We start from the raw sequence: 72,089 nt of genomic DNA, 5'->3' as shown, positions 1-72,089 counted from the left end.
CGATGACTAATGATGTGGATAAATAAGTACTTAACTTTCTCATAACCACACGTGTAATTTATTTAATTCTGGGGGTATTATGCAGTTCTGGAAGCCCTTTAAGATGATGGTGATCAGTTGAAAAAGATTTCCCACTATTCAGAAAAGGCCAGAACCTTTTTCTCCCAGATTTTTCCCCCCCTGGTAACTGGGATTAATATATGGAAGGATGGGATTCAGGAGTAGCCACTGGCCTTTCTAGTTTAATTTACAGTTTTTGAAGTTCCAGCAGTACATAATAATCATTCAACTGGGTCTTTCAGAGCCTTTAAAAAAAAAGTAAAACTCATTGAGAAAGAGGTGAGTCTCACCTTAAGATTTATTGGGTCACATTGACAGAGATTCATGGATCTGCTGAGGGAAAGGCCTAAATGCTCGTGAGGTTGAAGGATGATGGCAGGCAGGGGAAGGCTGAGACTTCCCACCCTGCCATTCATTAGCTGTCACTTCACACCTCCAAGACTCAGTTTCCTCATCTCTAGACGGGGCTAATGAGATAGACTCACAAGGTCTTACGAAGATTAAAAGGTAAAGTCACATGGTGATTTCCATACAGGATATGTTTCTTGCAGGTGTCTGAAAGTCAGCTATATTTAGGCTGAACAACCAATATAGATGTATTATAAGCAATAGCTCATCCCAGATAATTAGAAATGACAAAATCCCTAATTGGGCCTGTTTTGGTATAATCTTAAAAGTAATATTTTTAGTATTTTGTTTATATCCTTTGAGATATATATATATATATATATATATATATATATATATATATATTTAGTGTATAACTGAATACAGAAATAATGAGCTTATGCCCAATGAACATATGATTGAGGTTATATGTTGTCTTTCAGCACTCATTTTGCTCTTTACTCAACAAACACCACCAAGAAATGAGTATCCATTACTCGATGATTTAATCTCAAATGTGTTACTATTCTGATTTATGTTGATTTATTTCTTCCCTTTCAAAGACTATTTCAAGCAATTTTTAAATAATATCGATAAAATGCAGTCCATATCCAAGTAAATTCTCAAACTTCTTCCAATACCCAACCTTGTTTCCCACACCTCTTTATATGAAGTAAGCACTCTACAGTAAGCCACTTGCATGTGTATCTCTAGTTCAGAATCTTCTTCCCAGGGAAACTTTCTTGTGATGTATGAAAGACATATAAAATGGTATTTTGGGGTAGTCAGAAATTAAGGAATGTTAACATAGATGGATTATAAATTTTAAAGACAGAGTCTGTAATACCTGTGTTCATTCTATGTATCCTTAAATAAAAATAATCTGAGTTTTAATTTTCAGAATACTATAATTTAGGTTACCCTAGTCAGACTAGTAGATTATCACAGAAAAAATATCAGATTTGTCAGAAGGGCTAATGTGGATCATTATTTATAAACTAGAAATTCTGTTTCAAATATTTACATGTCTGTAGAAGACAAACTCTAAATGAAATATGGTGATCATTAGATATGTCAATTATTTGTATGTTTGGAAACAATTTCTCTTGACCAGGTGAAACACTGCATTGCATGTTCATTTGCTTGATACGCTTCATCCTCAGAGAAAGTGAAAGCAATTCATTTCATCTTCAAACATGCTATTTCCAAAGTTCAATTAATTAAGTCTAAATAATGAGGTTTTATTTCATTTACAATTACTTTAGGAAAAAGATGCATTTCTAGGTTCCAAACATAACTTAGCAATAGTTTTGATAATATTAAAACTATCTTGTAAACCTCTGAAAACTAACCTTAGTTCTAAATTCAATTACTTTCCTTTTTTACTTCTTATTTAAAAAATAATATATATATATACCAAAAAAATCATAGTGCATATGCAAAAAGTTAAAAGTGCCTGTACCCAACCACTCAAGAGATAGATCATTCCCAGCACCCCAGATACCTAGATCACAATTTTCTCCCTCCTTCTTATAATTATTCATTATCCTGCCTTCTGTGATCCTCACTGTCTTAGTTTGCTGTATTGTTTTATCACTTACATATGTGTATTGAAGATCACAGATGATTATCAATGATTTGAAACTCCTCCCACTGAAAGGCAGGATTTAGACTGTTCTCCCCTTGAATCTGATGGGATCTACCATTAGTGTAACTAATAGGATCTGACAAAAAGTAATGCTATGCTATGCTATGCTATGCAGAGTTCCCCACCCAGGCCTTAGGAAACAGCAGCTGCCACTTGAAATCCAGATGCCATGCTATAAGAAGTCCAAAACATCACATGGACAGGTCCACAAGGAGAAGAACCATCCCCCCGCCCACTCCCCAACAGTTCTGCCTGAGCAATCAGCTGACAGCCAGGACCAAGTATCCAGCCATGTGAATGAGTTCTCTTGGAACTGGATCTTCCATTTCAGGCAAGTTGCCCAACTGGGGCTAGCTACATAATTTTCGGGGCCCAGTGCAACTGAAAATTCAGAGACCCGTGTTCTTAAAGTAGGAGAAAAACTTTCTTTTATTTATGACCTCTTGGTTCACCTGTTATAGATTTTTGTTATTGTTGTTTGCTATTTAGTATCATGTACCCTTTGGCGCAGGGATAGATACCAAGTGAGTGCAGACCCCCAAAGGCACCTGGGTACTTTGCAAAGATAAGGATGGTTCAAGTGGGTGCCTGATGGAGGCAGAAGCCAGACAGTTAGGAATCCTCCTTGGGGTGCTGGGATGTGGCTGAGGCTAACCTACATTCAACCCAGGCTCCAGCCCTTTATTGCACGTTTCATTGTCCTATCAGATTTCACTTAAAAACACAAATTCAAAGATAGAAGTTGAAGAAAGAGACTACAGAGTATTAAAACCCAAGCATGGGTCCTCTTATGAGCATGAGGGCCTCTGTACATACATGTACTACACACTCCAAAACCAATGTGTGTTCCAGCTACTGCCAAGAGGAAAAAAAGTGAGCCCCCACCCCATGCAGAGCTCAGTCCCAAATAGCTGACACAAGAGCAAAATGCATGGTTCTATTATTAAGTAACTGAGTTCTAGAGTACTGTGTTTCATAGCAATGGGGAGGCAGAAGAAGTTTTGATATCTGTTAGTGGAATGGCATAAAATTAAATAAAGATAAAGATGCCATGGTTTTGGGACTAGATAGCAGACAGAACATTGGAAGAGTCTCACAGAGATCATTAGTGAAAGTAGGAAAGATCTTAAAGAATATTCTTCCAGTAAGGGCTTTAAGGGCTGTAAGTGACATTTTTATTTGTTTATTTATTTGTGCCTTCTCTACAAAAGATAGGCCAATTTTATAAACATTTTCAAAGAACCAACATTGTTGATTTTCTCTATTACAAATTTATTTTCTATTTCATTAATGTCTGCTCTTTAAGTTTTTTTTCACTTTTCTTGAGCCAATATTTGCTCTACTTTCTTCAACCTCCAGAAATGAATGTATAGCTGATTGATTCCCAATTATTCTCTATTTTTCATATATTCCTCGAGACTATTATTTTATTTTTATTTTTTCAAAAAATTTAAAAATTTCTATGTTGATTTCTCAGTTGACCCATTGATAATTTAAAAGTATATTTCTTAATTTTGAAACATAAAAGAATTTCTTGTTTTTTGCATATGATTATGTACGGGAGTGTCTTTATTCTATGAAATTACTAGTTTGAAATGATTTCAAAATATTTTTAAAAGAGAAAGAAAATGGGCTTAGAGTTGTTACATGATTTCCATGGTCTTATAGGTTTTAATGTCAAAGACTACCCAATATTCTTGCCAAAACAATACAGTCTCTTGAAGTGACTCCCTTTCTTTTTTCTTTTTAAAATTTAATTAGGTTCTTTTTCTTACATTAGATGACTTATTTTATCTCAGTTTATATTTTCACTGAGATTTTCACATGAATCTATATACAAATTGAAGTTTTTCAAGTTGTTAGTTCTCTCTTATACAAGATGGGAATAATAGAAATCTGCTGGCTTCATATATCCTATATGATTTATTCAAGTGAGTGATCTAAGAATTTTTAGTAAATTATTGTATTGATGATCTCCTGGCAAGCTTGTCTGATGCTATAAAATCTGAAAAAAAATGTTTCTGAACTCTGAGTAGAAATCTGGTATTGGTGGCAAGGGACTGTATGACTCCATGACTACACTCTCCTAGAAATATTAACAAATTTTTGTTGAAGTACCCCACCCATCACATGGGGTATGTTAACCTTAAGGCATGTTAGTCTTTCAGTAGATTTAAGGGCAATTAAACTCAAGATGTGGTTTCTTTTTTTTCTTTTAAATATAGATGTAAATTTTACTTTATTTCTGGTTGTTATTTAGTTCCTGTTGTTTATCTTAACTGCGTTGTGATTGGGGAATACATTTTATATGATCTCAAATTTATGAGATATGTTGAAACTTGCTTTATACCCCAATATAAAATCACTTTGAAATTTTTCTGTATCTGCTTGAAAGTTCATGTATTCTTCAGCTATTGAGCGCAGTGTTCTGCAGCTGTCCATTAAATAAACTTTGTTAATCAAATTATTGTTCAAATCGCCTGCAAGTTCATTGACATTTGGTCAGCTTTCTGTATTAGCTACTGAGCAATATATGTTAAAAACAAAACAAACAAATAATCAAAACACGATGACAGTAGATAATGCTTTTCTGCTTTTTGCTTTGTGTATTTTGAGGCTCTATAATTTTAAATTTTTATACAATTAGGTTCATGTAATGTTTGAAAAAAACTGTCATAACCTCCTGGTGAATTAAAACTATTATTTTGAAGTGACCTTCTTTATCTATAATAATGTTTTTTGGCTTACATTTTACTTCATCTTAATAATGTCAATTCTCATCTGGTGACTCTTTTCCTTTGATGCATCTTTTTCCTTTCTTTTGCTCTCAATATCCTCATACTTACATTTAAGATATATCTCTTGAAACAATGCACAATTGCATTTAAAAGAAAACAGTCTAAAAATCTTTGTTACAGGAGTATTTAATCATTTACATTTACTATAACTATACATTTTGGTTTAATTCTACTATATTATTTTGTGTCCTGTATTTGTCTCACATTTTGTACTCTTTCTTTTATTTCTTATCTTCTTTTAAGAAGATTATTTTTTAAAACTTTGTGTTTATTTAGATAATCTTTATCTGCAAAATGGTGCTAAAACTCGGAACCCCGAGATCAAGAGTCTCATGCTCTTCCAACTGAGCCAGCCAGGCACTCCTAGGAAGATGATTTTTATTCTATTGTGCTTTTTTTTTTCTGCTGTATTAGTTTGGAGACTATACCTTTTAAAAATTACTTCAGTAATTACCCTCTAGTACACCATGCATCCAATCTTGACTTTTTAATCCTACTCCTGGATAATGGAAAACCTTTAGAATACTTTAACTCAGCTCAGTGCTTCCCGATTTCTACTTAAATCTTACCAGGTATATTAAGTCTATTCTTTCACATTATTATCTTTATACAATAAATGTTCATAGGATTCTTATTTTCTAATATAATTATCCATTATATACTTCATATTTTCTTTGGTCTTATCTCCTCAGGACTTCCATCTGGAATTACTTTTCTTATGACTGAAGTGAATTGTTTAGAATGTCCTCTGATGGGGTTCAGCTGTGGCCAGTTCTCTCCATTCTGGTATGTTTATGTTCACATTTTTATTTTACACCCATTCTGGATATATACTTTGATTGAGTATGGAATTCTGGGTTGGCAGTTAGTTTCATTCAGTCCATTACTACCTTTCACATGTGTATATATTTCAGATGTGGCCTTTTCAGATTGACTTCTTTCACTTAACAATATGCACTGAAGATCCCTCCGTGTCTTCTCCTGTCTTGAGATCTCATTTATTTTTAGTGCTGAGTAACATTACATTGTTTGGATGTACCACAGTTTACTTAACTAATTACCTACTGAAGTACATTTTGGTTGCTTCAAAGTTTTGGCACTCAGGAGTAAGGCTGCTCTAAATATCTGTGTGCAGTTTGTTGTATAAATGTTACTTTACACTATGTGCCTTTTGTAATACTCCTTTTAGAATTAGGCTTATTGAAGTTGTAGATTATTGTTTTTCATCAGTTCTGGAAAATTCTCTGTCACTATCTCTTCAAATATTGTCTGTATTCCTATTGTCTCTTTGTCTTCTTTCTATAACTCCAATAAAAAATATTTTTTTTTGAGAGCGAGAGAGAGAGAGAGAGAGAGCGAGAGCAAATGAGGGGAGGGGCAGAGACAGAGAGGAGAAAGACTCTCAAGTGGGCTCCACACTCCGCACAGAACCTAATGCAAGATTCTGAGCTGAAACCAAGAGTTGGATGCTTAATTGACTGAGCCACCCAGGCTCCCTTAAAAATATATTACTTTCTATCTACCACATATCTTGATCCTTCCCCTAAAATGTCCATCCTTATGTCTCCTTTTGCAGCATTCCACATTATTTCTCCTGATCCGTCTCTTTAGTTTATTATTTCTCTCTTCCACTGTGTTCAATCAGCAGCCAAATCTACCCTCTGAATTTTGCATCTGTTATAATTTCGTTATAAATTATATTTGTTATGATTTGCTATAAATTATGTAAATAAGCTTATTTCTAGAAGTGTTATATAGTTCTAAAAGTTTTCACTTCTGTAGTTCCTCTCCGATGAAATTTTCAAACTCATTTTTATTTCTCTAAGAATAGTATGTATAATTATTATATCATCTATGTCTGATAATTCCTGTATCTGAAATTCTTGGATCAATGCTGCTGATTCCTACTCATGGTCCTGTGTGTGTACCTTAGCTATTCATTGACTTTGAAAAAATATTTATGGAGGTTGTCCAAGCCCCCTGATGAAGGCCCTTCATCAGAAGAGGATTTGGGTTTCTTTCTGCTGGTCATCTAGGGTACTGACTACCAGTCCTTAAGTGACATTAGACCAAAATGATGGTTTGAGCTTTTTTTGGATTGTTCTGGTGAAATCAACACACATTTCTGCCTGAGGGCCAGGACCTAGCCTTTCTTCCAGAGATGGGTTTTCTCTTCTTTCATATGTTCCCTTTTCTGCTCAAAGTGAAGACAACTTCCCTGTTCCATGGGAAAGTTGGGAGTATAATTCGGCACTAATTTTTGTTCATACTTACCATGAGTGTGGAGTCCTTCAGGATCCCAGGTTGATGCTTATTTGTGTAAGTGTGTACCAGATTCCAGATTTTGTGCAGGATTCCCTTCTACCCTTCTTCAAGTTCTGGACAGTCAAAACAAAACTTCACATTCACCATTGTTTCTGCTAAGAAGACAAACGTCCTCTGGGCAAAAGCAATTTTGCCTGCTCTCTTAACTTCTAGGATTCTTACTTCATATTTGCCTCATTTTGATCTAAAAATCTCTCACCATCTTGTTCACATATTTGTTCTATTTTTATCCAGAATTGTCAGTTGTCCTTGAGCAAGTATTGGTCTAAGGAGGCTTGCCTGTCATTTTCAGAAGCCAAAGTGCCCTCAAGTATTTTTTTATGTTTTGAAAATGAAACAGAATAAGTATTTTCCTTGTCACCTCTTACTTTATTCAGAAAATTTTACATGAACTAATATTGATATGTCAAGTGTGCTATCAATTGCAAAGTGGGAAAACTATTCTAAGTATTTGGACCCTTTAGAGGGTTTTCACTAATAGGATATGTATAATCTCTGAATTTTCAGCAGATGTTGGAGAGTTTAAACTGCTTTATTTCAAAAGAAATAGATGCGTTTATTATAAAGTACAGTAATACAACTCTTTTGATCATTGTATTATGATTTAACTCAGACATTTCATTGTTTGTGCAATTTCTGCAAACCCATGAAAGATGATATATATCCCTTTGGCAGGAATCCAACAGTCTGGATGGGGCACTGGGTTTTTTTAACCACCCTGATAAATAATTTACACTTAGGGATATTATGCAGAAACCTTTTCAATTAACTTGTGTTGACAGAGAAACTAAATATAGTAGTCAATGAAAAAAAATTAACACATTCTTTACCTATCATGCAGAAATAACCTTATTTAAAACATTATCTATTCTAGAAAATGAATATATTAAATGGACAGACTGGGAAAAATAATTATTACAAATATGAAAATGCAGTATATACTATTGTTGTGGTTTGAGAGTAAATTTAAAATTTTCTAGGTCCATTATTTTAGTTCACTAAAAGAAGTGTACACTGGTAGGAAGAAGCCAAAGCCTCTACAATCTGAAAATTTGGTTCAAATGCTAGTTTCATTACTTTCCAGGCAAGCCACTTAGATTTTCTGAAACTCTCTTACCTTACCTGCAAATTAGGACTTAGACTACCTCGCAGGTTGTTACAAGGATTAGAGATAATAAATGTGAAATATTTCACATAATTATTCTAGAAGGAACTTTCTCTAGTGAGTTTAATCACATCTCCTAATTTGTCCTATGAATTGACAATCCATGGGTTCAGGGATTTGCAAGAATGGTGCCGTATTTTAAAGGGAAAATAAACCCTCTCTACTTTTTTTCATGCATACATACTTATTTAAAAATTAAATATTTTTTTTTTATTTATGATAGTCACAGAGAGAGAGAGAGAGAGGCAGAGACACAGGCAGAGGGAGAAGCAGGCTCCATGCACCGGGAGCCTGACGTGGGATTCGATCCTGGGTCTCCAGGATCGCGCCCTGGGCCAAAGGCAGGCGCTAAACCGCTGTGCCACCCAGGGATCCCTAAAAATTAATTATGAGCCACAATAAATACGTACTGGTTGTGGCAGAATTAATTGTGTTGGTTTTGGCGAATCCATTCTCATCACCCAAAGGAAGGCTACCTACTGGAATCCACAGGAATCTGCAGAAAGAACTGAAAGGCACTAGTCAATAATTTGAATGAACTATATAGATGTTTCCAGGGGAATTTGTGGCAAGATTAATTTTTTTTTTGGTCTCTGAGCTTTCTTTTGTTGACATTCTAGTTTCCCTCCTATGAAGTCCCAATTATTATTGACTATAGTTGTCCAAAATGATGATATACTTACTCAAAGCTCTTTCATACATATCATTCCGTTTTAAGTAAGAGTGTACAGAACAATCCAGCGTTACTGTCACAAGCCAAAAGCCCCCTTGATTCCCTGTGAAGGTTGAATTTATTTTCCAGGGTTTAGGAAGAGACTATCTGCCAAGCCAGTTAAATCGGCTCCATCTCCCCTGGCCATCAATAGGGTGATAGACACCTTAGTTTTCTGTCATTAAATAACTAATTAAATAATCAACCTAATATCTTGTGAATAATTAATATATTATAGCCCTGTGCCAGATGTTAGCAGGAAGCAGAAAATGTTCCAACATGTTCCTTGCCTTCAATGCACTATAGTCTCATTCTTAAATACTCACATCTAGCCTTTGAATCCCCTCTTACCTTTACTTCTCTGATTTGATTTGCAGCAGATAAATAGAAATAAATATTCCTAGGGTAGCCAGGGTTTCGGTTATGAATGTCTTTCTAATCCATTCACACTGCTCGAAACACTTATGCAGGATTATCCATCACACGTCATTCTACAATCTTAATCAAATTGCCTGCTGAAGGAAGCCTAGTATTTATTACATTTTTCCTAAATGGAAAACAGCTGTGATAAATTAATCTGTTCACCAGAAATCTCATATTAGGAAAGATTCGCAGATACTCTCTCACATGTCAGCCTTTCCAACTATGAATAATATATTCCTCTACCCCTACCTGTGTCTCTGAGTGTGGCTAATTGACTTGGCTCCTTTTACTTCTCTGTGGGGTATAACAGAGGTGAAATGTTTCCTGAGGCAGACTAGCAATATTTAGGTGATAAACACATATTTAAAAAAAGAGAAAAGAAAATGTCACTCAGAAGGTGGTGTAGTCAGCGACAGAACACATCCTTACAAGGCCCACTTCAAGAGCCATTGCTATCCAGAGCATAAAGCTCCTGTTTATGGATTCACCTAATATGGGTATCACTGCTAATGTCACCAGACATTCAAACTCCAACAGAATTGACTCCTTTCTTCTCTGTCTATAATAACTAATCAAATTTCTGGTTATAATTTGGTTCCACAGATAGATCTCCTCATTGGGATACTATGTGCTACCCAAATTCCTTTGGTAGGTTTCCAGTTCCTTTGGTAATTTCACATTGTCAGCTGACATTTTGGTTAGTACAAATACATAAAGCTACTAAGCTAGGGCACAAGCATTGTACCTTACAATGATTTCACCAAAGAAATTCCGTGATGGCTGTATCTCTTTCATCAGCCCCCTCCCTTTCAATCTGTAACACTCAATTTCTTTGTGTCTTCTGTGTCATTGCTTGCTCATTTGCAAGATGCTTTTTATATTTTTATATTGAAACTTTATGCTTCTTCTCTCTGGTCAGTAATCTTATTAATCTGCTTTTTTGTTTTGTTTTATTGTTGTTGTTTTAAATAGGAAACAGAATCCTCACAGATATTTTAAGGAGAAAGGGATAGAATATAATAAAGTAGGTAAGTTGGTACCTACAAAATAATGAGAAGGGCTGAAAAAGGTTACAGTAATATGAATGAATCCTGAAATACTGTAGAACAGACCTGTAAGAGGAAGCTGCTACTTCTGACATGGTCAGGAAGGTGGGAACCTAGAGGATGCTTATATAAATACTTAGTTATAAGATACCAAACTGACTCTGGGATCAGGAAACCAGAATCAGGATACTGCTACTATTGCAGCCCCCTCTTAACACCCTTTGAAAAGTGAGCGGACACAGAACAAAAGGTCTACCTCAATTGCCTCTTGTTATCAAAAAAGCAAAACAAAAGAGAAAAACAAAACTGAATAAAAAGAAACAACAGTAATAGTATTTTTCTCAAGGTCTTGGAAACAGGACTATGAGAAAATAGCCAAAAAAGGTAGGAAGAAGCCCTCCTTTTTAATCCTCCCTACAAAAATCTCATGCTGGGGGCACCTATTTGTTGGAAACTGGTTTTCACCCAGACTGTGTGCTACGTAGTTCTTTGTTTTCATTTTTAGGAAAGAAAACTGAATGCCAGTCGAACATATGTAAGATATTTCTGGCTCTATTTCTCTTCTTGTGTTCCTATAAACTTAATACAGGGTATATTGAAGTTCCTTGTTTTGCACATGAGCAGTTACTGTTGTTCACATGCAATCACTTAATGCATGTGTATGCATCCGTAGATATGATAAGAATTGTGTACTGGAACTAGTCATAAATTATATTCAGTGTAATGTACTGAGTGAGATCCTACATCTTTCCTTTCCCCAGAGGCTACGATGAAGGATTGAGTACATGATGTATGTATCTTTGAATGTCCCCATATCACACATAATGCAATAAATAAATAAATAAATAAATAAATAAATAAATAAAACAAATCCAGGCTGAAAAGAAGAGTACACTCATTTGACTTCTTACATTTCACGTTTACTCTAATGAGATATAGACCTCTGAATCTGCTGTCCTTTCCATTCTACTCTGCTGCATACTTTTATAATTTAGCTATAGTCATTTCCTTGTAGCTTCAATTATTTCTTTTAAGATATTCCAAAATGGTTATCTTCCTCTTTTCCGGGTCACAAAGAGAGCTATAGATTTTAAAATGTGTGTTCAGAGAAGAATGAAAAGTATACATCCAAGCCTTCTCCACCCTCTTGCAAAAGGCTCCCCAACTTCATTTATCTATAGGATGGGTCTTGATAGCTTTGTGTGAGCTTTTTAAAGTTCAGCCAAGCCAGCTGCATGATCAACACAAAGACAATAGCTCCCACACACGGGGCTACATGGATTAAAGAACCCGATCCATCAGTAAATCTGCCAGATGGCAGTGGAAGAAAGCTTGTAACTCTCTCACTTTCATTTCAACAGCAGCAAACAATGTTCAATGTTTAAAATAAACTCTTCCAGATGAGCTAAAGATAAACTCTGAGGTGGGTGGACTTGAGCTTGCTAGGCTGCAGCTCTGAAGTGTTTGATTACATTAACACAAAACCCCTGGGTAGAACCCGCTTCTGTCAACAGAATGCTCAGACTCCTCAGACTCCGACACCTACTACATGAAGCCATTTCCTGTGCTTTCATGGGTTGGTGGCAGAAACTTGCTTTGCTTTTTTCACAAACTAATAATGATTATGTATTTCTTCATGCTCAGCATTTCCTCAAACCATGTGTACAACTTCAAGATATTCCTGAAATGCCAACACTGTATGTAGGTCTGTACAGATAAAGATCTTTTGACCATATTTACAACTTAAACTTCTATTTACTCATTCATCTTACTGCTCTCATAGTAGCAGAAAATGTGTCTTTAGGATTTAAAAATCATTCTTCTAATAACTGGATAGCTATCTAGACTATGGATATATCCCCTTCAAAAAAAAAAGGTACAAATATTTTTTAAGTCAAATTTATCAAGGAGGTTATTTCTTATGTGCTCTTGTTTTTTATAATAGAGTTGAAAACTTAACAACTTAGGACAGACCAGGCTGTCCTATATTATATGTAACATGGCAACTTCTAAAGATAAAATGACATACTGAAAAAATAACTTAAATATTCGGGAACTTACTATTTAACACAATTAGTAGGAGCTTTTTTTTTTTAGTTTTTATTTATTTATGATAGTCACACACAGAGAGAGAGAGGCAGAGACACAGGCAGAGGGAGAAGCAGGCTCCATGCACCGGGAGCCCGACGTGGGATTCGATCCCAGGTCTCCAGGATCGTGCCCTGGGCCAAAGGCAGGCGCCAAACCGCTGCGCCACCCAGGGATCCCTAGTAGGAGCTTTAAATGAAAAAGAGAAACGGACACAGGGTTGATGATGAAAATAAATCAGGCTGCAAAAACAGGACCAAATAAATCCAATAATCCATTAGGTATATTGGGGCACTAAAAATATGTATATCTCAATTTTAGATTAGACGTCTTAGGGAGAAAAAAGAAAAAAATAGTCTTAGGGAAAATATGACTCACTATGCAGAACACATTTATTGCCAATTCCTTCAAACTGAAACTATTCTGATGTCAGTGATAGCTTTATTTTATACAGTACTAGCCTTCTTATTTGGAATCAGTTGGTTACACAAACAAGTTGATTAAAGAAGGAAATCATAAAGATGAATCATATGCACCCGGAATTTATTATTTGAACTTAAAACAGCACACTCATTCACTTAACTATCTTCTGATACAAGGTTAAGGGCTTTTCTTTGTTGTTTTTCTAAGTATGAGTTCACTTGGAATTTCATCTTTTTGCATTATAGTCATTTAAACAATAGTCTATGATTTCCCGCTTCTGTGTTTTTAAAATGAAGTCAAAGTTTAAAGTCACCTGCAGGGTGCCTGGGTGGCTCAGTTGGTTAAGCTTCTGCCTTCAGCTCAGGTTGTGATCTCAGGGTCCTGGAATCAAGCCTCACATTGGGCTCCCTGCTCAGTAGGGAGTCGACTTCTCCTTTTGCCTCTCCCTGCTGTTCATGCTCTCTTGGTCTTTCTCACACACTTTCTCTTTCAGATAAATAAAATAAAGTTACTTGCAAAGTACTAAATAAAGACACCTTTTAGATTTTTATGATATCTATTTTTAGTATTTGACAGTTGCTTTGAAACTTTATTCAACAGTAAGTTTCTAGTGATTTGCCTTCAGTTCGTTTGTAGAAAGCGCTCAGCTTACTTTTCATAGAAACTCTCTTTGTACTCATATTTCATTGGTTTGTATTATGATGGATAACTTCCATTATGATTAATAGCAAGGACAACTAATACACACACACACACACACACACACACACACAGGTTTGGCTGGGTTTCCTTCTTGCCTCCTGCATCCCCAAAGCCTACAATAATGCCTGGCCCATGATAGGCATTCAATAAATATTTGTTAAATGAACAAGTGAGAGCTACACAACTCTCTACCTATATATATGATCTAACAGGTGGGAACAACAGTGCCAAGGGTGTGCTGGAGGGGAGCCTGCAGCCTAGAGCATTTGCATACAGTGGGCATCAGTCAGTACGTTTTCCAAAAAGAATGGAATTATTACAGTAAGTCTGTTCAACAATGGTTAAAGGTGCTTCTCTGTACTTTGGTTAAACATCTAATTTAGCAAAAACTCTTCCTTACTGTCTGCATAAAAAGGAGCGCTCTACCTAACTTTCCTTTAGGAATAAACAACCTTCTTCCATGTTAACCTGTAACTAATTTAACTCCCTATTGTCCAGTTATGCTTTGTGAAACATCTGAAGCTGTCTGTAGGGGCCAAGCTCCTGAAGGGTGATTAGTAACATGTTCTCTCTTCAGTGTTCCTTAGGACATTTGGAATCAATTAAATATTCAAATAGAGGTTCTCTCAGATCTTAGGCCAGGCTCAGCAGGTTTGTGAGGGGAGAGAGTTGAAGGCGGATAACTATGATTCCTCATACCAGAATCGATAGCTGAAGAGAGATTTAAAAAATACATTCTCTTTACTTTCTGGGTCTGCAAACAAATAGTCAGTCCTATAGGATTAGAAATGATATGGAGAAACAACAGGAGCCATATTAAGAAATCAGAATTATACTACACACAAGAACTGCTGCCATGCAGTGTCTTAAAGACAAAAGTCAGTCAGTCCATTAGGCTATTGGATCAACATAATGATATGGCCTGCATGAGCTAAGAATGGTTTTAACATATTTAAAAGATTCTAAAAGAAAAGAAAAAACATGTAACAGATTGTATATGGCCTAGTAACTTTAAATATTTACACTCTGGCCTTTTATAAAAAAATTGCTGACCCTTGGTTTAGTTTTGTTTCCATCATATGTACTTATGTAAACATTACTAACTACTATTACTACTAATAGTAATGATCAGGTGCATTGGGGAAGGAGAAACAGATGAGTGCCCAATACATGCCAGGCACTTTGCTAAATGCTTTATATACTGTTAATTTATTTACTGAGCAATCCTTTAAAGGATTATCTCAGTGACAAAGCCAAGAAAACAGAAGCTGAGGGGTAGGTGGTGGTGGTGGCGGTAAAGTATCTTGCCAATGTGGCAGGGAGAACTGAGTAGTTGGAGCTGTTTATCAAACCCAAAGTGGTGGTGTGTTTATGTCCTAAGGTCCCTCTCCCAGTTAAATGCTCCTGGGGAACCTCCTATAAAAAAGTTACTCTGAGTAGAGACGGAAGAGTTAGCAAACTCACTTCTTTTCAGAATAAGTTTGTTGAAGTAGAACAAGTTGGTTGAAGTAGAAGTCAACATTTCAGAAGATGAAGCCAGAAACCAACATGAAAATGGATTTCCAACTCCATTAGTCCACTATCTGGCACATTGCATCCTTCTAAGAATATTTTGCTGAGAGTGGGAAAAGTATCAATGTAACAAAATTGCCTTTTACTTCTTTGTCCCAATGAAGTGGTTAGAAGTTAAGTCAGCAGAACAGAAAGGTTTAATAATCTTCAAAATCCAACTAGTCATCCTATAGCTATTAGTCCTCAATTCCATCTAACACAGGGTGGGAAGGACATCTTCCAAATGGCAGCTCATTTTACCTAAATACTTGGTGTTTCCAGATGAGTTTCTAGTTTTCCATCACGATAAATTAATATATGCTATTTTTATTATGGTGCCACAAACAAGAACTCTGAAAGGCTCAACTCTTACAAAAGGCCCAACTCCCCTGAAAAGCATCAGGTATCAAAATGCAGCCAGAAAAGATGGTATTAAGTGAATAAAAAAGAAAAAAAAAGAAAAAAGAAAAAAAGCGGTCTTTTTAATGAAGCCGAGGTGTAGGACAGATTTATTAGCTCCCATTTTTCCAAGTTGCATTCTGGTGTATTTCCTGCCCATATTTCTAAGTTCAGCAAGTCTCTTTGTAGGATTATTTTTAAAAAATACATTTCAAAGACCATGATGCAGATATACTCACTACACCTGCAAAGACACACCTGTGACAGTACAAACACTGTTTCTCATATTCACAACCCAATGCTCTAACAGCAAACAGATCTTCTGTGTGATCGGCCAAGATCCTGCCATTCTCAAAAAGAATTGATAGTTAGTAACCAGATAATATAGTTTCAAAAACAATAATCAATTGTTGGGATTGAAGATTATTCCTGACCAAAATGGCCATTAAATACAGTGTAGTAGGTCTATCCTTTACTGTCCTAATGCCTTTTTCTAATAATAGATGGTTAAGACAAAGAATTACTAATATTTGATGCTTCACAGATACCTAAAATATCCCTACTCAGACTGTTATTTTTAGGTACACCACTGGTTTATTAGTTATTATTCATCCAAACATCATTATTCAGTGTTTACTGTGTGTCAAGTACGATACTTGATACTTGAGGAAGGAAAATTACTAAGAATAGAAGAATAAAATTTTTCCTTGGAGAATTCTTATTTTAATTGTCCAACTGGATTTTTGAACATATAATTAGTAAACTTGCCAAGATCAATTAAAACAAAATAGAAAAAGGACTGGTTCTGCCTACATGATTGAAAGAATAATACAAACAAAGGCCAAGAGACAAGTCACCATGGTCTATACTGGGGAGGGGTTATACAATGGAACAGAGATATGCTAAGACATTAGTCACTAAGCACATGTGCCTATTTAAATTTAAATTAACATTAAATAAGATTAGAAATCCAGTTGTATTTGAAGTACTCAATAACCACAAGTGTACAGAGTGTACCATAGAGGACAGTGTGGACAATTATCATTGCAGAAAGTTCTATTGGACAGCACTGAGGACAAGAGTTTAAACTTTAAATACAAAGTCCTTTCAGGAACTGGCAAAAGGAACATAATTATAGGGAAACTCTACCCCTGCAGTATTGTTATGACCTGTTTCACCCACCCAGATTCTATGTTTGAAACTTCTTTTGAAGAAAGAATTCTGCAGCTTGACTTAAAAAGGCTTAGAAACCCACTTATGGGCAAATGTAAATCACCACATACTGTTAAGGAACAGGACACTGTGACACAAATTTGGGTTTTAGAAATATTATTTCTTAATGCCGCATGCAAGATATGTGGGGAGAACAAACACTGAGCATACGAAGATCAGTGGAGGCTCATAAGATGATTAAGGACTCATTCCAGTGAAACTTGTTAAAAAAAAACCAAAAAGCACAATTAAGAATTTGCATCACTGAATTTATTCCAAGAACTGGGCACACAACAGGCATGTTATTTTCACACAAAAAACGGCACTGCAATAAAAATATTTAACACTTTGGCCATGAAACTCAAAAGATATTTGAAAAACTTCTCGAGGTGTTTAAGTCACTGGATTCCTTAGTATTTGTAATCCATGCTTGCTCAGTTAAATTTCTAAAGTATATTATAATAATATTGCTCATCATCATACTATTCATTATGCTTATTATATATTTAAAACATCTTTTCTTAAATTTTATGTTCTCCAAAAAATAACTTTTTCGTAACTTTGAAATATCCATATGTACCTCTTAGCAGTACTACTGTAAAACCAAAACTGTGTTTTCAAGTAGCAAGTACTCAAGCCACACCATTTCTGATTACAGATATAACTGGCAGCCAGTTTTATAAATAGCTCTTTCACTCCTTGTTCCTATTTTAATATGCCAACCATGACTTCGCTGATATCCCAGAGTTTTCTAGCAACAGACTCATCCATAGCTTTCGGCAATAGCTCTTCCTCTTTACAATCTCCAAAGTACTTTCCTGACACACCCTCTACCTCAGGTGAAGAGGCTAGATAAACTGAAGTCTGGGCGCCTTCTACTGGGGTTTTGAAAAAAGCCCAGGACACCAAATTGAAAAGTGGTCTGACCAACAGTGGAATGTGTATGTGCCTGCCAAGATTCGTCCGCACAATACCAGGATGTAATACGTTGACAGTAACGTTTGTGCCTTCTAAGCGGCGGGCTAGTTCTCTGGTAAAAAGAATGTTAGCCAGTTTGCTCCGACTATAACAAAAGCTTTTATTATAGCTCTGTTCACTGTTCAAGTCTTCAAAGTTGATGTCTCCATATTTATAAAGTTTGGAAGAAACTACCACAATCCTGCTAGGAGCTGAATTTTTGAGGAGTCCAAGGAGAAGATTGGTAAGTAGAAAGTGCCCCAGATGGTTCACTCCAAACTGCATCTCAAACCCATCTTCGGTCTTCATGTAAGGGCACTGGAAGATCCCTGCGTTGTTGATTAAGACGTCCAGTCTAGGTTCTTCCTTTAAATGTCAAAAAAGAGAATAGGACAATTATGAACACAGACCTAAAATGAGATTTTTAAAAATTCTTGCAAACTACTAAAATTCTATGAAGTGCCTCTGTGGATTTTCAAAAACTGAGAGGGAGAGGGAGAGGGAAAGGCTTGCATGTTTAATAGGGTCCAGGCCTTGTGTTCTCTCACCTTCCTCCCCTCAACTCTATGAGCAAACTGAAGCACCCAAGGTAGGTGCTTCGTGCAGTATCACAGGGCTCTTCGTGGCAAACAAAAACTAGAAGATGAAATCTGCTGATACCAATGCCCCTGTTTTTAATTAGTAAGCTAGCTGCTTGTCTAATTGGGAGTTTCACACCATAGCTATAGAGTCTAAGTGAGCTAGAAATTGGAAATCTGGCAGAAGGCAGGTCGGCATTGTTTATTCCCAGAGCTATTATCAACACCAGGGACAAACTAGAATTGCTTTGCTCTGTACTTTTCTAAGGGCAAATGGTATGACAGGGATGGAACAACTTCAAGTGGTTTCCTTAAAACTGGGACAAGCAACAGAAAGGGTCAGGGATGCAAATTAAAACTGGACAGACTGTCATAAGTAGAAATGTTATGAAAGCAAATAGGTAATGTAAAAATATCAGAAACAAAACAATGAATCATAAATACGAAGTCTCACAATAATAGCAAAGGACCTTTAGAAAGGAGTTAGGACCAACAAACACCTTTACCTTTTATTATAAATCTAGAATTCAGTTCTTTTTTTCGCTATATAAAATCTACCTGTTTTTGAACTCTGAGGGGCCCCTGGCTTAGCAAATCTATCTAGTCAGAATTTTGCACTTTGTCCATGTCCAGTACCAAAATTTGTCCAATTTTAGTACTATGCTAAAATCAGACTGTCCTAAAAAGGAAGTCTTTTCATTCCCTAATTCATATAAGTTGGTTTTCCCTAGCCCTTTCCTGGCTCCTCTCTGTCTCTTTTGATGGGCAGAGGAAAAGAAATGTACAACATGTTCCAGGTGTAAAGACACAGTGATGACCTACGATTAAATCAATTTGAGGTCAAATTTCAAATTTCACTGCCCCTTTTGCCAAGTCTAAGTAAAAAGAAAAATGTGTTAAATTTCACAACTGTTATCACAGCCTACCTGTCAGAGGATTAACTATTTATCATTCTGTCTGTCTAAGCACCTTTGGCTTTTCCAACAGTCAACTTCAAAAAGAAGGCAAAAGTTCACCCGTGGGGGAAAGAAAGGAGTGTTCTTTTTTAACTAATCCTTTGGACGAGTTTCCTGTATTAATCATTTCTGAACCATCATTCTTTGCTCGGCTTGTGTTATTTTAAGACTTTATCATTCACTATTTTTTAAATTCTAGGAGATAAATGACATAAATATCCTGAATACCAACCTGTGGGAAATCTATACTTCCACTTAAAAAAAGGAAAAAAAAATTCTGGGTATAGTCACAGGACTTCAGAGACAGAAAGAAACTTAGTAAAGTTTATCTCCTTAACTTTTAATAGGTTCTGTCTCAAGTGGCCAAAGTAATAAAATGCCTTAAGTATCAGAAATGAGAAACATATCCGAACGCATCTACATTTTTAATGGACAATAGGAAGACCCACTTTTAATGCTTCAACATCTTTTATACACTAGTATTATTTATTTCTTAACCTGTTTTACGTGATAATGAAACACTAGCCATTATGACAAAAGAACAAACAACTTCTCCAGATCTACAAGAGTTTGCAAACTGCATCAAGATGCCCCAGAGTCTCACAAGGAACTCCATAGGGTGCTATGGATAATTTTAGATTTTCCAGAGAAAAAAAAAGTGATACTTCATTCAACATCTCAAGAACTAATAGCTGCAGGTGGGTCATACCTTCAACATCAAATTGTGCTAAATTCCTTTCAAAGGTGTCCTATCTTTGCAAAGCTGAGTTTTTAGCACAATGTTAAAAATCGAGGGCAGCCCAGGTGGCTCAGTGGTTTAGCGCCACCTTCAGCCCAGGGCGTGATCCTGGAGTCCCGGTATGGAGTCCCATGTCCTGCTCCCTGGGTGGAGCCTGCTTCTCCCTCTGCCTGTGTCTCTGCCTCTATCTGTATGTGTCTCTCATGAATAAATAAATTTAAAAAATCTTTAAATCAAAAATCGATGTAGAGCAAGAAATGAGCGTGGACATTTCCGATCTGATTCCAAAGAGTGAGTAGTTGGTGCAGTGAACAAGTGCACATTTCTCGGTAGTAATCATGGTTACTAAAGATTGAAATATCCTTTTTTCCTCTCAATTATGTGTATTATTTTTTCAAACAGCTACTAAGTTGTTTGGACATAAATACATATTAGGTTGTTTGGACCTAGTTACTCAATGAACTGATAGATATTTTTCCTTCGGCCTACTGGTTATCATGAAAAAACCAGAGAGTTTGGGAACCTCTGCTGTAGACTCAAGAGGCTCCATTTTATATAGCATACAGCTTTCCCAAGCTGGCAAATTCTCAATTTCACTCTGCTATATGCCTTTTTGTAAGTCACCTCTGCAGGAAACTCTCCTAATCTCAATTTCAACAGAGGACATCCACTTCAGTGGAATATTTATCATCTAAACAGAAATCCTACACCTCACTGGCAGGCAGCAGGAGTATAGCAGTTGAAAGCAAGAGCTTTGGAGACAGATCTTGGGTAAATTATTTGCCTACTTATGCCTTTGTTGCCTAATGTAAAATGGGGATCATAATGCCTACCAGGGGACAGCCCTGAGGGCTCAGTGGTTTAGGGCCTGGCATGCAGCCCAGGGCGTGATCCCGGAGACCTAGGATTGAGTCCCACATCCCGCTCCCTGCATGGAGCCTGCCTCTCTCTCTGTATCTCTCATGAATAAATAACTAAAAATCTTAAAAAAAAAAAAAAAAGAAAAAGAAAAAGAAAAAACAATGCCTACCAGGGTTACTGAGGATTCAATGCCAATAGCAGCCAAGGGCACTCTAATTTCATTAAAAGAAAAAAAAAATTTAAATATCTGAAATTCTTGGAACAGCTCCTGGCACATAGAAAAACCTTCAATAAATACTCAGTATTAAATTTATTTCTGTCCCTGTTAGGGCACATGGCTACTGGGATTCCAAGCTCCAGTGTATTTAGAAATCGGGCCAGTGACTGTTTAAGGAGGTGGTGTAGTGAGTCCAGTGGTGGCAGAGAGCCAAACTTCCTACCCTAGCAGGAGAGAGAGAAAATGAATGAATGAATGAATGAATGAATGAATGAATGAATGAATACTTCAAGGTAAAAAAAAATGAATAAACACTTCAAGGTAAATAAATAAATAAATACTTCAAGGTAAGTACACAAATCAAGGTAAATAAATAAATTAATTAATTAAAAAAAAAAACTTCAAGGTCCCTGGCTCTCAGGCTCCCTGAAAGAAGGCTTGGTGCACTCACTGCGGACACAGAAGAAAAAAAAAACAACAAAAAAAAGAGGAAGACCTGGCGGATCCCCGCCTGGGCCGTCCTCACGTGACTAAAGACAATGTCGAGAACCTGGCTTCTTTTCTTCCTCTGGGGGCCATTGTTTCCTCAGCATCTCTGGTAAACAGAGGCCGGTCTCACTCATTTCCCGGCCCTCGCGAAGCCCCTGGCTCGGTCCTTCCCAAGGTCACACCCCGGGCGCGGGGCGGCCACCTCCCGGCCCCGCCTCGCCCGTCCGCGCGGCCCCCGGAGCCCCACACCTGGAGCACCTCCTGACAGAAGGCGCGCACCGAGCGCAGCGAGGCGAGGTCCAGCTCCCTGACGACCAGCTCGCCGGCCGCGCCGCCGTCAGAGCCCGGCTCGCGGCCCCCGGCCTGGCGCAGCTCGCGGCGGAGCTGCCCCGCCGCCTCCTCGGCGCGCGCGCGGTCGCGGCAGCCCATGATCACCCGCGCGCCCAGGCGCAGCAGCGCGGCGGCGGTGGCGCGGCCCAGGCCGCTGTTCGCCCCGGTGATCAGCACGGTCTTCCCGTGCATGAGGCCCGAGTCCCCGCCTCCGTGCAGCTGCTGGACGCCGGGCCCCACGAACCGCCGGGCCGCCAGCCACAGGACCCCACTCAGTGCGGCCAGGAGTGCCGCTACCGCGGCCACGGCCATAGCCGCCGGGGCCAAGGGCCCACCGGCCCCCGCGCGGGACTTCCGGAGTCGCCGCAAGCCCGGGGCTGAGGCCGTCACCTGCACGCCGAGAACTCTGGGGCGGGGCCTGTCGCCGTCTGACGGAGCGGCGTGGGGCATGCTGGGACTTGTAGTTTTCCTTCCGAGGGCACCGGATTGGTGAGGGGACTACGGCGCCCCGGGTCGCGGTGACTCCATGGAGCCGGCCCCCAGCCTGAGCGTGGAGGGTGAGCACAGCACCCAGAGCGGTGGTGGTCGACCCCATGGCAATACCTAATGAATATTTTGAGGTTGCAAATCCCACATACCAGGGCTTGCTTGGTGTGCTTTCCTGTTAAGGACCCCCGGAACTTGTTACCCCCTCAGTGCAGGTGCCTGTCACCCTCCGGAGAACGAGTGATGTCCGCCCTTCTGGGGTCTGAGGAAGGGCTCTCTTTTTATTATGATGAGGCGAAGAACTTAGCAACATGAACCAGTGGGAGACAGAATGGACCGGTGGTTCTCAGGCTTTAGTGTCGTATCCGGATCCCCTGCAGAGCTCGTAAAAGCAACACAACCCTCCGGCTCCGCCTCCCCCAGTTGAAGGATCTGGGTACCAGAGTTTAGGCTTCGACGGGGTCCAGATGGGACCTGAGACTTCGCATTTCCAACAAGTTCCCAGGTGATCCCGGCGCTGCTGATGGATGGACCACAGCCTGAGAACTGAAAGCCACGGCGGTGTTGATGTCTACAGCAAGAGTCATCCTGCAGTGGTCTTAGGCGATGCTGCTCGAGATACAGAGGGAAAGCCTGGACTTACTGTAGACACACGCTTCTGAGGAGGCCCGTTCACAAGTGCTTCCACGCACGCTCCAGGAGACGATTAAATGTAATAATGGAAGTGCAAGTGCTTTGTACACTGTAAAGTGATTGAAAACTGTCAGGGCTTATTGCCACAGGGACCCATCTTCAGGCTGCAGATGTCATAGCTTTTGACCAAGCTTTTCTCAAGTCATCATTCATTCATCTACTCACGCATCCAATATGCGCCAGACCCCGAGCCCTGTGAGAGTCACAGAGAAATAGGATGATGCCATTTCTGCCCTGCAGGTGCTTATCGTCTGGTACAGAGACCTCCACTGCCACAGCCCCCATCATAGAATCTTCAGGGCAAGAGAAGAGACACACAACCTGTGTAGTTTGAAATAAACTCCCTACATTATTATTATTTTGATAGACACTTCTTCACTCCTGTACATCTGGGAAGGATATAACATGCAGTGAACAGTCGCATTACAAATAGAAGAGGGTTAGAATGTCAGGAGAAGGTTTCAGGTGAGTGCTGAAGATGGAGCTCACAGGTGGAGAGGAGCACTGTCCCTGGTGATTCCACAAGGCACCAGAGCAGAAATCACCAGGGATGGGCCCTTATTCCACCCTTTCTGTAATTTGAAGCTGCCTCTCAAACTCACTGATCCCAGAGCATCTGTTTCCTCTTTTTCTATCTACTTTTACTTCAAAGAGGACCTCAATTCTATGGTCTGACCACTTCCAGCCCATGCAGATCTCTGCCTTTGTGACATTCTCTTGATACTGAGGACAAAAAAGCCCTCTTGTGTTGACTATATCAGTTTTCATGCTTGACTTACTTTACCAGATTGTTTGAGATTTTCAATTTCCTAAAGGATGGGATTATGTCTGAGTTTCTTTTGTCGTCTTCACACTGAAGAACGCAGAGAAAATAGTAGGTACTGAATGAGGGTCATGACTGATATATTTCGGACTAGCTTACATCAAATTAAGAAGCAGAGCAAAAGCTATATGTCAAACAGCAGTTTTCTCGAGGTAGAGCTGGGGTGGAGTATGTATACATAGTGCACTAGAGATAGAGGTGGGGATAGAAAGAACAGGAGAGGGCATGAAAAGGAGAGGAGGAGGAAGGAAATCCCCAGATCTGCTATGTAACTGCTGTGTACTTCAAGCATAGAACTTAATGGAAAGACGAATCTGTTCAAGATGGGTCCTTTGGCCATGGAATTAATAAGAACAACTTGATGTGGAAGGCTCTATAACATAGAGAAAGTAGACAGAATATAGCTTTTGAAGTTAAGACCTAATTTTGGGTCTTAGTTCTGCCATTTATTAGCTGCACATTATGGGACAAGCTACTTTTTCTTTGTGAGTATTAACTTCTTCGTTGATAAAAATGGGGGTAATAATAATAATAATACTCTGTTACAAACATTTGATTTGTAGGAAAATGAGGTGGCATGAAAATAACCAGCTCACTGTGCCTATTATAAAATGGATTATGGTTAAAAACTGGTCAATGTTTCTTGAAAACAAAACAAAAATAATAAAAGAATGGTAACAGCGAAAGTCTAGGATATAGGATACCATACTTTATGTTACATTTTGAAGTGGCAGCCAAGGCTTTTTTTCCTGTGTAAACCTTGGACCTACCTGCTGGCCCGAGCTAAAGATTTCAAATGTGAAGCCTTGTGGTCCAGAGGCAATGGACCCACCAGGTAAGCTTCAAAGGAGCTTGCTTACCCAGGAACTTCTGTCTGGATCTCATCTTAGATGGAAAGTGCCCAATATGAATAACCTGCTGATTTATTTCTGAATGAGCAGTGTCAGAATTGGTATACTTATGCAGGTGGAATGACTTTTTAATTTTGTATTGATTAAAAAGCTGGTCATAGAGGCAACAGAATAAACTCTAATTTTCAAGAGTGTGTTTAACCTTACTCTTTTCCTTCCTTGAAGACCAATATTCTACAGTGATGATGGGTAACAATTCATTCTATCTACCAACAGCCAAAAATGAGCAATGCTTTGTAAAACCAACTAGGCTTTAGCCTTTCAGCATTTAAGCATTCAAGTACTAAGCTTATCCTAAAGAGTCATCATTATGATTTACCCATGAGGGTAGGTGCAGTTGTATTCAACAGCACTGACAGCTCAAAGAGAAGTAGTTGAAGGTAACCTGAAAGTTCAAAATGTTTTCAAAAAAATCAAAAGGTAACCTCTTTTCCAAATGAACTAAGTTCTGGCCTGATCTTCTGAAATACCTATCTAATAACCTAGAGATCCACAAAAAGTGGTTTCTGTAATACCGGACTCACTGCTTTATTTCTCCTCTCCATCCCTAATTGTTCATTTTTGATTAATGCCATAAGGTACATGAGCTGATATGGTGCCGAGCTTCTGCGCCCCTTCAATGTGGAACATGTGGTCATCAAAGAAAATGTGGGGCCTTATCTTCACCAAAATGGGACCTTTGGGGGCTCCAGCAAGGAAAAGAGCTTCGTCTATCTCTAGACCCCAGCGGCGAAGGGTTTTCAGCACACGGGCGCCTGAACTGGCTGCACTCCTGGCTGTAACCAGGTAGGTCCTGATAGGGCAAAGTAACCGTTCGTCTTTGGCATAAAACTTCTTTTGCAGTCTGCCTAAATCTTCCAGAAAGCCTTTTAAGGGACCCTGTAAAAGGAACATATGTCACAACTGTGATCCAGTGAGCTAAAGGAAGTGAATGCTGAAAAAAAAGCAGAGGCTTATAAGAGCTTATAAAAGGATATAGTACTGCACTAGACATGCAGTATTATAACACCAATGGAACAATCCTGAAATTCTATGCATTTATGTGAATATATTTCCTTGTAGTATGAAACTATCCTTGCATTCCTGGAATGAATGTAGGATGACCGTATAATTTATTATCTTAAATATTGATGTTTTAAGAGTGAAAGAAGTTTCTATAAAAATTTAAACCAGGGCAGCAGATGTGAATTATCCATGACAAAATGGGATACTCTAAATAAAATTTGGTTAATCACCAAAAGAACTATTTTAGTTTTCTTTTTGTGAATTGCACATTTTATTATGAAGTATACTCCTTTATTTAGTTCAGTGCCTTCTGGGCTTGAATCTATCCTTGTCTCATATTTTACAGTTACCTTTATGATCTTCAAACTCACTTTTATTTTCAACCTTTCTGAACACTTAATTTCAGCTGTTTTCTGGAATAGAACAAGAATAGGGTTTTGCTATGTGTTCTGATCTGGAAGTCTTAATTTTTTTAACAAAGTAGAATTTTAGGCCATTTACATTTATTGGTATTATACATATATGTGATGGTTCTTCCTTATGATCTTTATTGCATTTTCCTTGTTTAAAGATTTTAAAGAATTGTTCATTGAGTGTGTTTTTTTTTTCCTTTGTGCATGTGTGTATGTGTGTTTTATCTAAGATTTAGGAAGGTTTGTATTCTTTCTTTCTATTGGTTTCTCTGTAACTATGTTTTTATAGTTCTGGTTTTTTATTTTTTTTAATCCAGGATCTATTCTTTTTTACAGTGTGAAATAATTAAATCACAGCACTTATTCGCCTCTCTCTTATCCTCTATTTCTTCTGCACCACCCGATTTTACTTGTTCCCTCTTTCTCAGTGTTTACATTTGCATTATTAAAGATTCTTAAATTTTTGTTTATCAGCTTTACATCCTATCCTTTGATCACCTATTATTACTGAATATAGCAACATACTTACTCTTCCTTAGGTATTTTCCTCCACGTTTCTCCAGTTTTCATTAGTTATATCATTTCTACATTGTTAGGACACATAATGTGTGCTTTCTTTTCTGCCACCATATTCCCTACAATTGCTTTAGTTTTAGTTCTGGGATTAAATATATCCTGTGCCCATTTGTTCCTTTGTGTTTCCAATCATCTACATGTTGGCTGAAATGTTGTCTTCTAGACTAGTTTTCTCAAGAAAATCTAATGGAAATAACAACCCCTGATATTTTCAACTGTTGATCTATATTCTTTTTACATGAATGAATTTTTAGCTGGGTATAGAATCTGTGATTTAGATTTTCCTTCCATTTTCTTAGATTTTTAAAAAAGATTTTATTTATTTATTACACACACACACACACACACACACACACACACACAGAGGGAGGCAGAGATACAGGCAGAGGGAGAAGCAGGCTCCATCAGGGAGCCTGATGTGGGACTCGATCCCGGAACTCCAGGATCACACCCTGGGAGCCACCCTGAAATCCCAGATTTTTTTTTTTTTTTAATAAGTAATGCTCCACTGTCTTTTTCTTTTGAGTGCTGCTGTGGAGAAGATTTAGGACAGCTTGATTTTCTTCCCCACTCATATGTGCAGATTGCCCAAAGAATTACTTCTTTATCTTTGATGTAAAACAATTTTACTAGGGAACATTTCCAATTTTAGGATCACTTTGTTCAATTTCTGATTATATAATGTGGCCTTTAATCTTTTAATAGTTTAATGTATGCATTAAGATCTTCTGACAGTTTGGGATGTTTTATTGGTTCATATTTTTATATAAATTTGCATCCTTGTATTTACTACACACAACCCTCTCCTCCCCTCGGAATATAATGGCAGTGTTTTCTTCAGGGATTCCATTTATGTATATGTTTTCTTTACCTGTGATCTATTTTGTCATTTTTCCTCTCTAACAACTTATTTTCCAACTCTACTTATTTCCAGAGTTCTGCCATTTAGCTTTTTACTATCTGTCCCCTGATTCTTGCAATTCTACTCTATGACTCTGACTTGCTTTATTAAGTTTTTAAAAGTTATAGTAAATGTTTAGTGATATTTTTTTATCATACTTTGGCTACTATTTCTAGTGAGAGATCTACGTGTCTTATTAGATCTTGCCCTTCTTTCCCTTTTCTCAGTGTCTTTGCTTATATTCTTTGCCGGTTCTCTTTTTATTACTTATCACTGAAACAGATTGGTTTTCCTTGGAACATTTTGAGGATTTATGGCAAAGGTAAAAGATAATATTCTAAGGCTGACTTGATTTCATAATTCCAAAGATCCCTTCTCTGCTGTCCTGGAAATAAATTGTTTTTTTAATAAACATGGCTTATTTAGATGATCACTGTCTGTTTTGATCTAAACATTATTTAGATCACTGTGTCCCTGAGGCTGCATATATCAGGAAAAAAACAAGTAATACTCACTTTCTAAAGGTGAAAAACATATCTATATCTATCTCTATGCATGTGAAAAAAAACTATTAACTTTTTCTTTTTTTGCAACAGTAGAACTATTAGCAGGAGCCACCCAACTCACAATAGTTTGGCTTTGAAACACAGAGGAGTACAGTTCTCCTTGCTCCTTTTGAGTGGTTTCCAAAGGGAGAAATAGGGACAAGTCAGTTTATGTTACTATATTCAAACCAGGTATCCATGTCATCCTTTCTTATTTTCTATTTTTGGGTATGTTTTACAACTTATTTGTGCAGCAGTACTGGTATATAATTTGTCAATAAAAATATCAAAATATGAAGTAAAGTTCCTAAAAAATACTTTTTGAGAAGCTATATGATTTAAAACATTTGGAATCTGCCTAGGATGTAGAAAGTTAGAAAAACTGATGATATTCCTATCTAACATAAGAAAAAGCCAGATAATCTAAGAAAAAGATCAGAACATTTATTGAGCCAATTAGAGAGCTGAGGTAACAGGGCAACAGAATGACATGAAATGTAAGGAAAAAAAATCTAAGGGAAAATCTAAAGTTATCTTTAAGGACAGATGGAATTCAAGAACTGGCACATCTTTGGCAAAGCAATGGAGGAAGACATACCAGGCACCATAAAAGCAAGTATGAAAAATTGAGATAATTTTTCAAAAGGCCAAATGTGGACTAATAAAAGTGCAAAGAAGCCCTGAAAGCCAGATACCCAAGAAACACACATTTCCTTATAGGTTTTTTCAATGGACTTCACTAGATGCTTCTAAGGAAAACTGTAGGCAGGATGGGAAATGAAAGAATGCAATCATTGTTAGTGCAGGCATGGAGGAGAGGAGCAGTTACCACTCTGAGAAAAGACTAAAACTCAACCTTGCCCCATGTTTCCTAAGTAACAAAAGTCTTACACTGCCAGAATTAGGGCTTTAAACACTGTCACCCCTAGGGCACAGGTAAAGATCCACTACTACAGGGGAAGGGGAAAGAAACAAAAGTCTTCACCACTGGAAGTGGGCCTGGAGATGGCTGTTGAAGTAAAAAAAAAAAAAAAAAAATGGTTGACTATTTTCAAAGTGCTGAAAGAAAAATATGGTAAATGCAGAAAACTATATGCGGTCAAAATAAAATATTTTCCAAAAATGAAGGAGAATGAGGAGTTTTTCAAACAAAGAAAAACAGAGCTTTTGGTAATAGCATATCAGTTCTACATTCAATGTTAATGGTTTTCTGGCAAAATAGCTATGATACCAGTGAGAAACCTGGACCTATGCAAAGAAATGAAGATTTTTAGAAATGGTTAAAATGAAGATTAATACAAAAGACATATATTTTATCTTATCCATATTCATTCTAAAGATAATTGATTACCCAATGAAAAATAGTAGTAAAGTACTGTGAGTTGATAGTATAGGTGAAAATAAAATGTGTGACAATAGCATAAAATATGGGAGGAAGGGATTGGGAGTATCCTGTTGTAAGATTCTTACACCGTACATAATGTGGCAATATATTGTTTGAAAGTAGATTGTGCTTACTTAAAGTTGTATGTTGTCAATCCTAGGGTAATCACTGAAAAATTTTAAATGTGTTATAAGTTAATAGTGGAGATAAAATGGAATCCTGGAAACATACAATACATACAATAAATCCAAAAAGTAAGAAAAGGAAAAAGAAACAACAGATGAAACATATAGAAAAAAGTAGGAAGATGGTAGATTTTAATATTAAGTAATGATCATATTAAATACAAATGATCTAAGAATAGCAGTTAAAACACAAGGATTGTCAGATTGTACAAAAAAGGCAACATGAACTATATATGTATACTATCTACAAGAAAGCCAATTTAAATACAGAGGCAATATAAATGTAAAACAAAAATAGGATAAAAATAAAAATTATAGAAAAGATATACAATATAAACACCAGTCCAAAAAAAAATACAAAGAGCAAAAAGCTTGTGTGATTATGTGACTTTCAGACAGAGAGACATTACATAATGAAAAGGGATTATTTAACCAAGAATGTATAACAATCCTAAATATTTGGGCACTAAGCAAGAGAGATTAAAAATACATGAAGCAAAATGTATATAATTGCAAGGTGAAATAGATCGATCCTCAGAATATACTTCAAGACTTTGACACTGCCTCCTCAATAGTGGATAGAAGATAGAAAATAATTGGCAGTATGGAAAATCTGGGCAATATTACCTGGCTAATACACTGTCAACTTAATCTGATTGACATTTTTGAGTACTCAATAACACAGAATCAGCATTCTTCTCAAGTAGCCATCAAGCATTCACCAAGATAGGCCATATTCTGGGCTCTTCAACAAATTTAAAGAATTGAAATCATAAAAAATATATATTCTCTATATATACTTAGGAGCCAAAGAGTGAATGACCTACCCCAAAGATCAGGGACAAGACAACAATGTCCCCTCTTACCACTCTTATTGAACACCATTGAATACATTAGCAAAGGTATTAAGGCAAGAAAGATAACTAAAAGACATACAGAATGGAAACAATGAAATAGAAGTGCTTTTATTTCCAGTCAACATTGTCTATGTAGAAAATCTCAAAAAAAATCTACAAAAATTTTTCTATACTAACTGGTGAATTTAACAAAGTTGCAAGATACAAAGTCAATAAGCAAAAACCAATTGTATTTCTGTATATTTACAACAAACAGATTGGAAATCAAAATTTTAAACTATCATTCACAATAGCACAAAAAATATGAAATACCTAGGTATAAAATCTAACAAAGTGTTGTGATAGCTGTATACAAAAATATTTGAAACACTGATGAAAAAAAAATCAAAGATGACCTAAATAAATGGAGAGATGAGATATATTATGTCCATGGACTGAAAGACTTGATATTAAAACATCCCCCTCCCCAAGATTAAGCTAAAAATTCAGCACAATCATAATAAAATATCCAAGCAGAATTCATTTTCCAAGGATGGACAAGCTAGTTGTTGAATCTGTAAAAAATGCAAAAGACTTAGAATATCCAAAAGAATTTTGAAAAATAACAAATTTGAAGAACTCACACTACCTAATCTCAAGACTTACTATAAAACTGTACTAATCAAGACAGTGTGATATTGGTAAAAGCATGGGCACCTATATTAAAGGAACAGAAAGCTAGTCTTTCCCACAAATAATGCTGGAGCAATTGGAACATCCATAAGCAGTAAAAGTGAACTTAACCAACACTTTGCACAAATACAAAAGTTAATTCAAAATAGATTTATAATCCTTTAAAAACCCCTAAAATTACAAAATTTTGTAACATAGGAAAACATTAAGAAACATAGGAAATTTATGTGACTTTGACGGTTTTTAGATATGACATTAAAAGCACAACTCATGGACAGCCCTGGTGCCTTAGCGGTTTAGCGTCGCCTTCCACCCAGGGTGTGATCCTGGAGACCTGGGATAGAGTCCCACATCAGGCTCCCTGCATGGAACTTGTTTCTCTCTCTCTCTCTCTCTCTAATAAATAAATATAAAATCTTTTTTTTTAAAAGCACAATTCATAAAAGGACTAATTGATAAATTGAACTTCATCAAAATAATAGATTTCTGTTCATTGAAAGACACTGAAAGAGAATATATAAAGAGAATAAAAAAACATGTTTATCTTGAGACTAAGAGAAAATATTTGCAAAGTATATCTGCTAAAAGACTTATATCCCTAGTATGTTAAGAGCTCTCAAACTTCAATAATAAACCCAATACAAATGAGCAAGACATTTGAACAGATATATTTGCCAAAGAGTACACATGATGGCAGATAAACACCTGATAACATGTTCAATACCATTTGTCATTAGGGAAACACAAATTAAAACCACAATGAGATACCATTATATATCCGCTAGAACAGTTTAAAAGAGGCAAACAAAAAATAACTTGCCAGTACAAAATACTGATAAGGATGCGGAGCAACAAAATGTCACATATAGAGCTATTGGGAATGCAAAGCTATCTGGTCACTTTGGAAAATAGTTTGCCAGTATCTTACAAAGTTAAACATATGACCTAGCGACATATATACCATATGACCTAGTAATCTTACTCCTAGTTATTTACTCAAGAGAAATCAGATCTTAAGTTTATATAGAACCTTGTATCCAAATGCTTAAAGTGGCTTTATTTATAAATGCCAAAAATTGGAAATAACCTAAATATCCACCCAACAGGTAAATGGACAAAGAAAATGTGGTACAGTCATAAAAGAGACTCGTACTCAGCAATAAAAAGGAATAGACACTACTAATACATGGAATGACGTGGATGTATCTTTTTTCTTATTTGAGAAGTCAAATTCAAAAGATTATATCCTGTGTGGTTCCATTAATGTGACATTTAGAAAAGGAAAAACTTTGGGAAACAAATCAAATTAGTAGTGGAGAGATAGATCCTGAAGATTGCAGGGTAGGATGTCTACAAAGATGCATGAGGGAATTTTGTGAGTGTAATGAGTATTTTGAGTTTGGTCATCATTTCATAATTGTATACACTTGTCAAAAACGTTTAGAAGCATCCACTAAAAATTATGAATTTCACTATATATAAATTATACCTCAATATTTCTGATTAAAACACAGACATACACACACACGATTGGAGACCACTGGCTGAGAATGGTGAGATGAGGTAGGCATCAAATCAGGAAATGTCTGTTACTTGCTGTGGTGCCACACTGGAGGCTTATCAATTGCACTGAGTGGACAAGTTAATCCTGTCCAGCTGTCTACTCCATCTGAGATGACTAGAACATTGTCATGACCAAGCCGCAAGTCCCATGATCAACATACTTGAAAGGTTTGGGCAGTAATTTCACCCAATAATGTCTTTCTCATCAGTGGAACACACTGGCAAAGCCCGGTCTTTATAGAAAAGCTACCCTCTTCTATGTAAAAAAAACCCAACATCTTTATCCACTGCCAGAAGGACTGCATAATGAAACAAGTAGGTTTAATAGAAATTTGTTGGGTATTCCAGTAATAACTAGTATTGGGCTTCAAAATTTCAATCATTTAATGGAAGAACAAGTTCTTTAACTTGGAAAAGGGAAATGATTAATGCCAAATCTAAAAGAAATTTGAATTATTTACCTGTAATGAGAAAATGATATTTTAAGATTATCTTGAAGTAATTATGTTTTTGAAGTTTTTTTTTTAAGTGTTCTTTTTCTGGAACTCTTCCAAATTTCAGTAATAGTTAAAGCCTACTATACAATGGCCTCTGAATTTCAGCAAAGCAGACTTTAAGTAAAATACAACAAAAGACTTTCCTCTCAATTTGTTAGCATTAAGCAACTTCATAACATAAGATCAAGGCTTCAAAGAAGCTATTATGGAGGGGCCATGAAGTTATATGCATGTGCACACACACACACACACACACACACACTCATACACACAGTTTAAATATCACTTGCTGTAACATGAGGTGAGTTAGTGAAACTTTTCAGCTTTCAGTTGGTCTATTTATATTTTTAGAAGTGTAATGAAAATAACAACTTTAAGTTTATCTTAAGTTCTAGAAGAGCTAAGAAAAAAAAATACCAATTCTTTGGTAAAATTCTTAGATTAAAATTAAATAACCCATCAGTTCAGATTCAGTTTGGAGAATATTTTGATGTTTCAAATTTCTTTGGTTCAGAAGTTGTAAGTTTTGTTCATTTCAGACTGTGACTTTAACACTTCAGTTCATGGACTGATTCCAAAAAAACGAAATATTCAGTTTCATTTTGATTAGGTGTTCATAGCTTGCACTTGTTTGAGGCTCATTATTTTGATTCAATTTGAGCTCTCAGTTGTGCAGATTTTCTCAATTAAGTAATGCCGTTAGTGAGTTTGAGGTTTATGGGCAAAGAGGTCCACAAATGTTTACTGACCTATTGGAAATCATTTTACTATTCTGGGAATTTCTTATGTAGAAATGGCTCACTGGTAAACCATATTACCTCTATTACTTATAATTTGGAGGTGAACTCATTATCACGAGAACATCATAGAAACACTTCCAAAAAGGATAGATAAAAGAATGCTAAAACAAAACAAAACAAGCAAACAAAAAACCCAACTGACTAGTAGATGTTTCAAAATGAGGAGTTCATGAAAGGGAGAAAAGTGAAAGGGAGAAAAGTATGAAGGATAAGAAAGGGAGCAAAGTGTAAAGAAATGAGGAGTGGCCTGCCTAAAATAATTTAAACTATGTATATCTGTATTTTAGAAAATAAGCAGATGAAAAATAATTAGAGCTCACTGAACCTACCTGAGCAAGAGGCTTATTTTCAAATAGTGTTTCATGTTGAAAGAATTTGTCCAGCCCATACTCCTTGGCGATATGTTCAGATTCGTCAGAGAAGAGGACGGCATCCCCGTCAAAGGCCACACGGAGCTGTGTGTCACAGTAAGCCATGTCTTTAGCTCCATCAAACATTGTTGCAGAGGCGATCCCTGGCAGACCATGGAGATTTATTAATACTCTTCTCAGGGGCATCAGTTTCTTCTACCATTTTAATGATTAAAGAAAAAGAAAAAAAAAAGTCTGCCCAGACCTCACAATATTTTTGTCTAGCTAACCTGATGACTCAATTGCTCTTTATAACCACACATCTCAAAACAGTTGTTTATGCACTGCTTCCATTTCTGTAATGGATGGGAAAGTGTAAAATGGGTTGTAGGTCAATCACTGAGAATGTCCACCTCCAAGAAGGTCAAAAGCTCTAAAAGACAGATTTAGGGGCTGCCTCTTGTGGAAACACCTTAGCAGAAAATTTAACAAGGACATAAGCCATAGAATCTTATATGAAGCCCAATGAAAGTCAACACTAGTGCAAACCTCTTTATTAACTTGAGGGATAAAACCCAATGAATACCTTCTTGTATTGCTTCTTGTACTTTTTCAGAATCTGCAGAAAGATACAAGTTGGTAAGATATGCCTTCAAATAGCCAATGGGGCTTTTTCCACCAGTCAGACAGAAGCGATCAATTAGTAAGCCTATTATTGGGCAAGAAAGACTTTGTTATGTCAGAGACAATATCCTTACTTTAAATGTAAATCAAAGTTATCTTAGGAATAATTGAGGAATAACCTTAGGAATAACTTCCTTACTGAAGTTTTAGAATTACCTTTGTAGCACTAATATTGAAAAACTGCTATGTTACATATAAAAATTATATTTTAAATTATATTATTATTTTATATAATAGTGAATGTGTTTGGTGTATGATAGCTTATTAAGCATGTTCACATAGACCATGCCAATTTACACTCACAACAGTTGTATGATAGGCATTATTATCATTGTTACAGAAAAGGATATTGAGACACAAAGACTTGTCTAAGCCCACTGATTCACAGTGACTCTTGTGACTAGACTAGACAAAGTTCTCTTCCTTCAACCACAGGCTCTTTACTTGTTGAAAGAGATAGTTAATGTGTGGCTTTATTTTAAGCACTATTTCTGTATTTCTGGAGGGATAATACAATAGTAATGACAAGCACTGCTAGGGTTTAAGCTGTTTTCTGAAAACAAGAACAAAAGGACTGAAATTGTTTCTGGACTTGAAACTGTATTTATTTGTTTATTTATTTTTAAAGATTTATTTATTTGAGAGAGAGAGAAACCAAGCATGGGGGGGGTGGGGTGGGGGAAGGCAGAGGGAGAGAGAATCCTGAGAATCCTCAAGCTGACCCCCTCCCTGAGGGCTTGATCCCAGGACCCCAAGATCTTGCCCTGAGCCAAAACCAAGAACCAGCTGCTTAGCTGAGTTACCCAAGTGACCCTTTACTTGAAATTTTAAATATAATTTAAAATTACACTAAATATTAAAATGCCATTAAATGTCTTTCGAATCAATAACAATTAAAAAACAAATGCTAGATATTGGTGAAAGGTTTGTGACATAGGCACCTATTTTTACTTTAGATGAAAGTATAAACTGGTACAAGCTATCTAGGAAGTAATTTGACAATATGTATCAAGAGCTTTTATTGGTTTATACTTTTTGACATTTTCTAGCTTATTCTAAGGGAATAATCTGAAACTCTGATATAGATTTACGTGTAAAGGTCTCAGTTCAAGATTGTTTATAAGAACACAACACTCTAATGATTTGAGAACAATTAAATAAAGCATAACATTATGCATATAATAGTATATATCCATTCAAAGTGTTTTTAGATACATAGTGAACTGTGTAGCTGTACATGATATAAAGTAGGATTTTGTGTCTTGTCAGTTGTTTGGACTAACAGAATAGTAGGGTCCATCCATCCACAGTTAAGGTTGAAGTGTTTGCTATGATATTAACAAAATACCCTTTTTTTCACTTAAGCCAATATTGGGTATAAGTGACACAAAAGTATATTCTACAAACCCTTAAATAATATTAATTTAATGATCAGAAATAATTTAGTGGCATTGAGGACTTCAGAAGCAATTAAAACATCATCTCCCTTTTTAAGGAGATCACAGTTCACTGAGAGCCAGGCATGTAAAACAGAAATGATAATGTAACAGGCCATAGCAGAGGGAGATACAAATTGCCTTCAGCACCCAGACAATGGAAGAAACTACCTCTTCCAGGTGAAAGACTATTGTTTCATGAATAAAGTTGCTTGAGAAGATGAACTCAACCAGCTCATTAGCAGAACTGATAGGTACATATGATTTCTTATGCCCTTGAAGGGCTCAGCTTGGTGAAGAATCGATAGACCCAGGTTACCTACTAAATTGTGTAAGATTGTGTGTTGTAAAAAATAAAAGGTTTAGCATAGATGAGTACCATGATCTCTTCTCATGTCGTAACACTATGAAAGCTGCTGTTTTGAAAGGCAACCATTTTTTAAAGTATGTCTCAGACATCAGACTTATAATTAGGATAATGTAAAACTCATAAGTTGTAAGACAGCTTGATTATTTATAACTATGCCCACTTTAAACCTTGAATTTAAATATGCAAAAGTTCAATGTTACTTTGACTTGACATATCCATAAACCTGGATAGGTACTTAGAAAATAGTCTAAAACTCCCCAAATAACAAGTCGAGTAATTCCATAACAGGAAAATGGGGATTTTCTCTTAAAGTATCCAACATGCTGATGGAAATGCCATGAAGAACCTAGAGTCAATCAAAATTTCCATGTTAAGGAACAAAGATAATTTTGCTGGCATGGATATGGATTTGATGTGTGAGGAGAGCAGTCAGGGAGAATCAGATTGTAAGAGTGGCCAGGAAAGGTGAAAACCTGTAAACCTCAAACACGGATCTGTGGTGAGCAAGAGGTTTGATCACACAGGGAAAGCCTCTGGGTTGATGGCTCCTTGAAGTCAAGTTTAGAAGTGAAAAACATAAAACAGAGAAATATATTGCGGGAGCTGGGATTAAGACTTTGAAATTCACACTTGACAAGTTAAGTCCAGAGCTTTGGGCCCAACTGTATGCTGAAGTTAAAAATGAACATGGCCTCTCTTTCTCTGACATAGGCAAATAAACATTCCTCACGCAGAGGGGGGTTTCAGTATCAAAGACACTGCATTAGTTAGGCCACAGTTAGCAAAATAACATGGCTTCTCTCTTCCAGAGCAGCAAGCTGTTCTTCCACATGGTATTTATTTTACTTACCATAGTGATTGACGCTGTTTATAAGCCGCACTCCCACTTGGGCATGGTTATTAGTCATCAGTACAATATCAAATAAGTCCTGTTCGTTAGGATACAGCTCACGGAGTCTAGCATTGACATGCTGCAGTGCCTGCAGGTTACAAACATGAATGCATGTAAAGAGGGCCAGGCAAGGTGGGCATTGAAGTCTGAAGTCTGGAGAGAAAAGATATCATTGGTGTCAAATTCAAACTCTGAAGACTCTTCACTGAGAGATCATGGTTCCTTGAAGGTGGGGTTATGCCACTCATTTCTGTACTTTCAGCCTCTTATGCAAAGGACTTCAGTTAATGTTTACTGAATACATAGGTAATGTTTGTTGAAAATTGTTACCTTTGGTTTCCTAGAATTCTCTCTGTGGGGTAGGCAGAGAAAAGGATTGGGATAAAACCCTTTCATGCTTTGTCTAATTTTTTTTTTATTTCTAAAATCTGCTTTTCTTTATCATCTGGTGATTATCATTTATTGTGAAACTATAGAATGCTTCCTGAATTTCCATATTATCCTTGCAAAGGAGACATGCTAATGGTTTCTGTATTGTTCTAATTTTAGAATACATGCTACCAACACGCTTTGTCTATTTTCTAAACATGAGTCTTTAGAATAGGTTAGTAGTTTCTTCCCATACTTCTAAAATGCCCTATAATCACTTCCTACTCAGGGATCCCTGGGTGGCTCAGGAGTTTAGTGCCTGCTTTCCACCCAGGGCGTGATTCTGGAGTCCCAGTATGGAGTCCCACATCAGGCTCCCTGCATGAAGTCTGCTTCTTCCTCTGCCTATGTCTCTGCCTCTCTCTGTGTCTCATGAATAAGTAAATAAAATCTTTAAAAGAAAATCACTTCCTGGGATCCCTGGGTGGCGCAGCAGTTTGGCGCCTGCCTTTGGCCCAGGGCACGATCCTGGAGACCCAGGATCGAATCCCACATCGGGCTCCCGGTGCATGGAGCCTGCTTCTCCCTCTGCCTGTGTCTCTGCCTCTCTCTCTCTCTTTGTGACTATCATAAATAAATAAAAATTTAAAAAATTAAAAAAAAAAAAGAAAATCACTTCCTACTCACACCTTGCAGAAGTGTCATTTATTTCCGCCTGGTTATAATGTTATTCTGTAACATTTGTATAAGTTATATAGGGGATCAGTGTTAGGAGTTCATAGAACTTTACATTTTCAATTAAAATCATGTCAACCAAGATCATCTTGATTTTCTTAATATGTTATATTTGGGTCAAAAGCAGCTGAAGTGAATTTCATCTCATTTTAATGAGGCATTTTGTTTCTACTACAGGCATTGTAAACTCATTATTGCTTCTGGTTACCATTCCTTCTAGGAAGGAAACAAAGGTGTTTCTTAAAGGTGTCATGATTAGAACTGAACTGAGGCCATCTCAACATCCCAAATCTAGAACTGGAGGCCCTTTCTCATCAGTCTATGAGCCTCTATTGGAAGCATAAGCTGACCTGGGGTCACTTTGAAAAAGACAAGGATTACAAGAGTGGACCAGGAATTATCTGGGAACCTGGATGAGATCCCAAGGGTTTTCACGGGTCCTTCCCTCTGCATCCGGGGTCCTGCCATTCCAGACACAATATAACAGCGTACCTTAACAAAGCGGAACGCAGGCCCTGGGGTCAGGATGACATTCTCATTGTTGAGCTGATATTCCATGTACTTTTCTAGACCCTCTTCCTCGTAGATTTTCCTGCCGTCCATCATGTTGAAAAGAGCCCGGGATGACACAGCGATGGTGATAGCATTCTTGGGTTTGGGCTACAGAGAAGGGCGCCATTGGGAGGAAAGTCAGCCACACAGATGGAAGGGATCAGGAAAGGGGCTCATGCCAAGGCAAGGTGGGAAGAAAACAGCAAGGCCCCTGTTGGAGCCCTGGGATGCTGGAGACAGCCAAGGGCTGGGATTCCCTCCAACTCCTAAGGCTGCATGGGTAGGGGAGAAGCTGGGCAGGACTTCCTACACATTGGAGAGGAAGGAGGCTGGGGGAAACTGAGGCTTGCAGGGTTGAGTGGAGGGGAGTCTCAGATACCAGGTGGGTGGACCCTTCTCACCGGTCGGGGGCGCGAGCAGCTCGGGATCTTCTCATACAGAGTTTTCACCGAGGCCCAGTAGGCTTCCTCCTCGTCCTCCTCTTCCTCCCGTTGGTGCTGCCGGGGTGGTTGAGGCAGTTCAGACAGACAGTCGCGGTCCAGCTGGGAGGAGTAGGTGGATCTGCGCTGGGAATAAGACTTCCATTCGGTGGGGGGCGTGCGTGGGTAATCCCGCAGCTGCGATGACTCCCGGGAGTCGCGGATATCCCGCACGATGCCGTGAGCCCAGGCTTCGGGATTCTCATGCATCCTGGTGCTGCGCCGGGATGAGCTATGGGACTCCGGGGGAGTGGGAGGACGCGTGTCGAGGGGCATGGGCGGCGTGGATGGCAGAGGTGGCGTGGGCGGAGAGGCCTGCTCTGACAGCTGCTCTGGGGACTCGTGCTGGCTAGGGGAGGCAGATGAAGTCCGGGAGGTCGTGGAGCTATTGGGGAGCTGGAGCAAGAAAGTGAGTCTGCATTAGATGCGTATCTGTGCCCATCTCTAACCAGGAGGAGTCAAGGAGCCTTCCCCTCCCCTCTATCCATTCATAGCCCTTAACTTGATCCTAGTCAATCCTAGCTCCTTTCAGTGGGGCTTGAAGGGGCTCAGATGTTTCAAGGCCCCAGTTATTGGCTATTTCAGTTACATGGACACAGAGATAGACGGTTCTTATTTCCCTCTACCTTCCCCCATCAGCACCTCAAGCTTTTTTTTTTTTTTTTTTTTCCTTTGGAGTTGATAGGGCACAGGTCTTCTTCCTTGCTTGCCCTTAGGGAGCTGGCACTTAGTTTGCAACGTTTGTTGCTTCCTTTGCATTTGCTCAGAGACCTCCAGGTAGGATGGAGGGCTTGAATACAGGTCCTTGCTCACCACTGCCTTCATCTGTGACCTCCAGTTAACTCTATGAGCAACTAGACCAGACGTTCCCACCAGCAGACTCCACAAAACACCTGGAGGAACCTATCTCTACATTGCCCTCTGATTAATGCCATGATTGCTGGGAAGGTTGGTGGATTGGAGAACCAAGCATCTCTCCATTGCCTTCAGAACTCTGTGTGCCTTGGAGCACCTGGGTGGCTCAGTGGTTGAGCATCTGCCTTTGGCTCAAGTCTTGATCCTGGGGTCTAGGAATCAAGTCCCACATTGGGCTCTGCATGGGGAGCCTGCCTCTGCTTCTGCCTCTGTCTCTGTGTCTCTCATGAAAAAATAAATAAAATCTTAAAAAAATAAAAGTAAAGAAAAGAACTCTATGTGCCAATGGAGCTCATTTGGAGAGAATCATCTTCCTAAGTAAAAAAGAAGAATTCTAGAGAAAAAATACCTTTACGAAGGTGTGCAATGAATTATTAAGCATCTATATATTATTTCAGTTTTTATGACTGTTTCATGTGTTTCAAAAGGAATATTTTTGGTTAGACTATTAAGCCACTTTTCACAGAGATACATGTTTCCTAGTGGCTAGGTCTGTGTCATTCTCTCTCCCTGTATCAAAAACTTGATCTCAAAACTAACATTTTCTTTTCATGGGGCCAGGCCTAGTTAAGGGACCAAAACAACACACAATCTAACACTTTTCAACAATTTATCTCTTTTGTTGATTTTTCCACTCCATCTTCTAAGGTTTGATTATTCAGTAAATAGTTGTTAAGGAAGGAAGGAAGGAAGGAAGGAAGGAAGGAAGGAAGGTAGGAAGAAGGAAGAAAGGAAAAAAGGGAGAAGCCAAAGGGCTTAATCATTAAGTGTACAGCTTATAGACCTAGTGACCCTGGGCTTTAATCTACCTCTATTAGTGTTATTAATGTGAGATCTTAGGTAAGTTACTCTGTGTCAATTTTCTCAACTTAAAATGGGGCTTATGGGGTTTTGTTTGTTTGTTTTAATGATGATTGAATTAGCTAAAACATGAAGTACATAGAGGGGCCTGGCACATAGAAAGCATCAATAAATGTTAACTATTATCATTATATCATGTTCTCCATAATTTTATATCCATCTCTACCTTAAGACTGGTGCTCTTGCTTCTGGGTTCGTCTATTGATGGACCTCTGGTAGATGGGCTCTGTGAAGTTCGGGACCACTGATTTCGCACAAGGAACCCTCGGGAATCAGTCTTTGGCAATGATAATTCCTGTGATCCCTTTGGAGGAGACAAGAGACCCAGGGATGTAACACCCCATCACCCACTCCTGCCATGTACATGCCTACAGAACAACTACTTCAAGCTGAACATAGCAGAGCCCAAAGAGAAGGTCCTTGTCCTATATGGCCTTAACTCAACCTTGGCCCTTACATGCTATTCTAGCTCTGGCCCAATCCTAAACTCTCTGAGGAGCAAAAAAATAGAGATCCACCTGGAGGAGAATCCAAAACTAAGAAACAAATCTGATGTCTCATATTTTTTCACCTGTGGCTCTTCTTAAATGGAAGATGGCAGAGTTGACCATTTTTCTTCCCCTTTTCTCATTTTCTCCCTTAAGGTTAAGCCTGTTAGCTGAAGCTAGGAAGACATATATATTTACCATTTTTGAGCACACTACAAAGATGAGGGCAGCTAGCACCTAAGTGAGGCTGCAGCAGGGCTCCCAAGCAGCTGCCTAAGAGGGAATAGAGCATTCTATAGCTTTTCCTTTGGGAGGAATCAAACTGGAGGACCCTATGGAGAGGCAAGTGGAAGAGTTTCTATTCCCCATATCCTTCCCCTCACCCAGATTGCCTGTGGCTCCCCTCCAAAATCAGTAGTTTGATCTCTGCTCACCCTGATCATGGTGATCTGCCGGCCCTGCTCCCACAACAGGCACATGTGAATATAAATACGTATTGTGCGGCAAGGGCCAAGAGGTACTGTTCCCTCAGCTGCACAAAGGCAGCGTCTACACGACGAGTGACCTCGCATGGGGCAACATCTCAGCAAGTGATTCGGATTGACTGCACGCCTCATCTGAAAGATTGTGCAGAAAATGGTCAATGCGATGGCCAGACTCCCCTGCCCTCCCTGATTCGAACAAAGACCAGTCTCCTCCCATAGGCTGAGCAGAGAATGTAGCTGTGGTTTCTAATTATATATTCTACATGAACATGGGGATGTGTACTGGTGGGGAAAGCAGGGACCAGCTTCTCCTAGTTTGTCCTTAGCCTCTCCATGAGGATATTAGATATCCCTTAATAGAAATCTTGGAAGCTCAGTCTTATCTTCCAGAACGTCCCTGCCCCCTCAAATTTTCTGTTATGCTTTCTGCTCTGTTATTCTCTACCAACTCTTAAGAGGTCAGCTCACCTGAGTGCTCAGACGAACTCCTGATTTGTCAGAATCCTTTCTTTTCTCTGTGTCTATGCTGTCTTTTGAGTTCTTCGATCCAGTCTCATTCTTAATATGGAAACAAAGAATGTTTATTAATTAATCACAGGAGCATAAGAAACCTTGGGTTTGGGAATAAAAGGATAAACAAAAATTAGAATTTGTCTCTTTGCCAATATAAAAAAACATATGTACATATATATGTATATACATGTATGCATTTTAGACATTTTCCATCTTGTTCTAAGAGGCATAAAAAAAAATAATACATATCAGAGAACTATATAAACAATTTTTAATATATAAATGTGTTGGTTTATAGATTTGAGGCATGAGGCATTTATCATTTTAAAAAATGATGCCAGAGGAAATATTGTGGGATGACTTTCCAGAGCTCAGTAGGACTTTGATTTAAATGTGAAATTGCTCATACAGAATAACATTTATTTTCTCTACTACTCTAAAGATTGCTACTTAAGGAACTTTTCGTTTGGCCATGAAACTTCTTTTGTTTCTTTTCTTAATAAACCTGAACTCCAATCTTCTGTGGATCTAAGCCTCACCTATATTAGCTGGATTTTTAAAATCAAGGTTATTAATCCTGTGCAGATCTATTGACAGTCCTACCTTCTGTACATATTTTCTAATTGTTCATACCAGCTAGGATGAAAAGAGGTTTCTTGTGAACAAGCTAAGAGGGAAGACTAGTTAGGTGAGAACAGGGAGATAATTCATGTCATGGTCACTATTCAAATATGTTTATTTTCAACTGCGGGAAATATCATTGTATTGGAACATTATTTGTATTGTTTCACGCTAACTCAGTAGCTATCATGTGATCAAGACTAGTGTTAATTCCTATTTTAAGAGTTCATCTTCTAATATGGATCAATGTGCTCAGGAGCAGCATGTGCATTATTTCCTTTTTGCATCAGTGTTAGTTGGACATTTGAGTCTGTGACTGCAGAGAATGGCAGAGGTGTGTGGTCCTAGAACTGATCCTGAAACCCTTCCAGCCATTCCTTACATCATCACCATGAAATCCTGTCACTTATAACTGTAAAAGATATTTAAAACTCAGTTCCTCTTCTCTGTCCCTATTATCATTGCCTTGTTCCAGATCTCAGATCATTATGGGCCTTCATTCTTAGAATTATAGACTTTTGATTAGGCTTCATAACCTCAAATCCTCCCTGATTTCTAGATCCATAGACCCCATCTATTTAAAGTGATATTTATAAAACATAAATCCAATTATGCTTCATTTCTGGTACACTCTTCATTCACTTTTTTTTTTATTGACCAGGAGCCTCATGGTGTATCCTGTCTACCTCCAACTTGCCCTCCACTGTACACTTTTATAGGTATGTTTGCTTGTGCTAAATGACTTGTATTTGCCTACATATCAACCTGTTTCCTTGTAACCTCCTCTTCTCTTTAATGTTCTTCAAAATGCATCTCAGCATGACCTGGGAGAAGTTGCACAGGCAACACATTCCTTTGTGTTGCCTGTGTTTTTTGTACGTACTTTTACTGAGCACTGAATTGTACTTTGTTTATGTATTCTCTTTCCTACTATGCTGTGCATTCTTCAAAGATAGAGTATTTTCACTTCTTGTCACTAACATATAAGCATATGCTCAATAAATGCTGAATTATTAGATTGAATTATCCTGAAGGGTTTTTTTTAAAGATTTTATTTATTTATTCATGAGAGATACAGAGAGAGAGAGAGAGAGAGGCAGAGACACAGGCAGAAGGAGAAGCAAACTCCATGCGGGGAGCCCAATGTGGGACTTGATCCTGGGACTCCAGGGTAGATCCCAGGACCCCAGGATCAAGCCCTGGGCCGAAGGCAGGCACTAAACCACTGAGCCACCCAGGGATCCCTCCTGAATGCTTTAATCCTCTTTTGTTCCACTTTTCATATTCTTTATTTTCTTTCCATTTACTCCACTTGTAGTCAGTATATGAAATGATTTAATTGTTGCAGAACATTCCCAGAGGTAAGGATATTTACATTTGTTGATGTCTGCATTTTCTTAGCTCTATGGCAAGATTCTAGGACATTCAATTCACTCACCTTCTTTTTTTGTTTCAGAGATGTTTGACTCATTTCTTTTCACTCTTGAATTTCTTTTGTTGTTATGCAGGTTTTCCTCTCCCCAGCTCCATTTCCTGTTGTTTCTGTTGCTCTAAGTTTGCATTTAGAATGTCAAATTTATGACATCATATGTGATTCCATAGTAACAAACTGACTCTGAATATGTGACTATAAAAAAAAACCAAGAGTATTTCTTCATATTTGAGTAATCCACTCATAACCGTTCTTAGAGTTTTTAGGAAATGATTTCTAAACAATGAAAAATTTTTAATATGAAGCAATATCAGTATCATTGCTTCTTTCTTTTTAAACATTACTATATTACTCATCATATAAGCCCCACTGTGGCTGTACATTTTCTGGCACTGCCAAAATGAATGGTAAACTTGTTTGTGGACCCAATCATGTATTATTGTTCATCCTGACAGATTTTGGAGAACTTTCTACATCTGCAAATTATTTTTGACAGCTAAGATTTCATTATATGTGGCATTTAGACTTGTCTTTTAGCTTTAGTGTCGGGTGTCTTTCACAATGCCAAGACCTGTCACGAATTTAAAGTCCTCTCCCTATGGCCAGATATAGTAGTAGAATGATACTTGCACTATCTTCCCCACCATTTGCCCTATCCTTGAACTTTTAAACATACATTACATTTGTCCCTCTTGTATACACAAGAAAATATGTAAAATCCTGCCCCAAACTCTGGTTTACAGGGTCTTCTAATGCAATGTATTTTATAGCTCTGATTTTAACTTCACCCAAGCTTTAGATAAGAGACTCACATACCAGCCTGAGTTGGTCAAACCATCATGGACAAAAGCAAATTTCCACCTCTCTTAATTGGAGTTGATGACTTTGTTTGAAAATCAGAAGAAGTTTTTGATAGCTGTAAGCAAAGTTATCTAAGGGGTCTTCTAGATGGTAAAACATGCAGACTCACGTTTAGAGGACCTGAGTGTGAATTCCTTCTCTACTGTCCCCCTACATCCCGGCCCCTGCCATTACCTCACTGTGATCCTAAACAAGTGGTTTAATCATCCTAAATCTCAATTTCTGTATTTATAACATGGAGAAAATGGTGGTATCAACATCAAATGGTAGTTGAACTAATATGAAGTTCTTAAGACAGTGCCTGATATTTATAAGTGATTAATAAATGTTCACTATTACTGTTTTATTCATAATTCTACTGTAGCTATAGTAGAGAGTTCAAATAGAAATCTCTAATCTCCAATGCAATCTGTTTGAAGGAACAGAAGTTTTAAAATACTCACAGTTCATATACACGTATAATCAATCAAATGTCAGCTTGGTGATTCTTCCCATATCCTAAATTCTAGCCATACTAGTAGAGACAGAGCAAGGAGGGCAGGCTGGGAGGTGGAAATTGATACAGTAGCAGTTAGGAACAAAAGCTAGAGAGCTCTGAGACTTGTGTTCTACAAAACATAGGAGGAAGATTTTGCAGAGATTAGGGAATGAAAAAGTCTTTGGTTTCTGACTGGTCCTTCTGGTCTACAGCCAATATCAGCTTTTGCTTCTGGTCCTTTCCATGACTCTTTCATGCAAATCAGCATCCATATGTTCAATAAGTTCCTTGATTATTGGTCTTTTCCCATAGCACACAGCCTAGGATAGAATATCAGCCTCATGAGTGTTTTGAATTATTTTACGTGCTGAGATTTAAATATATCATTTTGTTCTGAGTGCTGAGGATGATGTTAAATAATTGTTTTTTTTTTCAGATTTCCTAATTTGCTTTTATTTATTATTTTCTGATTATTAACTTTGTTATTGAGCACCAAAAATTATACATACATGTAGGTAGCTGTGTTAGTCAGTGTTCTCTAGAGAAATAGAACCAATAGGAGATATACAGGTATATAAGAAGTCATTTCTTATGGAAACTGATTCATGTAATTGTGAAGGCTGGGAAGTCACATAATATTCCATCAACAAACTTGAGAACCAAGAAAACGAGTGATATAATTCAGTCTAAATCAGAAGGCCTGAAAACTAAGGGAGCTAATGGTGAACTCTCAGTCCAAGGTCAAAGGCCTGAAAACCCGAGGGACGACTGGTTTAAGACCCACAGTCTGAAGGTATGAGTCTTAGGAACTCTGATATCTGAGGGCATAGGAGAAAATGGATATTTTAACCTCAAGAAGAGAGAGAGAATTCACCCTTCTTCCATCTTTTCTGCTCTATTTCAATCCTCAGTGGATTGGATGATGCCTGTCTACATTGGTGAGGGTGGATCTTTCTTACCCAAGTCTACAGATTCAGATGCTAATCTCTTCCAAAAGCACCCTCACATACACACTCAAAATAGTGTTTAACTGGCTGTCTGAGCGTCCCTTATCCCAGTCCAGTTGTAACATAAAATTAACCATCATAGCAACATATCTTCTGCTTGTCTTAGATTGTTTCTCCATGAATTCAACCTTGGTAATTAAGCTCAAGATGCTGCAAAGTTCTGACATTGCCATTCACCCTTCTCAGATCACCCAAAATTGGTTTTTATAATGAAATTTTAATTGTCAGTTCTAATTGTGGATAAAATTTTTGTTTTTTTAAAAAAGAGCTCTGTAAGGACTTAAAAGACTTTTTAGGATATCACAAACATGTCTAAGTAGGTATTCTCCATCTATTTTTGGCAAATGTGTTTTGATTCTTGCCATGGTTACTGAGAGGAATATACCCATTCCCTTGACAGAGCTAAGAAGACATTGCAGAGTCATTTGTGGGACATGATTCCTACTTGGCCATCCTTCTGCTATTTCTCATTTTCTTATGAAATTGTAATATTAAGCCAAATTTCTGGGGATATTAGTAAACTCTGCTTTAGCCAGGAGATTTTCATAATGTAGGGTGCATATTGAGCAATGCAACTAGGCACCAGTATACTGGGAAGACTGAAGAATCTTTTTCTTCACCATGTCCACCCTGGTCTATTGAAATTAATATTGTAGAAAGTGGCTCTATTGCCTTCATAGCTTTTCTTCCCTGAGTGTAAAGACACAAAAGTCACTAACTTGTCAGAATGTCAACATTTATTAATATTTAAAAATGTTTATATGTATGTAGATAAACAGGTTCAAAGATAATGAAATTTAGTGAAAATTATAGACTTAAAAAAAAGAAAGAATCTGTAAACTCAGTATCCTGATAGCCATAATTACAGTTATATTCTTCCAAAGTTTTTTCATTCATTTACCTGAAGTTTAATCTTTCTTTCTTTATAAAATATTATTGGAATTATATAGTATATATAATTCAGTATCTTGATTTTTTCTAGGTAACATTAAATAGGTATTTTCATACTATTACTTACTTGGTCTGGCTAATCATCAATTTAATGAATCAATATGCTCTAGAGTGGGTCCACTACAATTTGTATAAGTATTTTGCTGGTATTGAATATTTAGAGTATCTCCAGGATTTTGCTCTTAAGAGATATTTTCCTGAGTATCTTCTTTCTCATCTAAAATAAAATTCCTTAATACAAAATCTTTCCACAGTGACTAGTAGATTCAAACATGTATTTGAGTGGGCTCATCAGAATCCAGGTGCTCATGATGGAGCTTCAACTATGTTCAAGAGGGGTGTAAGCAGATGGCATTTATTTTGACCTGACTTTATTTATTGTCTTCTCTGGCATCACTATCCTGAAAGTAATTCATGAGAAAGGACCTGTATACCCTTTCCATTGCTGTCTTCCTGCTGCCCAGAACAATTACTAGGAGGTACCACAATACACATTTCTTAAATAAATGCATCACTCCTTGAAGGAATGCATAGCAACCATAGCAGAATATTGTGTTAACAGTAGTGATGAAGATGAAAAGAAGTGGTTTCCCATACATTTTGAGAAGACCCATAAGATCAGTGAGTAGAAAGTGGAAGTACAAAAATGCTTTTTTTTTTCCCCTATCTTTTTAAGTTCTTTGTCTAGAGACCAGAGGTTCTTAAAAACAAACATGCATCAGAATTGCCTGGATGGCTTATTGAAACAGGATTGCAGTAGGTGAATGGTTATTCAAACATCCGTACTTCTCAGCAATACAAAGAAACAAACTGATTGATTCACACAACCACCTGGATGACTCTCCAAAGAATTGTACTGAGTGAAAAAAGCCAATCCACAAAAGTTATATTGTTTGATTCCCTTATATAACATTGCTGAATGATAAAATTATACAAATGGGGATAATAGTGGCCAGGGGTTAAGAAGTAGGTGACAGCAAGAGGGAAGTGGATATGGCTATAAAAGACAACATGAGAGATCCTTATGATGGTAGAAGTACTCTGTATTTTAACTTGACTATATCAATGTCGACATCCTGGCTGTGATACTATAGTTTTACAAAATACTGCCATTGGGATATATTGGGCAAAGGGTGATGAGATTGTTCTGTATTATTTCTTACAATTGCCTACAAATCTGTAATTATTTCAAGATTTTAAGAAGTTTACTTAATTAAAAAATACACACAGATTGTTGGGCCTCATTTCCAGGGTTTGTGATCATTAAGTTGGGATTATAGGCCAAGAATCTGAATTTCTAATGAGTACCTAGATGAAGTTGATGTGGGTTTGAGAACCACACTTTGATAATGACTGCCCAAGAATAGTTAGGAATTCTTAGTACTCATTATAGCTCTAGCTAGCCCAATGATTCCATGTTAACTGGTTCAAATAGTCTTCTCTGTACCTTAAATTTTATCTGTTGTAGTAAAACCCACTGTCAGTAAAACTGCCTCTTGCATGGGCCCATCAGACCCCAAGTTACTCATGATGGATGGGGTTTCACCTCTGTTCAGCAGAGCCAAGTTTTATTGGCGAGGCTGCAAGCATTTGGTGAGCAATAGCTGTACCCACTGCCAGCCTCAACTGGAAAGGAACTATCCAAGCCAGAGGTTCATTCACATGCTTGGCTGCATGTTAGAATGACTTAGGAGCTTTTAAAAGTCCCACTGCCCAGACCATAACCACAGGCAGGCTTAATCGGAATCTCTGGATATAGGACCCACATATCAGCATCATTTGTGTTCAGCCAGAGGGCTGAGCCCTAGGATCTGAGTAGAATTTCTAGGTACCAATTCCCCTTCCCTCTACCTCCCACAATTTCCTTGGGTCCAGTTCCCCATGCTCTACAAAAGGCCAGGCAGCATTGTCCTTACAAAGCTGGCCTCTCAAACTAGAAAGCCCAGTTGTCTTTCACTTCTCCTTCTTCCTTATCTCAGGCTCTTAAAAAGTTACAGCTCTTTTCTCTCTGCATTTTTCCTCAAACACCAGGCCTTCTTCCATTCCATCAGCTTTAGGTTAAGTCTATCTTTTCAATGAGTTAAGCAAGAGTCTCTTTGCCAGCTTCCTAATGCACAGTATTATGTCCCTCTTCTCAAATTCATCTGTATGTAACCATTGGAGGTATCTTTCTAAAAAACTCATAGAATTTTTCACTCCCTTATTTAAAACCCTTTGTGTGGAACCATTATTTTTGAAGGAATAGATTTCAGTTAGATTAGATATGCAAGGCTTTCCATAACTTAGCCCATACCCACTCTACACCTGCTTCCCTCACCTTAGATAACTCAACTTATCCTACAAAATCCTTCTCAATTTTCTTTTTAGAAAACTGCTTGAGACATAATTAACATGCTATACAATATCCATTTAAAGTATATAATTCAAAAAATAAAGTATATAATTCATTAGTTTTTAGTGTATTCATAGAGATGTCAACCATTATTATAGTTAATTTTAGAATATTGTCATCATCTCCTATATACCCATTTCCAGCATGAAGTAATCATTAATCTCTTTTCTTGGCAGCCCATTTTATAGATCTATGCACCACTCTCTCATAGAGTTCTGAGTTTAGGATTAAGACTGAGCTGGGTTCAAATCCTACTTCTGATGGTCAGTATCTTTGGACCACTTAGTTTATTCAAATTTCAGTTCTGTTGACCTCCAAACTGGAATAATATCTGTCAGAGAGGTTGTAAATATTACTGATAGCATAATAAGGTGCCTAGCAATAATGCGTGTTAATTATCATTTTGTTTTGATGAATTATGAACAGAACTTTGCATAAAACATTACTATGACCTAAGACCAAAGCTTTACTAATAAGTCAAGTTATTGAAAATGAGAATATGTGGCCTGATGATATATTTCAAATCAAGACTATTAGAATATTTGATATAGTAATCCATGGATACCATCCATATTACAAAGTAAACAGATTGGGGAATATCAGGCCTAAGATTAGTCAACACAGATGTACCTCGTTGAGATAACAGAGGGGGGTTGTGGAGAAAGGGAAAGACTCAGGTTTTCCATTGTCTCCATCTGCCACTTGAATCAGCTTGCTGTTTTCATTTTCTACTGCCATTTGACAAATCCCCACTCATTTAATGGCTTAAAACAATGTCAATTTATTATCTCACAGTTCCGCAAAACAGAAATCTAGATAGGCTCATTTGGGTCCTCTGCTCAGGGTCTCCTAAGGCTGAAATCAAGGTGTTAGCCAGGCTGGGCTCTTATCTGGAAGTTCTGGGGAAAAATCTACTTCCAAGCCCATTCATGTTGTTGGCAGAATCTAGTATCTTGTGATGGTGGGACTGAAGTCCAAGTTGTTGGATTTTGGTCAAGGGTTACTCTCAGCTCCTGGAGGCCATTCTCAGATTCTTGCCCCATGTTTTCCATCTCATTAATAGAGAACCTGCCTTGGTTGAATTTTTCTCATGTTTTGAATCTTGCTGCCTTTTTCTTATGTTACCAGACAGAAAACTCTGTTTTTAAAGAATTCACATGATTAGATTTTGCCTACCCGGATAATCTCCTTTTCAATTAACTCAGAGTCAACTGGTAAGTAACCTTAATTATAGCTACAAAATCCCTTTTTCCATATACAATAACGTAATCATGGGAGTAATGTCCCATTGTATTCACAGGGAAGGGAATTATTCAAGGATGAGGGTGGGCTTTTTTTTTTTTTTTTTTTTTTTGTGGACAAACCATCTTAGACTATTGCCTACAACATTCATTTAACTGACTTGACCTTAATGAGCTTTCAATTTTGAACTAAATGAATAAAGTCTAAGTTTGCAAATTGATGATCACCATCATCTTTCTGGGGATATGGGCTAACTAGGGCTGCTCTTGGCACTTCATTTAAAGACATTTCCTATTTTTTGAGAGTATGAGGCTGAGAAAAGTAATATATAAAGCATTGTTTGAGCCTATTTCTAAGTTCCTTGGATTCATGTCTTTGGACATTTTTGGAGGAGTGGTGGACACTTCTCTATAGATTTTTGAGGCTGGCCTGGAACAGATTTGGAAGCACCTTGACACCTAAATAGGGAGTTTATATACTCAATTTGGGTTTTTTTTTTTGGAATAATCCTAAAAAATAAATGTGATAATAAAGTACTTTATGTTTCTTTGCTCCTTCCTATAGACATGGAAGCATTGCTTATGAATGAATATACTTTAAAGTATATATGAGTTATCAGTGTTAGTTTTGGAGTAAAACCTCTGTTTAAGCCGGGATACCTGCACCCCGATGTTTATAGCAGCAATGTCCACAATAGCCAAACTGTGGAAGGAGCCTCGGTGTCCATCGAAAGATGAATGGATAAAGAAGATGTGGTTTATGTATATAATGGAATATTACTCAGCCATTAGAAATGATAAATATCCACCATTTGCTTCGACGTTGATGGACCTGGAGGGTATTATGCTGAGTGAAATACATCAATCAGAAAAGGACAAACATTATATTGTCTCATTCATTTGGGGAATATAAAAATTAGTGAAAGGGAATAAAGGGGAAGGAGAGAAAATGAGTGAAAATATCAGTGAGGGTGACAAAACATGAGAGACACCTAACTCTGGGAAATGAACAAGGAGTAGTGGAAGGGGAGGTGGGTGGGGGGTTGGGGTGACTGGTGATGGGCACTGAGGGGGCACTTGGCGGGATGAGCACTGGGTGTTATGCTATATGTTGGCAAATTGAACTCCAATAAAAAAAAATAAAAATAAATAAAAAATTAAAAAACAAAACAAAACAATAAAATAGAAACCTCTGTTTAAGATCTAGACCTGCTATTCACTACTTGGTTAATCTCAGATAAGTTCTTAATGTCTCTAAGCCTTGTTTTTCACATTTATAAAATGGGCCTGTAACACCTAGTTTCAGGGTGTTTTAGGGAGAAATATATGGACAATACATGTAGCATGTTTGACTAAGAGTACCCGGTTCTGTGGCTAAGTCATGCATAATATTTTGCAGATATTCTCATCAGGAAGTGCAGTCTGTTTCCCATTCCTTGAATTCAGGTCTGCCTGCAACGTGCTTTATCTTATATAATGCTGGGGCAGTAACATTGTATAAGTGCCAAAACCCAGGTCTTCTAAGGTTTGCAGTGACTACCTTTTTTTTTTTTTTTTCCTTTTTGAGATACAAATGCCATAGGAATGGTTTGAAATCTTTATGAATTAAGAGACACTTTACACATTTTATACTATTTGCTACTTTTCAACTACCAAGCAGAGTAAAGCAAATTGTCCAAAGTCACAAAATAGACAATTGGTAGAATCAAGATTCTCAGTCCTACCTGTCTAAAGCTTCAGTGACTAACTGCTTAATTGAACTTCCTCTTGAGGGAGCTTCTCCAATACCAAGGTTAACAACACCTCAATCTGAAATCCTATGCAGTTAATAAAATAGTCTAGAGAATGAGTCTTCATATTTGTAAATATAAACCTTATCAGTTGAGACCATGTCTTTACAGGTCTGAGAGCATGATTAAGGAGCAGCTTATCATATCAACCCTATTCATAGTATATATGGAGAGTACTCTTGCTGAAAGCTGGTAAATGGAAATTCCTTATTCAAAATATTGACTGGAGGCCAATGTGCATATTTACTAGGCTCTACCTAGATGACTTTTAAAGTCAGCCTTCCACCTACGCAGGTCATGGCTGCATCATACATTGTTCTGAGAAGGCTCTTCAGAGAGGAGAGTGTGTCATTCAGAATTACTAGGGAAGAATAAGTTGTTTTTCAAGTTCATATTTCTTGGATCAGTCCATCTTGATTACCCACATGACTCAGGGGTTACCATGAATTCAAATGGCCAGAGAAATCTTTCTGTGGGACACTGGAATGGAATATGTCTGAAGGATTGGGAAAGAATTAAAAGAAAAGAAGAATAATTGTACTTTAGAAAATAAGTTTTAAAGGTTATCCTGGGGGAGTCTTAAAGGTAAAAATACTCTATAAAACATAAGGCCTTGAAAAATAAAAGTGCCACTTAGTTGTGTAGATTAGGGCTTTGGGTTTCAATCTTTTCATCTGTAAAATAGGAATTAGATGCATATATACATCTCACAATTGTGCTGTAAAACTTGAATGAAATCATGCAAGTCAAAGCACAGAGCATAGTTCACAGTAAGTTCTTAATAACACATACCTCCAAGACAACTTCCATTTAAAAATCTGCAACAGGGAGGAAAGGTCAATTGGAAGATGGCCAAAGGGCCTGAAAATCAGGCTGGCAAAGTAGAAATTGGTGACCACTTTCTTATAAAGGCAAAGGAGCTTGGTATCCCTGTGAAATCAGGGTCTTGCTTTTTTAAAGAAAATCATGAGGAGTTTTTTCCACTTTTCATTTGGCTTAGGCAAAGTGGGCCATGCTCACCTTTTTTTCTCCATCCTGCCTTCAACACTCACTTTCCTAAGTAAAGTTAACAAATGATCCCATTTCTCCCATTAGTAACAGCCATTAGCAGGAATGTTCGACACTCACCAGCATTAACCGAACCCTAATTAGCCAAATACTGCCTGCCACCCCCTTACAATGCACACCTTTCTTTCCCCATGCCTGCCGTGGCTCTCCTAAAGGAAACATTTGGAAAACTCCCCTCCTTAGCCCACTCTCCCTCACATCATTAATCAGCTTGCTATGCCTCATCCAAGGGAAAAAAAAAAATTATCCAGTTTCCTGCTGCATGCCGGTCAGATGAACCAAGTGCTAAATAGGACTTCAGTATGTGCCCTCCTTATGTTGAGGGCACGTAACTGCCGCACCTGGAACTCCTGTGTGTTAAGGAGGACGTATTTTGGATTTCACAGCAGCCGTCTGAGCTGTCTGGTTCTGTGTGATATTCTGATGCTTCTGTTTTCCAGAGTCAAGTTTTGAGTAGAACAAAGCAGGGAAATGCCTCCTGGCCTTCAGGACTTTATCAGCTTGCTCAGAAAACCCAAAATCTGAGAGGGACTGTAGGGACTGAGGGGCTTTCTCTATTAGGTATCAAAAAAAAAAAAAAAAGAAAAGAAAGAAGAAAAAGAAAGAAAGAAAGAAGAAAGAAAGAAAGAAAGAAAGAAAGAAAGAAAGAAAGAAAAGAAAGAAAGCAAGCAAGCAACAAAGGGGATGGCTGAGACACCTACTAATATACACACTCATCACACTGTCCCTGCATTGTCCTCAGGTTATTTCATGTGTGGAGATGATGTGGTTTTTGGAGTAATGTTGTTGGGACTGGGAGATGACTGCCAGAAAGAATTCTTGAGAGGCCTTCGGCGCAAAAAGGTGGTTTCATTAAAGCATGGGAATAGGACCCATGGGCAGAAAGAGCTGCTGCCACAAAATTGTGAGGAGCAACTGATTATATACTTTGAGGTTGGAGAAAGAAAGGGTAGGAGAGGTCCCCCAGGGGTTTTCACATGCTAAAGAAGACTCAAGGGATCCTGGAGGCTTTGCTATTGTCAAACCAAGTTATTTTACCCTCTTGCAAGACATTACATGTAGGACAGTTGGGGATTTTCTGGAGGAAACTTGTACTCTGCCTGGCTCAAATATTTGTCAATGGGCAGCAGGTTTATAAGCACATCTAATGTTATCTGTGTTTTCTTCTGCCTTTGTTTCCCACATCAGAGATGGCAGTCCCAGGTGCTTCATTTCCAGCCACCAGGAGCTCCCAAGCAAGCATGCTTACCTCAGTGAGACAGGCAATACATTGCTGAGAAAACAAACAGCTTTGTCATCTGCAGGCTTAGCGTTGAACGTTAGTGCTGCCACTGCCCAAGGGCCTCTGTGAGTTGCTTAACCCCACAGCCTGTTTCTTCCTTTGTGAAATAGGAATGATAATTATACTGACCTCCTAGAGAGACAGGAAATGCAGAACGTGGAGGGTGAAGCACAATGCCTGGCACAGAGCAGGCACTCAGTAACCATCCCCTTTCCAGGGACCCTGACTCCTTACTCACCTGCATAAACAAATTTCAGGGGCTCTGGAAGGATTTTATCTGGACCGTGTGACCACCTAGAGAGGGCCTTGCCCTGAACTTCAGTGCCCCATGAACAGGAGACTAGGAGGCTTGTCTCTCTGTTTTCTTTTGGCTTGTTTTTGATTTGGGGTCTGTGTGATTTCCTGGTGAGAAAATATGTGTGTTTGCTATTTAAGGAGCAAACAGCTTGTTTCTAGAGGTCCTCCGCCCCCCCCCCCCTTGGTATTATTGCAAAATATAGGTCAATGACAAATGTCCCTTGGTGCATCACAGCTCAGAGTAGAGTCCTGAGTCCACTCCAGCTTGCATTTGGTATTTTTGGTAATGCATTTGGACTAAATTGGTGTTTGTGACATTTTTTGGTTTTTGGTTTTTTTTTAGTTAGTCCCCTCTGCTGGCCACTTCCTCCTCCCCATTAAAACAAAAAGCTTGCTTCTATTCCTGTGTTCTTATTCCTGTCACTGGTACGACCATCCTTCCAGTAGCTCAGGTAAAATCTGTCCTGCCTCTTACTCTCTGTCATATTAGGTCAGGTCACTTCTTAAGCATCTTTTAGCGTGATTTCCTTAATATCTTCAAGACCAGCCACACCCCCAAATGCATGTTCACTGTCATACTCTATTCCCTTCCACACCATTCGGTGCAGCCTCCACCCTAAGCACTCTGGTTTATAATTATTTTTCTTTTCCACTAGTCTGTGATAAACCTTGGGGGACAGGGCCTGTGAATTAATCATCTCTGTATCTCCACTGCCTTGTACAGTGTTTGAAGTAAATGTTTCCTGGATGAATTAAAAAATGAATGTCAAGACATTGTGTCCCCTGGAAAGACTTTCAATGTCAGAGGTCAGGCTAGCATTTGAGGAGGTGGTTTCTGTGATCCTATAATTAGATCCCAATCCTATTTCCACCAACATGAGGCTTGAATGACATTGTACCTATTTGGGGTTTTCCAACTCTCAGCCAGATGTCCTCAGTGATTAATTAGTCTACTTGATAGCCTGACAGAGTCTATTCTAAATAAACAGAGGTGTCATTGCTGCCTGATGATCAGTGTGATGATTCAACATTTCCATAATTGGATTTATTCTCTTCCTCTAATATCTTTTCTTCATTCTGTGTTTCTTATGCTGGTGAGCTCTGTTACCTGAGCAGGAGCACAAGAGGCATACAAAGCTTCTCCTAGCTCTGCTATCCAGCCATTTATTTGGTCAGTTTTACTGATTCAACTTTCATAATATCTCTTGAACCTGTCCCCTCCTCCGGTTTCAGCCCTCATCACTTCTGACAGGAACTTCTGAACTAAGTTCACTGATTTCCTCAAGCAGAGGTGACTACTTCTAATTTTGGGTCACCACTATGCCAGTAAATATCTCTACCAGCACAAGGTGTCCATGAAGTTGTTTAAATTCTTGCTATTGTACTGTGAACTGATTGAGAGCCAGAATTAGGTTCATTGAGTAAATGCATGATATAGTTGATTTCAATGTAGTTTGAAATTTACAGATAAGTAAATTCTAAAAGCAACTCTTGAATCCCCTTTATTCAGATTCACCGACTATTTATATTTTATCCTGTTTACTTCTCTTTCCCTTTCTTCCTCACTCTTCCTGGATAGATAGATGATAGATAGATAGATAGATAGATAGATAGATAGATAGATAGATAGAGTTTTTTTTTTGATGATTTGGGAGTTGGATAAACTGTGCCCCCTTATACCCCTAAATATTTCAGTGTGCATTTACTAATATAGGATGTTCTCTTGCATAACTACAATGTAGTTATTAAAATCAGAAAAGTTAATATTGATATAATATTATTATCTAATCCTGGGCTTCTATTCCTATCTGGCAACTGACAGCATAATGTCTCTTATAGTTATTGTTTTTCTTGTCTAGGATCTAAGCCAGGATCACATGTTACACATTAGTTTATATGTATCTTTAATCTTCTATCTCTGGTACCATTCTTCAGACTTTCGATGTTGTTTTGTTTTTGACTCTCCATTTTGAAAATTATTAGAAAAATATTCTTTAAAATGCTCCTCAGTTGGGTTTTTCTGACAGTTCCTTATCATTAGATTCAGGATACTTATTCTTGGAATAATGTCATTGAAGCAATATTGTGTCCTCCTCAGTGCATCTCATTAGGAGGATCACAATGTCAGTTTCTCCTAATATTGATGATTTTAGTTTGAAGATTTGGTTGAATTTGTGTCTTCCAGGTCTCTTATGACTTCGAGTATATAAAGATCTTATGGATATTTGAAGCATTTATGTACATGAACATTTTTATAGTTATGAGAAAACCACAAGCTTGATATGTTTTAATGTACAAATAGACCTTACAATAATCCTTTTATATGCATAGGTATCTGTGAAATAAGTATTCAACTAAAATCCCATTACTTATATTCCTATGGAGGGAGTCAATTCTTTATAATTTTTTACCCTGCTTTAAAAATAGCCTCAAGGGGGAGGGTATGTAACCCAGAATTATATTCCTCTTTTACTAATGGAGACAAGAAAAATTTGAAACCACCAAGCTAGTGGCAACTCTTACCAGATTCAGATGCTCCTTGGTGCTGCTATATCATCATGTATATCCCTCTGTTATCAAACATATTACATGACACTTTGTCATTTTTATGTTTTCTCCTCTACAACATTTTGATTCTATTTTGTACTGTGATGCATGATACTGTCCTTCTTCATCAGGGTCCTCAATAAATGTTTCCGAATGAATGCAGGATGGGTGATTAACTTCTGAAGTGGATAGCTTTCCCTTCTTTTAGGGTTTGTATAACCCATTCACTGCTGGACCTGATCTTATAATGTGATACTGTGGGATGGGAAAAAAGGGATATACATACATTTCTGAAATGGATCTGCAAGGTAGCAGGTGGATTATAAGCAAAAACATAATATTGAGAAACTGCTAGGTGTCAAATGACTGCTTTATGTATTTATCTTATTTTAGCCTTACAGCCCAACTCTGTGATAAAGGAAATTGTATTTCACTTTGTAGGTTCAAGTTTCACAGAAGCTAAGTAACTTTCTGAGAAAGTAAAGGAACCAAATCTAAACTCCTGTTGGTCTGACTCCAAAATGTGAACTTTTTTTGCTACGTGATTCTGTCCACCACTGCTTGGATGCTCTCAGAGCTATGCTAGTTGGGGAAATCAAGAGGAACAGAGCTGAAAAGTTAGCTACCAATGAAGTTCTTTTGGGAGACATTGCCAAAATAAGTCAACTTAGTGAGTAAATATAGTAGTGAATACAAACAGCTTGCTGTATTGGGGAGGAAGTATGACATATCTGGTGAGACAGTAACCTTCTAAAAAAATTTCAGTTAATAGAGTATATGGTATTTGAGATATTTCAGATACCATCCAGCAATATGAACTCATTTTACAGATGAGGAAACCAAGGCCTAGAAAGAAGAAAGGATTTACCTAAAGCCACATGGTATTGATGATGTAACCAGAGCCAACACTTTTTGTGTTCTGTCTTTTCTTATTATATCCAGCTAATCAGTCCATGCTATTCGTCTGCTTCAATTCTACAACAAAGCACTCAATTAGAATTAGCTTTATAACAAGCATCCAACAGGCACTAGAGATCCAAAGGCAGAAAAGTCTGGGATAAACAAAACATTTGCCTTTGTCTCTCTCTTTCTCTCAGTCTCTGTCTGTCTCTCCAATGGATGACCTCTTTCCCAAGTGCAGAGGTCAGAACATACCTGCGCATGAACATGGCCCCATCGTGTTTTGTGCCCATTACCGTGCATGTGTTCCAAAGCTCAATGTCATGTTATGCAGTGCCCACTGATAAATAGTAGGCAGAGAATGGACGAGAGTGATGATAAAGAGAGAGAAATTGTCCAGATGTTAGTAGCTCATAATGTTTTAATTTAGAGCAGTGCTTTTCCCCAATGCCATCACCAAAGGTTTGTCTTTGGTTTATTTGTGTTATCACAACAGTGACGATGGAGTTAAATGAAGCCTTTGAAAAGAGGATTTTTGCTTGTTTCATTTATATTCTACTGTTCTTTCATTAAACATTTCTAAATATCCACGGGGCCCGATTCTTACAAAAATAAATCAGATAAACCTAGGGTTCTTGCCAAGTCAAATATCTACAGTTTCTTGCAATTATGTAATTTCCAACTCTGCGGCAGTAACTATTGCTGATAAGTCAATCGTCATAAAGAGAAATGTTCCAGACCAATCTTTATTAGTGTGTCCTTCACTGATATATGCAAAGTCTTTTTTTTTTAAGGCAGAGCTGTACTTTTTTTTGTCCCTAGTGAATAGCTTCTCATCATAACAATTTATATCTGGATAATGTCATAGTAAAATGTAAAAGTGGTAAATTAAAACCCATGAAATTAGGTTCTGCTGTTATTAATAAAAACTGCTCTGGTTTTCACCATTTTGTTATGATGGCACTGTCTTATAATGCAGTTTTGTAGAAATGTATTTCTGGCATCTCAAGTTGATTTGGCCCAGACAAAAGCAATATTTAGAAGGTTACTCTGTGGAACTTCTCTAGGAAAAGGAACTTGAGAGTCATGTGCTAATTTAAATACCTCTTTAATGTTGAGGTTAAACACATTATTGATCAGGAAAGGCTTTTTTTTGGAGAGAAGGGCTATGTTATTCTGTAGGAGTGGTGGAAAATAAACAAACTGAAAATACCAGCATGCTATTTTCCCCCCAAATAACATATCTGCTCAGTGCAGATATACATTGTTTAAATTACTTAGATTAAAATAAAAGCATTATTTTCAAGTCATCATTTCTGCCCCCAGTTTGAGGAGACTCCTTAGAGACTGATTCTCCTCTGTAGCTAGAGCTTACATGCTTTGAACTTGCTTTTATTGGGGTCACTACAGTTTGTAGAATTCTTTGCTTACATGAACTTATTCATTTCCTGCAATAGGCTTAGGAGATTGGCATGGTTTCATTCCTGTGTTTTAGATGAGGAAGCTGACACACACACACATTAGGCAAAGTCCCTTTCAGTCCTGGCAAGTAGAAGCCCAGGGACTCAGCCAGGTTTTCTCTCTCTTGACTGCTCCCCACCCCAACACTGTACTGAAGGAAGGAAGTGGTCCTTTCATTATGCACATCAACAGAGTTTTATTTTCCTGATAAAGGTATATAGTAGGTTAACCCCACTTTCATTTCTGTGAAGGGAAAGCAGCCTGATAGAGTCATCTTACTTTAGATGCTATCCATTCATATTACAGAGTGATAATCAAGGTGAATTAAAGATTCTTTCACACCTCACATGGATTCAGGGAGAAAGAAGCAAACTGGTGGGTGCCTGTGTCAATGAGGAGCTTAGACATTTAGGTTCTCTAAGAGCAGCATTGATTTGAAAATGGTTATTAGAAGTGTTCTGTTGATGTAGAACACTTCAATGTCTAATGTCAGTGTCTTCAATGTCAATGTCCTTTCAATGTTTTAAGAATTTTCAAAGCCAGATGGTTGCTGTCCTTTATGGAAAAATGCCTCTTTTTTGCCAATATCAATGAAAAAAGATTGGAAAGATGTGAAGAGAACTTACTCTTAATAGCTAGGAATGATTTCTTTCAGCATTCTACTTCTTTCTCTAGAGAGCTACTGGAATGGACAGCCACAGGACATTTGGAGACAATCAGCCTAGATAGGTAGGAAAATTTCAACTGAGAAGCCAGATTGGGTGAAGAGGACTGGAAACAGGATGTCACAGGGTCTTAAGACAAGTGACATAAAACTAAAATATGTAGTATTACAGAGGATAGAGCTAAAAAGAAAATATGCTACACACACATGAGGATCACATTGACTTTGCAGCAAAATGCGAAATTCACACACATATATACAAATAATTTTGAAAGCAAATGATATTTAAGTTACAAAAATTAGGATACAAAAAGTATGATTTTTATTTTTTGGTTTGCATTCAATTAGCCTTGGGCTAATAGTATAGATTTTAAACTTTTGGACATTGGTGCTTATCCTCCTCACTTTGTGTCTACTGGACAATTATAGGTGAACAGGACATTGCAGGGTGAATAAATATATGATTGCAAGGTGATAAATGTATAATTTATTAGCTTGAGTCTTATAGTCATTTTTGTGATTGAATAGCAGGAATTAATCATGCTGTTGTCTACTTGTCTACTTGTCATTTTCTTCACTAGGCTGTAAAACCTGCTTGCTGGGATGGGGTAGATCTCAGAGAATTGAGGAGAAGGCAGATTACCCAGGGAGGAGCCTGCAGCTGCCCTTCTGAGTCCCAGTTGGCATGATGGGTCATCTAGTTAAAAGCACAGAGAGCAGAACTTGTCCTCTTTGGAGGCCCTCTGCTGGATTCCTTCCTACTCCTGCTGATGTGGTTCTCAGAGTTCTTCCTCTGAAGATCTTCCTTTAAAACAACTTTCCTGGAAGTAATGCGCCAAACAATGGGTAGAAATCTTTTGGGGTTTGGGATCAGCACTTAATAAAGGATCCAGAAAGCCACCTAGGTACCAAAGTCTTTTCGGAGATTGAGTTCTTATCTATATGTGAGATAGGATTTGAATAACTACATCTTTTGCTCCATATCTGTATTTATTATTCATACAATGAAACAACAGCCACAGGATAATAATGAATCAGTTGTCCTTCTTGTCCTTGCTCAGGCTCCATTTTACTGTGGTCATAATATATGGTAACCATCTCTGGAGTAAGAAGGAAGCCAGACAATGTCTTTCTTATTTATTCCAGTGATGATAGATTTTGCTCTGGCTGTTGCATGATGCAGCAGCACAGATGGGTAGCTCTCAGGGTGTGGGAAGGATTGCCAGAACCTACATATTCCATGTAGTACTAGTTGGGAAATGAGGACATTTGGATTCCCCGCTGCTCTTGTTTTATCTGGAACTTGCAACAGGAATGAGGATGGGGAGAAGTTGGCAAAGGCAATTATAGTGCAGTATACACGGCAAGTTTTGCAAGCATGGAATCTGTTCAGGTGTCCTTCCTAGGAGTGTTTCCTTCTGAATTAGAAAGCTCTAGTTTTCATTTGATGACTGCTTTCTGGTTAAATCGATTGTTCTACCCTTACTGGAACTAGAATAATGGATATTCAGGGAGACAACGTGGCTTTCTGAAATGACTTCATAAACAGCATTGCCAGATTGAGCAAATAAAAATTCAGGGTGGCCAATTATATTGTTATTCTAGATAAATAATGAATAATTTTTTAGCATAAGTATGTTCCAAATATTGCATGGACTCTCAAATATTGCAAAGGACATACTTCTAATAAAAAAAGTTGTTTATCTGAAATTCAAATTTAATTGAACATGCTGTATTTTATCTGGCAACCCTAATCACATATAATTAAATGTCAAAGGATGCCTGAGTGGCTCAGTGGGTTGCATGTCTGACTCTTGATTTCAGCTCAAGGCATGATTTTGGGGTTGTGGGATTGAGCCTTGCATCAAATTGCATTCAGCATGGAATCTGCTGGAGATTTTCTCTCTCCCTCTCCTTCTGTCCCTCCTATTCATGCTTTCTCTAAATAAATAAAATAAAATAAAACAAAATAAAATCTTTAAAATAAGTCAAAATTGCTTTTGCTCACAGGCAATAATCAATTTGATCACTGATTAGTTTTTTTTCTAGAATCAATAGGTATATTAGATATTTATCCTCATCTTTTTAGGTTGATTATAAAAGTAGGATAAAATATATGTTTTCCATTTTATATTGTAGAAATATAATATGGGAATATCCATATAGATATGGATATTTGTTGTAATGTGCCATTTTTGTTACTTTGTTTGTTGTTTGGTTGTTTTTGTTGTTGATATTTGTTTTCTATATAGTAATTTACTGCACAGGTTTAGGTTTTTTTGTATAACCTATGATTGAAGAATGATACTAAATTTGAAATTCTGGGATGTCTGTGTGGTTCAGCAGTTGAGTGTCTGTCTTTGGCTCAGGGCGTGATTCCGGAGTCCTGGAATCAAGTTCCACGTCGGGCTCCATGCATGGAACCTGCTTCTCCCTCTGCCTATGTCTCTACCTCTCTCTCTCTCTCTCTCTCTGTGTCTCTCATGAATAAAAAAATAAAAACTTTTTTAAAAATTTGAAATTCCTTTTTACTTTATGAAATTCATATACATAGTAAATATCAAGGATTAGATACACTGGGAAAATTGAAAAAATAATCTTGTTCTGATTATATTAATATTTTCTCTTTGTAGAACACTTGAAAATATGTAATAAGAGAAATACACCTGTAATGTTTCTTATCTATTTTGTTTTTTATTTAATTTATTTTTTATTTTTTTTAAGATTTTATTTATTCATGAGAGACACAGGGAGAGAGAGAGGCACAGACACAGGCAGAGGGAGAAGCAGGCTCCATGCAGGGAGCCTGACGTGGAACTTGATCCTGGGTCTCCAGGATCACATCCTGGGTCGAAGGCAGTGCTAAACTGCTGAGCCACCAGGGCTGCCCTGTTTCTTATCTATTTTAGATTTTTTGGAAACACCTTTTAAAAATCAGTGTTGGGATTTTGTTGTAGTACAATTTTGTTGCCTTTAAAAAAATGTATCATTTCAACATGAATGTCTTTCATTTTTATTAAAAAAAAACATTTAGAAAACATTTTAATGGAGACTTGCTATTTTTTTTTCTTTATTGTTTTGGCTTTTGTCCTGCTCTAATGTTAAAGTGAAGATGTTGGTACATAACTGTTTGTATCACTGATTATTTTCTTTCAATATATTTTTGAAAGTTCAATTACTTGATCTAAAGGTCAAAACATTTTTTTAGACCTGAGATATTTGTTGCCCATACTGTACAATGGAAGCCTCCACTCCCTGTGTTCATTGTTTTGGCCGGAGAGACCCTCCTGGTCTTTTTTTGCCCTCCTGTCTCCACTTACTTCTTCCCTTAGGGATAGACATGATTTATCTAATGGGTAAGTTTGGAAGCAGGCAATTTGGTTCAGCTCTTCCTAGATTCAATTTCTCTCAGATGTGGCTACCCACAAACAGAGTTTGTCTGGGCCTTCTCTTTGCTGTGTGGTCAGATTACCAGGACAACTTGGTTGGCTGTGCATGCCTAGAGTTGCCCACTCTGCTTATGGGTAAGTTGAAGTTTGGAGGAAATATTATTAGATAGTTCACCATGACTATCCATCTCATTCACCTCCTTCTATCTAGTTATATTCAATAACACATCCGATTTGGGTCTTCATCTCTCTGACAGCCGTGTCTGACTCTCAACTAGTCCCAAAACTGAAATTGAGGAGTGAGGTGTACTTATCACAAGTTAAAACTCCAAATATAAACTCATTGGGCAGGAATAACAGAGCCCTAGTTAGGGGGACTGGCATTTAGAATGCAAAATAACACAAGGAGAATGAGATTTCGCTTCCTGGTAGACTTGATGTAAGGCAGGTCAGCTTCTTTTGCATAGGTCTTGCAGCTTGTGGCCTCTTAAGCTGGCAATTGGCAGGATGCATATTGTATAGCTGGGATTATTCATTGTGATGGGCCAGGCAAGCTCTGTTGAACATGAATTGTGTGGTGTCCTCTGTTGTATCACCTAGGTGTGATCTTACAAAGGTCTGGTTTAGATGAGTTGGGAATTCAGTTGCTAGGAGAAAAGGTCTCTTATTTCTTGTTAAAAATAATTTTAGAGCCAATATATAGGCTTTTAAACTATTTTTGAGTGAAAGCATTTTTTTTTTCTATCTTTACATTGGAAAGGCCTGGCCTGAACACTTCAAAGGTGGGTAAGTTCCATGAGGAATAGACAGGTTCTGTCCACTCTGACGTACTGGTGTTGACTTCCAGAAATAAAACACATTTTGCCTTACTTTTTCACTTCCCAACCCTCTCCTGCCTCTCCTTAGTAGATGGCAAGTCTAACATCCCAATTCTGGAGCTTTACTCTAGGTTCATGGACATTTCAATGTCCAAGCTATGAGAACGTATTTCATCTGTTTCATTTTATTCTATGGGGCAGATCTAGTTTTGAGGGGAGTCTGAAACTTGAGAAAGAATACAAAATTACGAATACAAAATTAGGTATAAAAGTAAATATTTGTTAAGAATGTGAAACATAATCATAACACATTACTGGAGACCTGAATATTCAGGTTTCTTTTCTTGAAATCTCTTTGCCAATTTATTAAAATGCTTCTCTAGAAATGTTTTTTGATAGTGATATTGCTTGTTCTCCCCTGCTAGAGGACTCTGTGGTTCCCAGGACTCATATTGACAGACTTCAATGCTCAAACTTTATTAAGATTCATCATACTAAATTAGTTTTCTATTGCTACATAATAATTTACCACAAATTTAATGGCTTAAAACAAGACCCAGTAAATATTCACACTGTGGATATGTGCTATTCATCAGAACTACCTTCTTCAGGAACTATCCTTCTAAGCTCCTTAATTATCTAAGAGTATTTACCTCTTCCAAAAGGATATTAGCACACTTTAGGGAGATCATTTTCCCCACTCAGAATTCTGAAAGTTCTTATAGCCAGAAAGCTTAGTCTAACACAGAACAAAAGCACCCATTTCATGGGGTGCTATAGGCTGAATCATGTCCCCTTCTCCATTCATACATTGAAAACCCTACCCGTGAGACACGGGCTGTATTTGGGGAAAGGGCCTTTAGAGAGGTAATTAATATAAAAGGAGGTCACGCAGGTGGGCTCTAACCCAAAATGACCAGTGTCCTTGTAAAAAGAGGAGATTAGGACACAGACATAGAGGGAAGACGATGCGAAGACACAGGTAAAAGATAATCTACAAGCCAAGGAGAGACCTCAAAAGGAGCCAATACTCCTAACAGCTTGATCTCAGATGTTTAACCTCTGGAACTGTGAGAAAATAAATTTCTGGTATTCAAGCCTCCTGGGTCTGTGAGACGTTGTTATAGCTGCCCTACAAACTAATATAGTGGGATAGATGCAAAAGGAGGGGCCTTTGCTTTACAGTGTGATTGCTTGGTATATGGGGTAGCTTCCAAGATTGCAAGCAGGATGGAGGAATGGTTATTCTTGAGTGCCAGGAGCCTGTAGAGCAATGTATCCTGAGGAGCCCTTTCTGAAGAACTGAGTCGGTTCCTTGTGGCCTTTTCTCAGTGACCGCTCCTTTCTTGTCTTCTGTCTTGCACTTTCTTGACTTGCATTCCAATCTGTTGCAAACTCATTGTAACCATCCCTCCTGACACTTTTTCAGATATCATTCCTGCTAGGGGTAACCACCGACTACAGGAGGTGGCTGTTTTTTTTTTTTTTTTTTAACTGTGCCACCTACTGATCTCTTCTCTGTAAATTCATGCTCAATCACCTGCTACTCAGTGAAATGCTGAACTGTTCAAATAAATATTGCTGGGAGAACTAAGATCAATGATGTAGGCCTGTGTGTTCACAGTCACCTCCAAAAGAGTGGGGAAGTCCTGTCCTGGTCCCAGCTCTGCTGTCACTATCCCTGACATCCACTGCTTTCCTATCTCCCCATCCTGATCCCTAGATGAGTTAGACACTTCTGTTTTGGAATTCCCATAGAATTAACGCTGTGCTGCACTCTAACCTACTCCTTAGTACATTACAGTGTGAATGTTTACTTGAATATGTCCTTTAACAGCCTGTAAGGTCCTTTAACTGTAGGCTATATCTGATTCATCTTTGCATCACCCGGGGCTAGCACAATGCCTGTCATAAAGTAGGTGCCAAATAATTGAGACTTAAGGTAGCTCTTCAGCTGAAATAAAAATAATTTTTATGTAGCATTGACCAAGAGCAGTTTCCTATAGGCTTTGTTCTTTATATGTTTTCCTGTTAATTATTTCTATCCGACAAACATGGGTTGAGTGCCTCTCCTGCACCAAGAATTGTGTTGAGTTTTAGGAATAAAATGATGAATTGGATCAGAGCTTCCAGTCCCTCAGAAGAGAAGACAGGTGCACACATGACTGTTGCATAGTCATATATACTAAATTAGTTTTCTATTGCTACATAATAATTTACCACAAATTTAGTGGCTTAAAACAAGACCCACTTTTTATATCATATTTCCCATGGGTCAGTAGGGTGGGTACCCTTCGCCAAGTCCTCTGCTCAGAATCTTAGAAGCTGCAATCAAGGCGTTGGCTGGAATGATAGTCGCTATCTGAGGTTGCGAGTGCTCTTTCATGCTCACATGATTTTTGGCAGAATTAATTTCCTTGCAGCTGTAGAACTCACAGTGGCTCTTTCAAACTCAGCAGAAGAAACTCTGAACTTTCTTTCCAGTTTTATTTAAAGAGCTAATCTGATTAGGTCAGGCAAAATCTTGATTTTGATTGATTCATAGTCAACTGGTTAAAAGTCCTTAATTATATCTGTAAAACTTCCTTTACTTTTGGAATCCATCATATGCAAAAGTCCTGCCCAAACTCAAGGGGAAGGGATTGCACATATCCCATGGGGTTAGAATCTTGGAGGACTACTTTAGATTTCAGCCTACCATAATATGATATGATTCCTTGATTACTATTCAGCACTAAAAGCTATGCACAAAGCTTTGATGTGTAGTTTCTGCTATACTCAAGCTTAAAGCAGTGTGAAAACAAAAAGATGGCAATGCAATAAACAATGCCATAGGAATAATGCAGAGTCATGTGTGCCAGGAGTTCTAAGGAGCTTCTTATGGCTAGAGTAAGGCTTCTTGGAGAACATAAAAAGCGGCTGAGCCTTTAAAGATGAGCTGAATTTAAACTGTCAAAAGGAATATGTGTGATGTCAGTGCATACAAACATTTATTTTACTTCATGTTGTCTACTTTATATATTTTCACTGAATTAAATTAAATGTTGCTAAATAACAATTTTGATTAATTGCCTGAAGCACCCCTATCTCTATTGTAGTCTCTTTAACTCATTACTTGTTTTGGAGGGTTCTATTTAGAGAATAGGTAGCAAGATAGAGAGAGAAATATATAGAGAGACAGCCACTTCCCATTCTGCCTTTAAGTCATGGGGTAAGCTGGTCATTTCCTCTCTCCAGCTTGAAATGGCTTTATTTGCAATTGAACATTCAGGTAGAATAATTTATAAAGTCTTTTCCCTGACTCACTTCCTCACCTAGATTTCTTTAACATCCCAGAATAAGATAGGCCTCCTTTTTTATACATTTCTATAGTATTTACGCCTCTACTTCATAACCTTCATCTCATAATTACTTGTCAAAAGTTCATCCCTGCTAGATTCTACAGTATGGAATATATCTTGTTTACTATTATATCCCAATGTCTGGCACAGTGCTTGATATATAATAGGTGCTTAATAATTACTTGTTGACCAAGTGAGCAATCATTTATGATCCTGCCAAATAATATACTTTTATTTCTTTTTTAAAAGATTTTATTTATTTGACAGAGAGAAAGATAGCACAAGCAGGGAGAGTGCAAGCAGAGGGAGGGGGAGAAGCAGGCTTAGCCTGATGGGGGACTAAATCTCAGGACCCTGGGATCATGACCTGAGCCAAAGGCAGATACTTAACTGACTGAGCCGCCCAAATGTACTCTTATTTCTATATGCCAGTCAATATTTAAAATAATCAGGCAGTTATGAGGCATTTTCAACATTATGTGATTTTAACCAGTTAATAAGCCCTGCCTATTTGATTATAAAGATTTTGGTCTTGTTTTCTTCGATAGGCTGGACAGAGCTAATGGTGGCCTGGTCTGTGGAATATGCTGGAGCAAGAGATCTTGGGACCATGTGGACTTTCTAAAGGATGCTCATTCCCAATTCTATGTATTTATAATCCTATTATAAAAAGAGCAGTATTGAGAGAAACCAAGGTTGAACTTAGAAAAGTGGCCGTAAATGACAAATTCAGTAGGTAATGTAGGGATGAAAATGGGCAGCAAGTCTAGTAGACAGAACTTGGAAGGCAGTGTGGAGTCAGCAGCAAGAAATGGGTCTGACAAAATGGTTTTGAATTAAAGCTGTGAACAAAAAGAATGTGCAGCCTTCCTGTTTTATGTTATACCTGGTGCACCTGTAGGCAGAGGGGGAAGTGTGGAATTGGTAGCCCAAGGAATTACATAGATAAGAGGTTTTTATGCCTAAGTGGATTTATAGGATACTGTTCTCTGATATATACAGTACACATAATCAGATAATAGCCATAATCATATAATTCACTTAAAATTCTGTTTTATTTTGAAACTATTGCATTTTCCCATGGATCCAATGTTATTTGAAGGTGGATTAGATTTTCAAGACAATTCAAGAATACAAATGTGTGTTTTATAAGAATTTATAGAAGTGTTTATATGGCTGTTTTTTTGGGGAATCAAACATTTTATCTTTTCAGATTACTTTATAGGAAATAGTTCTGATATATGTATTATGGTTACTAGTTTCTTAGTCTGATATATGTATTATGGTTACTAGTTTCTTAGTTACTAGTTTCTTAGCATATAGGTTCTAAAATACTTCTGTAAGTTACCACTGTTTTGCTTAAAATTACAGGTTGTTTTTTTAATTTCTTCACTTTATGGGAGTAAGTGCATTAATTTCCATTTTAAGCCTTCATTGGATATTAAAATTAGAATAACTTGTTCAAATCTTGTAGTTTTTATCTTGAATAAATATTGCTAAACTTTATTGAACAACTTGAGTTAGTTTTGGAAAGTCATCAAAATCTTTCCCTTCCTCATTTATTCCTTCAGATCCAAATTTATTTTCATTTTCTTCCTTGATGAAGTTACTTCATTAGGCATTTCTTTGCCCAGCTATACAAGTTAATTTTTTTGTGTGTGGTGGCTCATTTTATTTAATTAATTAATTAATTTTTTAACAAAGATTTTCTTTCTCTCTCTTTTTTAAAGATTTTATTTATTTATTTGAGAGAGAGAGAGAAAGAGAGGGAGAGAAAGAGAAAGAGGAAGAGCAGGGGAAGGGGCAGAGGGAGAGGGAGAAAGAGTATCTCAAGAAGACTAACTGAGCGTGGAGTCTGACATGGGGCTTGATCTTGTGACACTGTGAGCTCACACCTGAGCCAAAATCAAGAGTTGGGCACTTAACCAACTGAACAGTACTCATTGTATGCTTTCATATAAGAGCACTGTATACATGTGTGGTATAAATTTGGCTCCATATGAAATTATTACCAGCCTCTTTCAGTTTTAGGGCATGGAGAAC

General features: G+C 37.7%; 2 protein-coding genes and 1 pseudogene across 8 annotated transcripts; all 3 read right to left on the bottom strand.

Moving 5' to 3' along the window:
• Window positions 1-17,194: 17,194 nt before the first annotated feature.
• Window positions 17,195-22,476, bottom strand: RDH14 (retinol dehydrogenase 14). 3 transcript variants are annotated; one of them, XM_041754636.1, is made up of 2 exons: window positions 21,995-22,476; window positions 17,195-18,262 (listed from the first exon to the last, which is right to left on the bottom strand). In XM_041754636.1, exons 1-2 carry the CDS (start codon window positions 22,376-22,378, stop codon window positions 17,645-17,647), a joined length of 1,002 nt encoding a protein of 333 aa, XP_041610570.1. In that variant the 5' UTR covers window positions 22,379-22,476; the 3' UTR covers window positions 17,195-17,644. The 3 variants fall into 3 exon arrangements, with proteins under 3 accessions (XP_041610570.1, XP_041610571.1, XP_041610569.1); XM_041754637.1 differs by having other exon boundaries at window positions 22,016-22,476; XM_041754635.1 differs by having other exon boundaries at window positions 21,986-22,472.
• A 1,512-nt stretch (window positions 22,477-23,988) lies between these two features.
• NT5C1B (5'-nucleotidase, cytosolic IB) lies at window positions 23,989-45,598 on the bottom strand. 5 transcript variants are annotated; one of them, XM_041754632.1, is made up of 11 exons: window positions 45,566-45,598; window positions 43,462-43,551; window positions 42,943-43,125; window positions 42,187-42,324; window positions 40,887-40,892; window positions 40,167-40,640; window positions 39,706-39,873; window positions 38,068-38,197; window positions 35,314-35,436; window positions 34,707-34,891; window positions 23,989-25,858 (listed from the first exon to the last, which is right to left on the bottom strand). In XM_041754632.1, exons 1-11 carry the CDS (start codon window positions 45,596-45,598, stop codon window positions 25,535-25,537), a joined length of 1,854 nt encoding a protein of 617 aa, XP_041610566.1. In that variant the 3' UTR covers window positions 23,989-25,534. The 5 variants fall into 5 exon arrangements, with proteins under 5 accessions (XP_041610566.1, XP_041610564.1, XP_041610565.1 ...); XM_041754630.1 differs by lacking the exon at window positions 40,887-40,892 and having other exon boundaries at window positions 42,892-43,125; XM_041754631.1 differs by lacking the exon at window positions 40,887-40,892.
• LOC121492264 lies at window positions 38,576-38,676 on the bottom strand (annotated as a pseudogene).
• Window positions 45,599-72,089: the final 26,491 nt, after the last annotated feature.

The sequence above is a fragment of the Vulpes lagopus genome, chromosome 5 (assembly GCF_018345385.1).
Source record: "Vulpes lagopus strain Blue_001 chromosome 5, ASM1834538v1, whole genome shotgun sequence".
NCBI classification, from domain to species: Eukaryota; Metazoa; Chordata; class Mammalia; order Carnivora; family Canidae; genus Vulpes; species Vulpes lagopus.
Note: the sequence above shows the minus strand (reverse complement) of the source record. Positions and strands in the feature narration are given on the sequence as shown.

Coding starts and splice junctions, on each gene's coding strand:
- RDH14 (XM_041754635.1), bottom strand. CDS start 22,378: ATGGCCGTGGCCGCGGTAGCGGCACTCCTGGCCGCACTGAGTGGGGTC. Junction 18,263..21,985: donor TCTGTCAGGAGGTGCTCCAG/GTGTGGGGCTCC, acceptor TGACATTTAAAG/GAAGAACCTAGACTGGACGT.
- NT5C1B (XM_041754630.1), bottom strand. CDS start 45,598: ATGAGTCAAACATCTCTGAAACAAAAAAAGAAG. Junction 42,325..42,891: donor GGGAGCCACAGGCAATCTGG/GTGAGGGGAAGG, acceptor TCTCCTCCAAAG/GGATCACAGGAATTATCATT. Junction 35,437..38,067: donor AAACAGCGTCAATCACTATG/GTAAGTAAAATA, acceptor GCCCAATAATAG/GCTTACTAATTGATCGCTTC.